Source organism: Erinaceus europaeus, chromosome X (assembly GCF_950295315.1).
Source record: "Erinaceus europaeus chromosome X, mEriEur2.1, whole genome shotgun sequence".
NCBI classification, from domain to species: domain Eukaryota; kingdom Metazoa; phylum Chordata; class Mammalia; order Eulipotyphla; family Erinaceidae; genus Erinaceus; species Erinaceus europaeus.
Genome location: NC_080185.1, coordinates 86645836 through 86698779, shown reverse-complemented (window position 1 = coordinate 86698779; position 52944 = coordinate 86645836). Strand labels below are relative to the sequence as shown.

Here is a 52944-nt window from a genome sequence, read left to right as displayed (position 1 = left end):
TTCTCCCAGGGGGCCACCCTTCTCCCATGTCAGCCTCCTTCTCCTCCACATCACCCCCACCCTCAGCCCACAGACTCTACAAGGAAGCATGCTGAGGGCAGGGTGGTCAGGGGTGGAGAGCTTGCAGAGGAGGACTGCGAAGAGCTGGAGAGAGAGCCCTGGGAGATGTGGGTAGATTATGGATCCCTGCTCATCAGGAGGCAGGTGGTAGCAGGAGAGGATATAGATTGAGGGGAAAGGTAGATATCTCTCTCCCCCCTCACTCTCTCTTTCTCTCTCTGTCTGTCTCTCTTTCTGACACACACACACACACACACACACACACACACACACACACACACACACACACACTGCCACCATCACCCCCATGCTGGTCTATTCCTACTGTAACCCTGGCCAAACAGTCTCAGAGAAGTGCAGTGATGTTTCAGAGGTGTGTGGCCTAGCCCTGCCATGATCTGGACTAGTGGCCTAGATCTGGCCTGCTCTCCTTGTTGTCCACAGAGGTCTACGTCTCACAACACAGGATGGAGCTAGGTGGACTGTGAGGTGGCCCAGCCTTCTGGCCCTGCCTTCCCAGCCTCATCACGTCTCCAGGCCTCACTTTTCTCCTTCAAGTAAGAGTGGTAAGATCGCTGTCCTGCCTTGCCCAGACCAGGGCAGAGCAGATATGGCTTATGCGTGAAGATGTTTAAGGCAGTATGCACAGGCCTCTTCCCAAGCCTTGTGTGTGTAAGGGGGAAGAGCTTGTGGATGCCCCAGGTATGGCGACCTCTCCAGCACTGAGCCTCTACTGCCACAACCTATGACTGAACAAACTGCTTCAGCCTCACATGCAGAGACTCCACCTCATCACATGCAGTCAGGCTTCCTGCATAGAGGGCATCTCAGGTTGTGGAGACACAGATGGTGTCAGAAATCTAGCACTTGGGATGCTGCCCCAAGGCCTGCATCTGTTCCCCAGAGGAGAGGGGACCCCGGACAAACAAGGGAGGTGTCCAACATCCATCCTCCACTACCCCGGGTCCCAGTTGTGAATGATTCCGTTTCACAAGTGCTTTTCTCCTAACATGGGCACCGCAGCAGAGATCTGAGTCTGCAGAATATCACACACTCCAATGTGACTGTGCTCTTCACACATCCTCCCCGATTCTTGCGCGCATGGGCACTTCAGCAGCCCCAGCAGGAATGGGGCTCTCAGCTGAAGATGATACACTCGTCGCTTGTCAGGCCTCCTCCCTTATTGTGTGTGGCTCCTCTCACTTTGGAGTTGTTGACATGTACAAGATTTAACAGTTTTCAGGAAATGAAAAAGAATCTATATGCCTAGCCATGTGAAATAAGAAACAGGAAGAAGAGGGGCCAGGTGGGAGTTCACCAGTAGTGCACCTGTCACCTTGCAGGAGCACCTGGGCCCAAATCCCAGTTCCCACCTTCAACGGGACAAGCTTCACAAATGGTGGAGCAGGGCTCCATGTGTCTTTCTCTCTCCCTCTCCCTTCTGCTTCCTTCTCTATTTTCTCCTGTCTCCACCCAAAAAGAAAGAAGCAGACAACTGGCCACTAGGAGCAGTGTATTTGTGTTGTAGGCACAGAGACCGTGGGTTTACCTTCGTGGCAAAAAGAAGAAGAAGAAGATTAAGAATGCTGTGGGTGAAGAGAGTTGCCATAATGACAAGCAAAGAAACTTCCTTTTCATCAGACACTGAGAGAGAGTGTGCAATGTGCAATCCAAGCATGTGACCTCTTCATGCAGCAGGGACACATGGAGGAACAGGGACAACAAGGTCTAGAGAAGAGGCACACACCAGGTCCCTCCCCAAGGTGTGATCTCACTTCTTTTGAAGTTGTTGACATGTGCATGAGAAGGGTCAATATGCTCATAACAAAGTCTGCATGGGACTGTTGACAACAGCCCTGTTCACATGCCAAAAGCCTGATACAATCCCAATGCCCATCAACAAATTATATTGTCCTGCAGCTGAAAACTTCAATGGGACAAAGAGTGCTCTAGTGATGCCTTCAACAGTTTAGGAAAAACTCAAAAGCACTGTAGTAGAATACACAGTGGAATACTACTCACCTGTTGATAATGATGAAGTCATCTTTTTGCCTCTTCTTGAGTGCAACTTTAGGTGTCCTGCTACAAAAGATAAGGCAAAGAGAGGGGAACAAATAGCATATTACCTCACTTATAAGTGGAATTAGAAAACTAGAAAGGAGGGGGGGAATCACCCAGTGAAACTTGGACTGGGTCTTGTATACTGCACCAAAGCTAAGGACTCTGCAGAAGGAGTAAGAGAGAGGCATTGGGGTCTGGGGCATGCTGGTGGCCAAAGACATTATTATTAGTGTTGGGGGTGACAAACTTTTGTAAACCACAGGGCGATGAAAAAAAATCATACACTGTGTCAATGACTGTTCTGTAAAATATTAGCCCTTCCACTCCACCAATAAATTTTTTTTCAATGTTGGTAGAGTCAACATCCTCAGAGAGCTGCACATATCATTTGAGAATAAGGACTGGAAGAAGAAAAGAACTCCCGGTTCTCTACTATGTGGGTGTGGGTCAAGTCTGAGGCAGGTCCCTGCAGGATTGAGAACCTGTTTCCCTACATTCATTGAGAAATGGCTATGTACGGGTTGGGGAGATAGCATAGTGTTTATACAAAAGGCTGTTGTGCGTGCTGAGGGTGTGTGTGTGCTGAGGGTGTGTGCGTGCTCAATCCCCAGCACCACCATGAAGGAGTTACTTCTTTCCTATTGTCTTAACAATGAGTGTTTGTTACTTAATGAATGTTTTCAGGAATAAATGAAAAACTAAAAGGCATCATTTTATCATTTTTATTTATTTTTTGAGTGATTCAGTTATTATTTACAGGATTGTAAGATGATAGGGGCACAATTCCATACATTTTCCACCACCAGAGTTCTGTATCCAAACCCCTGCCTTGGAGACTTCCCTATTCTTTATCCCTCTGGGAGGATGGACCAAAATTCTTTTTGCAGTGCTGAAGATAAAGTTCTGCTTCCTGTCACTGCTTCTTTCTGGACATGGGCGTTGGTAGAGACCCACAACCTGTCTCTGTCTTTCTGTAGTGTGGTAGTGCTCTGGAGAGGTGAGACATTGGAACAGATGGTGAGGTCATCTGTCTAAGGTAGTCAGTTTGGGAACATAGTAGCAGCCGCATCTTGGTGACTGGTAGCCAAACTAGTAAGATATAAAGCAGGATACAGAGGTAACATAGACTCTTTTGCTGATTATGGGCCCCAGAGCAAATCAATGGTGTTTCCAATTAACAATATTTACACACTTTTCCCATATTTGGGAGCTACTCTCTTCCCTGATCAAGCTTTTTGTCCTTTTCCTTCTATGACACTGCCACCCCAGAAAATAATTTGGGTCCACATGCAAGTTAGTTGTCAGGCTTAGGCTTAAACTAGTAGGATCATGGCCCCCTTGGAATATACCTAAAGTAGACGTACTAGCTTTTTCCAGAATGGAGACCTCAAATCTTCATCTGCAATATTCTAGCCTTTAGGTTCATGATTAGTCAACAACTTGTTCTGCTTTATATCTTACCTCTTTTTCAGCCACTAGGCTCCAGATGCTACCATGATGCCAACCAGACATCCCTGGGCAGAAGACCCCATCAGTGTGTCCTGAATCCCCACCATCCTACATCCCTGCCCCACTAGGGAAATAGAGAGACAGCCTGGGAGTATGGATCGACCTGCCAATGCAAGTGTATACTATTTTTTATTCATTGAAATCATCAACTTTCTTTCTCCCTCATTTACTAGGAAGCTGCTCTTGGTTGGGGGCTTTCCCCCAGTGAAGGCAGGAAAATGTGGCCATAAAGAGCACAAAAAGGTTGTCGGAGTCTATCAACTCCAGGCTCCAACTGGTTATGGATAGTAGGAAGTACATGCTGGGATTCAAGCTGACTCTGAAGATGACCAGGCAAAGCAAAACTGGCCATCCTTGCCAACAATTGTCCAGCCATGAGCAAATCACAGATTGGGTATTGAACCATTTTGGCCAAAAATGGTGCCAATCTCTAGAGTGGCATAGTTTTTAGTTGGAAACAACATTAGGAAACTACCAGAGTCTGCACACTAGCCGTCATTAATCCAGGAGATCTTGATATTGTGAGAATCTTGCCTAAACTTACTGGAGAAAGTGAATTATGTAAGATTTTTCTGTAATAAAATGCGAACAGATTTCAAAAAATAATAAAGCAATGAAATGATGGTGAAATGATCTTTTTCACACAAAGAGCATAGTGTTGCAATAGTAACTGACTTTGAGAAATTATCAAACTCATGTCCTGAGGCTGAAGTAACAGGACACAAATATAAATGTAGAACAAAACGAATCTATGCTAATGATAAATGGGTGAACAACATTGATGATTTTTTTTTAGTATTTTCTGAACCAATATCAGTGCATGTAAGTAATGCAGAATGTAGGGAGCCAGATAGTGGCACACCTAGTTAAGCATTCACATCAACAATGCACAAGGACTCAAGTTCTAGCCCCTGATTCACACCTGCAGTGGGAAAGCTTTACAAATGGTGAAGCAGGGCTCCAGGTATCTCTCTGTCTCTGTTGCTTTTTGCTTTTTAAGATTTTATTTATTTATTAATGAGAAACATAGCAGGAGAGAGAAAGAACCAGTCATCACTCTGGTGAATGTGCTGCCTGGGATGGAACTCAGGACCTTATTCTTGAGAGTCCAAAGCTTTATTCACTGTCCCAACTCCCCCACCACACTATCTGCCCCTCTTTATCTCCCCATCACAAGTCTCCTCTGTCTCTAATAATAAATAAATATATATTTTTAAAATGTAATGCTGCATGTTTTCCCAAAATGTATGAAATCAAAAGCCAATGGTTGAGCTGGAAAAGCCTAAGTATATTGTCTGAGATGTTCACAGCATAAGTCAAGTGGAAGAAATTCATTCCATGATGAGACACTGGCATTTAATTGTGCTAAGTGTAGTCTTTGCTTGCCTGTTTGTTTCCCAGAGCAATCCTCAGCTCTGGCCTATGGTGCTACAGGAGATTGAACATGAGACCTCAGAGCCTCAGGCATGAGAGTCATTTTGCATAACGATCACGACATCTTCCCCTGCCTATATGTAGAGTAGTGTTTACAGAAACCGCCTGTATATAACCAGGAAGGAATGGTTAATAATTCTATGTAAAGATGAAAAATGAAATCCTGGCAGACTGAGAAGTAGTTCATTGGTAGAATGCAGGATCACATGCCTGCAATCCCACGTTCAGTTCCTGGTGCTGGAGGTGCCTGCAACTGAGTGTGGAAGGTCGAGCTAAACCCCCAGTCTTTTTCTATCTGTACCTAGTGGGAGCAGACTCTGGAGCAGTGGTGTCCCAGGACACTTTGGTGAGGTCATCTGCCCAGGGAAGTCAGGTTGGCATCGTATTAGCATCTGCAACTTGGTGGCTGAAAGGCACTAAGATATAAAGCAGAACAAAGTGTTTAATAATCAGGAACCTGTAGGTAAAAATATAGCAGATGAGATTTGGGGTCTTCATGTGGGAAGGATCTAGGAATCTATTTTAGGCATATTCCAAGGGGCCCATGGCTTTACTCATTTGTGCCAAGCCTGACAGCCAACATGCAGGTGGGCTAAAGGTATTGTCTGGGGAGATGGTGTCAGAGTTGGAGATAGGACTAGAAAGCTGGATCAGGGCAGAGAGTAGATCCCAAATATGGGGAAAGTATGTAAGTACCGTTAACTGTAAACCCGGTCGATCTGATCTGGGGCCCATATTAAGGACAGGAACCTGTGTAACCTCTGCATCTCTGTAAGTCTGAGCTCACATTCTGTGGTTACAGCTAGCAACACTCTAGGCTGCACTCAATTCAGGACCAGTTTTCCTCAAGTGGCAGACTATGTTGACCCACTATCCCTTCCCTACCATTGTTGTTTCACCTTGAGGGCAAGGTCCTGAAGAGGCCCACGAAGGGTCCATGCTGCTGTCTGTTGTGGATGGAGATGTCCAGCGATGGTGGAGAGAGAGATCTGCTAGATGCCTAAGCCTATCATATCTTTGTGGGAATGCCAGGCTTCCCTGACTAGGGCCCTGGATGACGTGGTGGTCTGGCAGTGAGTGACTAAAAGAGCCATCATTAAAGGAAGCAGCATACTTTTAATAGCTCAAACTTGGAATCATTCCAGATGCTAGAGGCAGATGAATGGCTAAAGGAGTTGTGCTTCTTTATACACAATGGAGTAGTATGCAACTATAAAAATGACAAGGTCATCTTCCTTGAAATATCTTGGTCAGAGCTCAAAGGCATTATGTTGAGTGAGACAAGTCAGGAAGAGAAAGAACAATAGCTAATGATCTCACATAGTAGGAACTCAAAAAGAAAGGACAGAAAGGGAGGATATAGGGTGAAACCTGGACTGCGTAGGTTGTATTGCAACAAAAAAAGGACCCCAGTATAGGTGGGACAGAGATAGCATGAAGAGTCTTAGGGTCCTGGGGTGTCTCCTAGACACCAATCAAGGGGAGCTGAGAGACTGTGTCTATGTGTTAAACACTATACCATAAAACCGCTAAAACCAATAACATTAACAAAATGGAGAGTTCTCACAAAACTAAATGCAAATACTTTATGAACCATAAATGCCAGTCATTGGTATATATCCAAAATACATGAAGACACTAATTTGAAGGGCTGTCTGTTCCTAACTAAATAATCCACGACAGCCATGGAATGGAAGCAACCCAGACGCCCATCAACACCTGACAAGAAAAAAAGTTCTGGGTGGTATATTCTATGAACAATACTCTGCTGTTTAACAAGATGCTGTTGTATCTCTCAGGATAAAATGGAAAAGGTGGAGGTGCCTCAGCCAAGTGAGATGATTTACAGAGGTGGGACATGGTTTCTGGATGCCTTCTCTCACCTGTAGATTCTTGAAACACATGTTGGTTAGATGGGAGAGGAAGGAGTGTCATCAGCTTGTGAAGCAGGTGATGCTCACTGACCCCTTGTTGTGGTTCCTGTCCATTTTGGGGAAGGAAAGTTGGAGAGATCTTTAGCCCTGTAGAATTATTTTGAGGGTCTCTGTATGCTTTGTAGATTCCTGACTAATAGAGACATCTTTGCAGGAGATGTTGCATTTCCATCTTTCATAAAGAATCTTGAGTATTTCAGCTTCACTAAGTGAGGTCTGAGCATTATTTTGCTGGGAATAACGGTGATGGGTGCAGAATGAATGAACTGCGTAGAAATCCTGCTTATATCTGCCACTGCAGTGTGTCAACTGGTAAGGATCCACATAGCCTCCTCTGTATTTGGGGACTGCTCCCCATTAAGAAGCATGTACAAAGCCCAACATGTGTATCCATGCATGGGATTAAATACATGGATCAGAGTGCCAAACCATGGTATTTCATTGCAGCCACCTGTGACCAGTATGCTCAACTCAGAAAACCCAGGAACTTGCCTTAAAAGTGGATCAACAACAGTAGAGAATGTTCCATCCTCTGAATGAAGGCTGGACAACATACTTTATGTTCTGCCTGAGGAAGATGAGTCCTGAAATTGGGGCAGCTTGGAACGTTCCTACTCATGACCACAGAATATGAGCTCAGATCTATAGGGATGCAGAGGTCACATAGGCTCCTAAGCTGAATATGGGCCAGGGATCAGATCAAATCGATGGGGTGTTTACAGCCAACAATATTTATACACTTTTCCCATATATGGGAGCTACTCCCTTCCCTGATCCAGCTTTCTGGTCCTTTCTCCAGCCATGGCATCATCTCCTCAGACAATAACTTGAATCCACCTGCATATCAGATGTGAGGCTCAGGGAAAATAAAAAAAACTAATATAGTTATGGGTCCTTTGGAATATAACTAAAATAGGCCTATGAACTCCCTACAAAACGGAGAACCCTCCTGCCCCAAGTCTTCATCTGCACTATTCCAGCCTTTAGGTTCATGATTAGTCAACTATTTGTTTGGATTTATATGTTGAGTCTTTTTTCAGCCACCAGGTTCCAGATGCTAACATAATGCCAACCAGACTTCCCTGGGCAGATGACCACACCAATATGTCCTGGAGCCTCACTTCCCCAGAGCCCTGCCCTACTAGGGAAAGAGAGAGACAAGCTGGGAGAATGGGAGTATTAATCAACCTGTCAATGCCCATGTTCAGTGGGGAAGCAATTACAGAAGCCAGACCTTCCACCTTCTGTACCCCATAATGATCCTGAGTCCATACTCCCAGAGGGATAAAGAATAGAAAAGCTATCAGGGGAGGGGATGGGATACGGAGTTCTGGTGGTGGGAATTGTATGGAGTCGTACCCCTCTTATCCTATGGTTTTGTCAGTGTTTCCTTTTTATAAATAAAAATTTAAAAAAAAAAACCAGGAAGACCTCATGAGACAATTGTATAAATTCAGCACCTCAAGTCAGGCTAACAGAAAAAGAGAAGGGGGGGGCAAGTGGGATTGGATTTGATTGGATGTTGGCACTCCTCCCACTCTCTCATTTTCCTTCTCCCTGTTGATGAGATGCATCAGACATGAGTATAAACCATCTTATGTCAAATAAAATTTAATCTGCTTTCATTTAACTTTATACCATAGAAAATAAGAAGCCTATTTTCTAACCTCTTATGTATGGAAGAGGTTTTGCACCACAGTGACCCTTGATACAGGCAGAGTGGGGAACATGCTCTGGCTTTCACTTTCTTTTGCCCTGCTAGCTATGTGAACTTGAATATGTTACTCTGAGACTCATGATTAAGTTGCTATAGGTATTGTAGTGGTGGTGGGAGAGAGAAGGAGGAAGATAGAAAGAGAGACACCAGCAGCACTGCTTCACTGCAGGTGGGGCCTGGGGCCTTGAACTGGGATTCTTCTTTTAAAAAAATATTTTATTTATTTATTAGAAACATAGGAGGAGAGAGAGAGAAAGATCAGACATCAATCTAGTACACGTGCTGCCGGAGATTGAACTCAGAACCTCATCCTTGAGCGTCCAATGCTTTATCCACTGTGCCACCTACCCAGTCACTGAACTGGGATTCTTTTGCATGGGAATATGTACACTCAACTGAGTGCACCAATGCCTGGCCCCTTCCCTTTGAATTTTCTGTGAATTCCAGTAGTGTAGAAATCTTGAGGTAGGCTTTTTAATTGTAGCTTTTCCTGGTTGTATTTCATTCATCCTTGCTCCTTCAAGCTTCTAGATTTTTTTAAATGTGTCAAGAATATTGTGAGTGATTCATCATTTGAAATGTGAACTGAGTCATATTTCATAAATGTCATACTGTTCTGCTCTGGCATCTAGTGAAATTACAATTGCATCGTTCTGGTTATGTCATTCTTTGTGAGGGCAGGTAACTATCAATTCTGAACTTAGTTCCATGGCAGAGTATTTTATTCCAAATGCCAGGTCAGGCTGTGATCTGCACTGAAAGCCCAAAATGTTCACAAGGTCTCTGCACTGAGCCCTACAACACTTACTCCATTCAAGGATTCTGAGAAACTTGCCCTCAGTCTAGAAAATCCCCTAACTGTCCCCTACTTGTACCAATTGCAAACTTCAAGAATTTCCACCACTGCAAACTTCATTGTCATCACCTTAGAGGGCATCTTCCCTTTTCTTGGAGTCCATCTTCTTGTGCTGCCATTAGAGCATGCACCCAGGCAGCAAACTGTAGAGAGCACTGGTTTTATTTCACAGATTTCCTTCTTTCAAAGGTCACAGTTCTTGGTCTGTGAAGTGACTGACTGGAACAGTGTGTTACTTTGCCTTGTGCGCGATCCAGGTTCCAACCTGGCTTCTTTCACACTGAAGGAAGCTTTGGTGATGTATGGACTCTCTCTCTCTCTCTCTCTCTCTCTCTCTCTCTCTCTCTCCTCTCTCTCTCCCCCTCCCTCTCCCGCTCCCCCTCCCCTCCCCCCTCTTCCCCTCTCTCTCCCTGTTTCTATATAGGAAAGCAAAAGTAGACATATAAACAACACTATAAACAAAGGTCCCAATTTTCCTCCCTATTTGTCCAATGTTCCCCTCCTCTTGATGGATGGTGCAAAGTCTATGGTTATTTATATTTTAACCATATGTTAAAAGCAGTTAATGTGTTCCAGACCAGGTCTTTTGCTTATATTCCCAAATCTAACCCACTTTCATTTTTTTATTGCCACCAGGATTATGGATGGAGTACAATGTTGGCACTACAAATCCCCACTCCTGGTGGCATTTTTTTCCTTCCTTAAAACAGTATTTTCACTAGGGATAATTAATAGCTCACAGTAAATACAATGGTTAATACATGTGCAAAAATTCTCAGTTTACTGTAAAATGGTGTCACCCCCAGCTTAAGTCCTCTTCCCCCACTGTGCACCAGTACTTGAATGTCCAACCCCCCAGAGACCTTTATGTTGGTATAATGCACCTAACCCAGCCAGTTCTAGTTTTACATTGTGTTTCCTCTTTCTGTTCTTACTTATCATCTTCTATCCATGAGTGAGATCATCCCATATTCATCTTTCTCTCCCTGGTTTATCTCACTTAACATGATTCCTTTAAACTCCATCCAATATGAGGTGAAGAAAGTGAACTCATCAATGGTAACAGCTGAGTATTATTCCATTGTGTATATATACCACAACTTTCTCATCCACTCATTTGTTGTTGGACACCCAGGTTTCTGCCAAGTTTTGGGTATTGCAAATTGTTCTGCTATTAACATAAGTATACACAGATCTTTTTCATATATATATATATATATATTCCTTAGGATATATCCTCAGGAGAGGAATTGCAGGGTCATAGCGTAGGTCCATTTATAGCCTTCTTTTTTCTGTTATTTTTTTATTATTTTTGGCCTCCAGGGTTATTGCTGGGGCTCAGTGCCTGCACCATGAATCCACTGCTCCTGGAGGCCATTCTTTTCCCCTTTTGTTACCCTTGTTGTTGTAGCCTCATTGTGGTTGTTATTGTTATTGTTGATGTTGTTCGTTGTTGGATAGGACAGAGAGAAATGAAGAGAGGAGGGGAAGACAGAGAGGGGGAGAGAATGATAGACACCTGCGGACCTGCTTCACCACTTGTGAAGCGACTCCCCTGCACTGGGGAGCTGGGGCTCGAACTGGGATCCCTACGCCGGTCCTTGCGCTTTGAGCCACCTGCGCTTAACCCGCTGGGCTACTGCCTGACCCCCAGCCTTCTTTTTTTTTAATTGATTGAAAAAGATGATGGACACATCTGTTGAATAAGAAGGGTATAATGCTACACAATTCCCACCAGCAGAGTTCTGTATCCCATCCCCTCTATTGGAGGCTTTCCTATTTATCTCTCTGGGAGTATGGACCAAAGATCTTTATGGGGTGCAAAAGGTGAAAGTCTGGCTTTTCTAATTGCTTCTCCACAGGACATGGAAGTTGGCAGGTCAATCCATACTCTCAGCATGTTTCTGTCTTTCCCTAGTGGGTCAGAACTCTGGAGAGGTGATGTTCAAGGACACACTGGTGAGGTCATTTGCCCATGAAATTCATGTTGCCATCCTTAATTTGGTGGCTAAAAACCATTAAGACATAAAGCAGAAGAAATTGTTTAATAATCAGGAATCTAAAGCTAAGAATATAGCAGGTGAGATTTGGGGTCTCCATTTGAAAGAAGTTCGGAAGTCTATTTTAGGTATAATCCAAGGAGCTCATGACTTTACCAGTTTTTGCCTGAACCAAAGAGCTTTCATGCAGGTGGGCTAAAGGTATTGTCTGGGGAGATGGTGTCAGAGTTGGAAATAGGACTAGAAAGCTGGATCAGGGAAGAGAGTGTCTTCCAAATGTGGGAAAATTATATAAATACCATTAATTGTAAACCCATAGATCTGATATGGGGCCCACATTAAGCACAGGAGTCTGTGTAACCTCTGAATCCCTATCAGTCTAAGCTATCATTCCATGGTTATAGCTAGGAACATTCTAGGCTGCACTCATTTAAGGCCCAATCTTCTTCGAGTACCAGAGTATGTTGACTCAGCCTCCCTTCAGACAGTGGAGCTGTCCCTACTATTGTTGTTCCACATTGAGGACAAGGTCCTGTAGAAGCCCACAAGAGGGTCCATGATGCTGGAGATGACCAGCAACGGTGTAGAGGGGGGATCAATTAGAGGTCTAGGCCCATCATATCTATGTGGGAATCCCAGAACTCCTTGACTATGGCCCCAGATTTGGGGTGGTCTGGTAGTGACCAAGAGAGCCATCATTGAAGTATGCCAGTCTCTTGCTTTATCTGGCTTTTGTAGTCCTTATTTTATCTGACAAATATAACCTTAGAGTGATTGAGGGAAGTGAAATAGGAAGTAGGTGAGGAGGGTATCTAGGTGTAAGTAGAAACTATTTGATTAAGTACTTTATGATGTCTCTTTTAGGTCTTTCTACTTGGTTGCTGCACTGATTGAGTCATTACAAACTATTGTGCACTTTTACTTTAAGATATATATATTTCTCTCTAACTTATGGATGCATGTGCACATATACTTTATTTCATGGGCTCTAGTCTATAGCTAGGTTCTGTGGCTTTGTTAGGAAGTGCACCACCCAAAGTGGAATTAAGGACTTCTATGAGATAGGAAAGGTCTCACCAGAGTACTGGAGCTGAAGGGTTGACATCCTATGCCTGGCGTTTCTGGACGCAATCCAAAGTGAAGCACGTCGAGGTAGTACTGGTTGCATTGATCATTTCTAGTCTTTTCAGAGTTCTCCAGACTGGTCTCCACAGGGGTTGGACGAATTTATCTTCCCATTAGCAATGTAGGGCGATTCCTTTATCCCTGCAACCTCTCCAACATTTGCTGTTATCATTTCTGATGTATGACATTCTCACAGGTGTGAAGAGGTATTACATTTTTGTCTTTATTTCCATTTCTCTGACAATCAATGACTTGTATAATTTTTCCATGTCTCTTGGTCATTTGGATCTCTTCTTTGGTGAATATTCTGTTCATAACCTCTCCCTATTTTTGTGTGGGTTCATTTGTTATTCTTGCTGAGTTTGGTGAACCTTTTATACATTTTGGTTATAGCCTATTGCCTGACGTATGGCATGTAAATATCTCACATTCTGTAACAAATCGCTGTATGGTGGTTTCTTTTGCTGTTGCAGAAGCTTTTCAATTTGATTCAATCCCATTGGTTTATTTTGATTTAGTCTTCCTTGCAATTGGAATTGTGTCAGTGAAGATGTTTATAAAACATAGATGGAAGAAAGTTCTGCCATTAATTTCGTCTATATATTTGATAGTTTCAGGTCTAACACCCAGTCTTTGATTCCTTGGAGTTTACCTTTGTGTTTGGTGAGATGTAGTGGTTCAGTTTCAATCTTCTGCATGTTTCAATCCAATATTCCCAACACCGTTTGTTGAAGAGACTCTCAGTTTTATTTCTCTTTTTTTTTCAGGATCATCAAATGCTTTTATTTATTTTTACATCTAATTCGTTATTAATGATTTAATAATGAGTGACAAGATTTTGGGACAAGAGGGGTATTTTTTAAAAGGAAGTCTGCAACAAGACAGCACTAGAAAGACATCTGGAACCCACCAAATCACCGGTGAGTGCAAACACATGTGGCTCATGGACAGAGAGGAGCATAAGGAGAGATTGAGCAGCTGGTAATAGTCTGGCAGATTACCAGTTGAGGCACCACCTCCAGTCTGTTTTACCAACAAAAAGACTGCTGAGGGAGGAGAGAACTCCCCTAAGACTCACCAAATGCAACTGTGAGTCTCCATTGCTACAGCTCTCAGAGCCTGAAGCAAGGGGGGAGGCCCTGTGCTGACACTGGGGGACAGGGAACTGACCAGTAAACTCAGGAGGTGGCCTAGCAGTCGGGCTGTATATTGTGAGCCTTTCCACATTGTTCTCCTGATGAAAACATAGTGAATAATTGCCTCAGAACCTACAGACTATAAATGGGACTTGTTTAGAAACTCACAGGGCCCAGGAGTGGCAGAGAAGCTAAATTGATCACGGAGCTTAGGATCTTTGGGGTGTGAGATTCTCTTTGCATAACTACTGTATTATCTCTCCCCCACCATCATTTAACTCTTGATCAGGAGTGAGTGATTCAGTTAAGAAGCCTACTTATAGTTTAAAAGTCCTCAGGCTCCCATAGCCTACAGGGAAGAAAAAGAACAAAAGAGGCTTTTAACAGCCTCTGTGCTCCAACTCAGGGATTGAAATAATATTGAAATAACTGTTAATCCACACAACTTTGAATTTTTTAAGTACCTTACTTAGATATCTTCTTACAAGTCAATCTAGGCAACAGTGATCCGTAATTAGAAAGTACTGGGAGAGGGACCTCATAATAGAATGGTTAAACCAACAAGCAAAAACATTGGAGAGATGAACTAGGACAAAAGTCCATCTAAAAGTCCCCAAATGTTGAAGGACAAAATAATGAGGTCAACATCCAAACAGTAGTTAAGGAAATAGTCACAGGAGTGAGTAAAGAGTTTAAAAGAATTGTCATCAGAAATACAGAAACAACCAATGAGACTCTGGAAGAAAACACTAATTATCTCAAGGTTATTAGATAACTGAAAGCTGAAATAGCTGAACTAAGAACACAACTAGTTGAACAAGCTAAAGCAGTATCAGGACAGAGTAACAAAATGGATGAACTCCAGAAAACAGTAGATAGCAGAGAGAATAGAATAAATGAGGCTGAAGACAGAATTAGCAAGATCTAGGACAAATTAGAGACTACTAAAAAAGAAGTAAGAGATCTCGAAAAGAGATTAAGAGATACTAAAAACAACAACAGAGACCTATGGGATGACTTCAAAAGAAATAATGTACGCATTACTGGCTTACCAGAGGAAGAATGGGAGGGAGGGGAAGAAAGCATTCTTTAAGACATAATTGCTAAGAACTTCTCTAGTCTAGACAACACAAAAGACATAAAGGTTCAAGAAGCCCAGAGGGTCCCAAACAGAATTAACCGAGACATAAAAACACCAAGACACATCACATTTGGAATAGAAAGGAATAAGGATAATGAAAGGATCCTGAAGGCTGCAAGAGAAAAACAAAGAAACATCTACAGAGAAAATCCATAAGATTAGCAGCAGACTTCTCCACACAAACACTACAGGCAGAAGAGAATAGCAAGATATCCATCAAATACTCAATGAGAAAGGCTTTCAACCAAGGCTATTGTATCCTGCTAGACTGTCATTCAGACTAGATGGAGGCATAAAAACCTTCTTAGATAAGCAACAGTTGAAAGAAACAACTATCACCAAGCCAGCCCTGAAAGAAGTCCTGAAAGGTCTCCTATAAACAGTCATACCACTATAAATATGCCATATATCAAATCACTCTAAAAATCTACAAAAATGGCTTTCAATCTTCTATATCAAAAAAATGTCAATGGCCTGAATTCACCTAATAAAAGACACAGAGTAGAAATATGGATCAGGAAACACAACCCAACAATATGCTGTCTACAGGAAACCCATCTAACTCAACAAGACTAACACAGACTCAAAGTGAAAGGATGGAAAACTATCATACAAGTTTTGCCCACAAAAAAGGGCAGGAACAGCTATTCTCATATCTGACACAATAGATTTTAAAATAAATAAAATTAAAAAGATAGGGATGGACATTAATGATCAGAGGATCAGTAAATCAAGAGGACTTAACAATTATTAACATTTATGCACCCAAATAGAAGAAATCTAAGTACATCAAACATCATCTACTGAAAGAGCTACAGCAATATATTAACTGCAACACAGTCATATTAGGGAACTTCAGCACCCACTTTCTCAGCTTGACAGATCATCCAGGCAGAAAATCAATAAAGCAATGAGGGATCTAAGTGAGGAGACAGATAAACTAGAACTGCTGGACATTTTCAGAGTCATTCATCACAAGAAAATGGAATACACATTCTACTCAAGTCCACATGGGTCATTCTCAAGGATAGACCATATGTTATGCCACAAAGACAGAGTCAGCAAATTGAAGAGCATTGAAATCATCCCAAGCATCTTCTCAGATCACAGTAGAATTAATTATTAGACCTGAAACTATGAAATACACAGAAGAATACATTGGTAAAACATTTCAGGACCTTAACATTAAAGATATATTTGGAGGGGCTGTATGGTGGCTCATGTGGTTGAGCTCACACAGTACAATCCACAATGACCTGGGCTCAAGTCTCTGGTCCCCACCTGCAGGGGGAAAGCTTTGCAGGTATTGAAGCAGGGCTACAGGTGTTTCTCTGTCTCATTCCCTCTTATATCCCCTTTCCCTCTCAATTTCTTGCTGTCTCTATTCAATCAATAAATAAGATAATAAAAAATTTAAAAAGATGTATTTGTAGACTCCACCCAGGGGCAAGATAAACAAAACCAAAAATGAATAAATGGGACTTTATCAAATTGAAAGGTTTCTACACACTAAAAGAAAATTCCGTAAGGATAAATAGGAAACCCAGCAAATAAGAAAAGATATTTGTACACAACACTTCAGGCAAGCAGTTGATATCAAACACCTATAAAGAATGAATACAGTTCAATAAAAAGAAAAAGAATGATACAACTAAAAAATGTGAGTAAACGGTTTATTTTTTAAAAAAGATACACAGGAGTTAGGTGGTAGTGCAGCTAGTTAAGCGCAGGTGGCGCAAAGCGCAAGGACTGGTGTAAGGACCCCGGTTTGAGCCCCCGGTTCCCCACCTGCAGGGGAGTCACTTCACATGCAGTGAAGCAAGTCTTTCTCTCCCCCTCTGTCTTCCCCTTCTCTCTCCATTTCTCTCTGTCCTATCTAACAACGAAGACATCAATAACAACAGCAAGAATAACTACAACAATCAAACAAGGGCAACAAAAGGGAATAAATTAATTAATTAATTAATTATTTAAAAGATACACATGGCCCACAGACCTATGCAGAAATGCTCCAATTCACTCATCACCAGAGAAATGCAAGTTAAAACCACATTGAAATTCCATCTCACACCTGTGAGAATGAGCTCCATCAATAAAACATGAAAGATTAGTGTTGCAGAGGATGTGGAGAGAGAGAGGAACTCAATTACACTGCTGGTGGGAATGCAAATTGTTGTACCCATTATATAGAAGAGTATGGAGACTCCTTAAATAAATACAAATGGAAATACCTTCTGGTCCAGCAATTCCACTCATAGGCATATACCTGAAAGATACAACACTGATTTGAAGGGACCCCCATGTTCATAGTGACTTTATTCACAATAGCAAAAACTTGGAAGCAATCAAAATACTCTTAGACAGATGATTGGCTAAAAAAAAGTTATGGGACATATACTCAATGGAGTAATATTCAGCAATAAAAATGATATTCTGTCCTATTGGGTAAAGTAGATGGAATGGGAGAAGATTATGCTTAGTGAATCAAGTAAGGAGGTGAAGGACAACTATAGAATGATTTCACTCATATGCAGAATATAGAAAATTGAACATATGAATGTGAAAAAAATGTCAACCTATATCTAAGACTGTGGGAGAACTCTAGTGGTGATCTATGGGGGTCGGGATGGGTACACAGATCTCTGGTGACAAGAGTGATGAAAAATAAAGACTATACTGTAAACCATTACTCAATAAAGCTCTAAAGTGAGAGATACAGAGAAAGAGACCTGAAAAAAAAAGAAAATTACCCAACCTGAGATGAGAAGTTTTACCCATGTGTCAACAATTGCACTATAAACCACTAACCCCCAATAAAATTATTTAAAAAGAACAGATATGAGTGGTCTTTTACCAGAAGATATCTCACCGAGTATGGTGCACACTTTGCTATGTACCCTGTCTGAGCCTCTGGCTCCCACAAAGGCGTATCATGAACATCACAGGCGGGCATGTTCCATCGATAGTGAAGCTGAGCTGTAGCGTGTTGCTTTTCCACACATTGTTCTAGTTCACTTTTTTATTATGGTGTTTAATGGTTTACAGTCAATACAGATGTTGGTACATGTGTACAATTTCTCAGTTTTCTGAAAAATTCTCACTCCCTGACTTAGTCCTCCTCTACATGCACCAGGACCTGAAAGTCTGTCCACCGTCTCAGAGTCTGTTACTTTGGTGCAATACACCAAACCCAGTTCATGTTCTACTTTGTGTATCCCCTGTAGCTCAACTTGGATAGAGGTTGAAGGAACTATTTTAGGTGAGATAATCCAAAAAGAGAAAGATGAACACCCATATTCTCACTCAAGAACACAAATCTAGCTCACTCTTGATGCTCTCCTACTGAAGCTGAAAGGGAGAAAATAAAATACACTGAGAGCATTGAAATCACACAGGCAAGTGTGAGGCCCCAGCTGGAGAAACAGCTGAATGTGTATGGTGAAGTATCTTCTCTCACACCCTGAATGCCATACACTGCTGCATTTGTCACTGCTAAAAATTTCTCTAAGCAATTCTTTGAATATTTCACGATGAAGTATCTATGCCCTTTTTGCTTTACTGGGATGTTGGCTAATCCTCTCTCTCTTGACAAAATACTCACACTGAAATTTTAAATGTGTTATATGAAAATAAATCTACTAAATATGGAACATTCAGGAGTCAGAAAATGTTATTCCCCTCATGTACATAAATATCATCTACTATGATCATTTAAACTTAAGGGAAGTTTTGAAAGGGCTACACCATGTTGTTCATGTTTCTCAAGTTCTGTTGTCTCATAATTCCCCAAGACCAAATATTTTTTATTAGTGATTTAATAACGATCCACAACATCATGGGATAAGAGGGGTACAATTCCATATAATTCCTACCACCAGAGTTCTGTATCTCATCCACTCCATTAGAAGCGTCCCTATTATTTATCCCTCTAGAAGTATGGACCCAGTATCATTATGGGGTGCTAGAGATAGAAGCTCTGGCTTCTGTAATTGCTTCTCCACTGGACATGGGCATTAGCAGGTCCATCCATACCCCCCCAAAACTGTTTCTATCTTTCCCTAGTGGGGCAGGGCTCTGGGGAGGTGAGGTTCCAAGACACATTGGTGAGGTCATCTGCCCAGGGAAGTCAAGTTGGCATCATGGTAGCATCTGCAACTTGATGGCTGAAAAGCAGTAAGATATAAAGCAGAAAAAATGTTTAATAATCAGGAACCTAAACCAGCTGAGATTTGGGGTCTTCATGTTGGAAGAAGCTAGGTATATCCCAAGGGGCCCATGACTTTACTGATTTTTGCCTGAGCCCTACAACTAACATGCAGGTAGGCTAAGAGTATTGTCTGGGAAGATGGTGTCAGAGTTGGGAATAAGACTAGAAAGCTGAATCAGGACAGAGAGTAGCTCCCAAAGATGGGAAAAGTATATAAATACCATTAACTATAAATCCCCTCAATCTTACCTAGGGCCCATTTCTATTCATATTTGGTACCAACACCTAATTTTTTTAGGACCAAATATTTTAATGTAGGTTTATGACAAATCTATTGGGCAAGATCATTGGCATTCAGATGAGCTCAAGTGGAAGAGATATGTCCCATCTGGAAACACTTGCAAACATCCATCTCAGCTGTGCCATGAGGTATTTCACCCCCTCCTTTGCTGAGCATGCTGTAGGGGGAACTTGGGTTATGATCCCTCTGCCAGCACTCACTTTGAGTGATGGTACCATGTGCTATGACTGTGACCTCAATGATGGATGTATTTTGGGGCACAGAGGAATGCAACTTTTCCAGAGCTGATGGGGACAGAGATTGCTTTCCAAGTAGTGGAAGAAAAGTTGTGGAGCAAACATCTTGGCATGAATTATAGAGATTAAAGAATAGGCTACACCTGCTCTGAGGGAAGCTTAGCTGGAAAAATTATCACTGAGGAGAATTTTATCCTCTTTTTGTCTCTGCATCTGTTAACTGCCATGTGCTTGTGAGTAGAGGGTTTGTGTAAGGGAACTATTATATGTGGATAAGTGTTTTTATATATAGTTTATTTATTTATTTGACAGAGAAAAATTGAAATCAAGAGGGAAGTGAGAGATAGAGTGGGAAAGAGAGGCGCCTGCAGCACTGCTTCACTGCTCATGGAACTTTACTCCTGCAGGTAGGGAGATGTGTTATTGATTCTGTGTGACATATTGACTCCTTTAAAGAAAACTGAAAATTCCAAAAGCATGAGACCCTCTGGTAGCTGAGAAGGTACTTCTGGGATGGAGTGCTGATGCATGCTGTGCCTTTCAGGGAATTGTTTAAAAGTGAGATAAATGTATGTTTCACTAGGTATCTGAAAGTAGAAAATTCCTATTTGTTGTTCAGTGGTAAGTTATGTTTTGGGCCTGGTAAGTTAAGTTTTTGTCCCTATGAATAAATGGCAAGAAAAATATGTTTACAACCAAAAACCACCAACCAGTTCATAGCAAGAAGGAATAATCTGTTCTTGGAATTGGGACATTTAATTCATTTTGAGATGTAACAAAATTAGATTATCAGTTTGGTGTATGGTGTCATCTACTGAAGATGATCTCAAATGTCCAATTCTAGCTAAAAAGGAGCAGAAACCAGTGACTCAATGGTGGCTAAGTATTTGCCACACTAATAGTTTGAATATCAAGGTCAATCTTCTCTTGCTAACCAATGAGCAAACTCCCTTCTCATATCAAGCAACTCCAGTCAAGAAACTTCTCATATCAAGCAATCAGGCCTTCCTTGCCTGAGTGTCACCAAGCAGTACACAGTGGTTCTGCTCCAGCTCTCTGGAATAAGGTCTGTCACATTGATCTTCCCTCAATGTAGGAATGAAGTAGGCCCTTAAGAGAAGGGAGTTGTTCCTGAATGTGAGAAAACACATAGGTCCTGCAACATGATGACAGAGAACCTAGTGGGGGTTATATGTTATGCATGTACAAACTATTGTGTTTACTACTAACTGTAAAACATTAATCCCACAATAAAGAAATTTTTAAAAAGAAAACACACAACCACATCCCAATTGGCCTAGACCTCTGGTAAGAAACTGGATCACAAGAAAATTGGGTCATGCAGAGACATTGATTTTGCTGTGTAAATTTTAAATATTTTTAAAATAATGACTTTTTAAAAGTGGAGCTATTTACAAAAACAAATGTATGTACTGAAAAGTGAATTCTCATAAGAAATAAAGGAGCTACAAAACTTATATAAATGATTATGGTTTAAATACTACTCTGGAGTAGGGCACCAAAGTAAAAATCTCTGGGTTAAGGGTGAGGGCGGAAGTTCGGCTTCACGGGGCAGGGGAGTGGGGGGAGGTTGGGATGGGACACAGTCTTTTGATGATGGGAATGGTGTTTATGTACACTGCTATTAATTTTTAGTCATATAAATCATTAATTAATTAAAATGAGAGGGGAAAAATTGATTGAAGGTCTCAAACCTTTTAATGCCCAGACCATAGGCTGAGTCTTTGATAATGTTGACTCTCCTGAAAGCTTAGACCAGGGAGAACAGAAGAAAGTGGTGGCACAGCTATATACAAATAATGTCAAAGGGCATAAATTATGGTGATGTTGTGTATGATACAACAACTCCTAACAAAGGGATATTTCAAAGTTAACCCAATTGCCAATAACTATCTACTGCCTTCTTAAACCCTAAGATAGCAGGAACCTCCCACTTCCTCTATAGAGCCTATATTTCCCCCAGTCCTGGAACCTCTAGGATGAGGCTCACTTTCTTGCATGTTTTTCTCAATTCATACCAAATGATATTGCATCCATCGATCCCAACCTAATTAATGCAATGAGTACCTTCTCAGCATGCTTCGCTTCAGATTGTGTCTAGAGAAATCAGTCATGGAATGTCAACCCTTCAGCCACATTACTGGGATGAGACCTTTCCTTTCATAGGATTCTCAAATTCCATTTCACATAGTTCACTTCCTAACAAAGTTGCAAAACCTAGATATAGACCAGATCCTGTGAGATAGAGCACATGTTCACATGTATCCATCAATAAGGGCAAAATGTATACCTGAAAGCAAAAGCACACAGTAGTCTGAAATGAATCAATATAAAGTTCCTAATGAAATAGTGTCTACTTAGACTTAGATACCTTCCTCACCTACCTCCTATTACACTTCCCTCACTCACTGCAAAGCTAGCCTCATCAAAGCAAGGACTGCAAAAGCTGAATAAGGGCAAGAGACTGGCATATTTTTTTAATTTTATTTAAGAAAGGATTAATTAACAAAACCATAGGGTAGGAGGGGTACAACTCCACACAATTCCCACCACCCAATCTCCATATCCCACCCCCTCCCCTGATAGCTTTCCCATTCTCTATCCCTCTGGGAGCACGGACCCAGGGTCATTGTGGGTTGTAGAAGGTAGAAGGTCTGGCTTCTGTAATTGCTTCCCCGCTGAACATGGGCATTGACTGGTTGGTCCATACTCCCAGTCTGCTTCTCTCTTTCCCTAGTAGGGTGGGTCTCTGGGGAAGCGGAGCTCCAGGACACATTGGTGGGGTCTTCAGTCCAGGGAAGCCTGGCCGGCATCCTGATGACATCTGGAACCTGGTGACTGAAAAGAGAGTTCATACAAAGTCAAACAACTTGTTGAGCAATCATGGACCCAAAACTTGGAATAGTGGAGAGGAAGTGTTAGGGGGATACTCACTGCATACTCTAGTATACTTCTGCTTTCAGATATATATTTTGCAGTAGTTTATGGATACATGTGAACATATGCTCTCTCTCACAGAACCTGGTCTATATCTAGGTTTTGGGACTTTGTTAGAAAGTGAACCACCTGGGATGGAGAGACTGGCATGTTTTAATGATGACTCTTTAGTCACTATCAGGCCACCCCATCAGCTGGGGCCCTATTCGAGGAGTCCTGAGATTCCCAAACAGACATGATGGGCCTAGATCTCTAATAAATTCCTCTCCCTAACATTACCAGTCATCTCTATCAAGAAAAACAGAATAGACCCCTTTGTGGGCCACATAGGATCTTGCCCTCAACTTGGATCAACAACAGTAGAGAATGTTCTGTCCTCTGAAGGGAGGCTGGACAACATACTCTGTTCCACCTGAGGAAGATGGGACCTGAAATCGGGGCAGCTTGGAACGTTCCTACTGATGACGACAGAATGTGAGTTCAGATCTACAAGAACGCAGAAGTCACTTAGGCTCTTAAGCTGAATATGGGCCCCAGACCAGATCAAATCAGTGGGGTTTACAGTAAACAATATTTATACACCTTTCCCATATTTTAGAGCTACTCTTTTCCCTGATCCAGCTTTCTGTTCCATTTCCCAGCGATGATACCATCTCCCTAGACAATAACTTGGATCCACCTGCATATCAGATTTCAAGCTCAGGCAAAAAAAAAAAAGAACCTAGTATAGTCACAGGCCCTTTGGAATAGAACTAAAATAGGCCTACTAGCTATCTACCAAACAGAGAACCCTCCCCCCCCAAACTCTTCATCTGCACTACTCCAGCATTTAGGTTCATGATTAGTCAACAATTTGTTTGGCTTTATATGTTAACTCTCTTTTCAGCCACCAGGTTCCAGATGCTAACATGATGCCAAACAAACTTCCCTGGACAGACAACCCCACCAATGTGTCCTGGAGCCCCGCTTCCCCGGAACCCCACCCCACAAGGGAAAGGGAAATCCATACTCCACAAGCTGGGAGTATGGATTGAACTGTCAACACCCATGTTTAGCGGGGAAGCAATTATAGAAGCCAGACCTTCCACCTTCTGCATCCCATAATGACCCTGGGTCCGTATTCCCAGAGGGATACAGAATAGGAAAGCTATCAGGGGAAGGAATGAGATGCAGAGTTCTGATGGTGGGAATTGTGTAGAATTATACCCCTCTTATCCTATGGTTTTGTCAATGTTTCCTTTTTATAAATTAAAAAAAACTAGTTTTGTGGAATAAATAGACCACTTGATTTGTCTGACAGTATGTATCTATGTTCATATGGCATGTTGAGGCTTTTTTAATTTTCTTTTTACTGGGAAGTGTTGTTTCATTGACAGTTGTATCAGAGACATTATTCCACATCTCCCCAAAGTATGTGTCAGCACATTTCACCCACTGCCAGTGTGTAATCTTCCACTACTTTGGGTCTCTATATACCAAAACATTCTAACCCACTTGTGTTTTGCTATTGGTAACCTCTGATTTGCAGAAATAGGTCATGAGTTCACTAATGTTTCACAAATCTTTTTGGATGGGTGTGTTTGGTTCCTTAAGTTATATCCTCTTATATTCTCTTTTCATCCATTTGCTTCTTTTTTTCATTATTTCTTTATTGGGGGATTAATGGTTAATAGAAAAAAATAAATAAAATAAAATACGGTAACTTGCACATGTATAATATTTCTGTTTTCCACATAACAGTTCAACTCCCTCTAAGCCATCTTACATCATGTTCCAGGACCTGATCCTCCCTCCCACCCCAGAGTCCTTTTTATTTTATTTTAATTTTTTCCTTTATTGGGGATTAATGTTTTATAGTCACCAGTAAATACAATAGTTTGTACATGCATAACATTTCTAAGTTTTCCACATAAGAATACAACCCCCACTAGTTACTCTGTCATCTTTTTCCAGGACCTGTAATCTCCCCCACACTCACCCCAAAGTCCTTTACTTTAGTGGAATATACCAAACCCAGTCCAAGTTCTGCTTTGTGTTTTCTTATTTTTCAATTATTATTAGTGATTTAATAATTATTGATAAGACTGAGGGATAAGAGGGGTATAATTCCATACAATTCCCACCAACAGTGTGCATATCCCATCCCTTCCATTGGAAGTTTCCCTATTCTTTATTCCTCTGGGAGTATGGATGAAAGATATTTATGGGGTGCAGAAGGTGGGAGGTCTGTCTTCTGTAATTGCTTCTCCGCTGGACATGGGCATTGACAAGTTGGCCCATACCCCCAGCCTGTCGCTACCTTTCCCTAGTGGGTTAGGGCTCTGGAGAGGTGGGGTTTCAGGACCCACTGGTGAAGTTGTCTGCCTCAGGAAGGCAGGCTGGTGTCATAGTAGTATTTTTCAACTTCTGTCTATGAATGAGATCATCTAATATTCATCCTTCTGCTTCTGACTTATCTCACTTAGTGTGATTCCTTCAAGCTCTATTCAAGATAGAGTGAAGAAAGTGAAACCACCATTGTTAATAGCTGAGTAGTATTCCATTGCGTATGTTTACCACAATTTACTCAGCAACTCATCTAATATTGGACACCTAGGTTGCTTCCAGGTTTGGGCTATTACAAATTGTATTGCTATGAACATAGGTATACACAAATCTTTTTGGATGGGTGTGTTTAGTTCCTTAAGTTATATCCTCAGGAAAGGAATTGCTGGATCATAGGGTAGGTCCACTTCTAGCCTTCTGAAAGTTCTCCAGACTGCTCTCCACAAGAGTTGGACCAATTTACATTCCTTCCACCAATGCAGGAGGGCTCTCCAGCATTTGTTGCTACTACCTTTTCTGATGTATGACATTCTCACAGGAGCGAAGTGGTATCTCATTGTCTTAATTTGCTTTTCTCTTACAATCCATGACTTGGAGCATTTTCTCATATGTTTGTTGGCCCCCTTTTTTTTAGTTTTAGTATTATTTTCTAATAAATTTTCTTTTAATATTTATTTATTTCCTTATTTACCCTTGTTTTTAAAATTTTTTTATATTTATTTATTTTCCCTTTTGTTGCCCTTGTTGGTTTTTATTATTGTTGTAATTGATGTCATTGTTGGATAGGACAGGCAGAAATGGAGAGAGGAGGGGAAGACAGAGAGAAAGATAGACACCTACAGACCTGCTTCACTACCCGTGAAGCGACTCCCCTGCAGGTGGGGAGCCGGGGGCTTGCATAGGGATCTTTAGTTGGTCCTTGCTCTTAGAGCCACCTGCGCTTAACCCGCTGTGCTACCGCCTGACTCCCGTTCGTTGGCCTTTTGTATCTCTTCCGTTGTGTAAATATTCTGTTCACATCCCCTCCCCATTTTTGGATGGAGTTATTTGCTTTTCTGATGTTGAGTTTCGCAAGCTCTTTATATATTTTGGTTATTAGTCTCTTGTTTGGCATATGGCATGCAAAGATCTTCTCCCATTCTGTGAGGAGTCTCTTTGTTTGGGTGATGTTTTTTTTTTTCTTGCTGTGCAGAAGCTTTTCAATTTGATGTAGTCTTTTTGATTTGTTTTTTATTTAGCCTTCCTTGCAATTAGGTTTGTCTCATCATAGATGCCATTGAGATTTAGATGGGAATGTGTTCCGCCAATACTTTCCTCTAAGTATTTGATAGTTCTGGTCTAACATCCAGGTCCTTGATTCATGTGAGTTTATTTTTGTTTCTAGTTAGAAAAGGTGGTACGGTTTCATTCTTCTTCAAGCTTCAACCCAGATTTCCCAGCACCACTTATTGAAGAGACCCTCCTTCCATTTACTATTTTGGGCCCCCTTATCAAAAAGTAGATGTCCGGGGCAAGGTGGTGGCACACCTGGTTAAGTGCTCACATCAAAAATTAGATGTCCGTAGCTGTAGGGATTTATTTCTGGGCTTTCAATTCTGTTCCACTTGTCTGTGTATCTATTTTTATTTCAGTATCACATTGTTTTGATTAAGATGGCCTTATAATATAGTTTGAGATCTGGGAGTGTGATACCTCCATTTCTGTTTCTTTTTCTCATGATTGTTTTGGTGATTCTAAGTGTTTTCTGGTTCCAGATAAATGATTGTAATTTTTGTTCTATTCTCTTAAAGAAACTTGGTGAGATTTTGATGGGTATCATAATAAATTTGTATATGTCTCTGGGTATAATATTCATTTTCAGTATACAAGTCTTTAATTTCTTTAGTCAGGTTTATTGCTAGACATTTTATTAATTTTGCTGTGATAGTGAATGGGAGTGATTTCTGGATATCTTCATCTTTTGACTTAGTGTTTGTGCAAAGGAATGCCACTATTTTTATGTTAATTTTGTAGCCTGATACCTTAACATATTGTATAATAATTTCCAGAAGTTTTCTGTTGGATTCTTTAGGGTGTGTGTGTGTGTGTGTGTGTGTGTGTGTGTGTGTGTATACTATCATGTAATCTGCAAATAGTGAGAATTTGACTTCTTCCCTTAGAATCTGTACTCTTTTGATTTCTTTCTCTTGCCTGATTGCTATCATGAGAACTTCCAATCCTATGTTAAAGAGTAATGGTGATAATGGACATCCCTGTCTAGCACCTGATCTGAATGGAAGTGCTTTCAGCAACTCCACATTGAGTATGATGCTGGTTGTAGGCCTGCTATATATGGAGTCCACTATCTTGAGTAATTTTCCCTCTATTCCCATTTTTTGTAGTGTTTTGATCATGAAGGGATGTTGAATTTTGTCAAAGGCTTTCTCTGCATCTATTAAGATAATCATGTTGTTTTTCATTTTGCTTCTATTGATGTGGTGGATCACATTAATTGATTTTCATATATTGAACCAGCCTTCCATTCCTGTGATAAACCTCATTTAGTCATGATGAACAATACTTTTAATATACTGCTGTATCTGGTTGGCTAGAATTTAGTTCAGTATTTTAGCATCAATGTTCATCAGAGATGTTGGTCTGTCATTTTTTTTCTTTTTTTTTTTTTTTTTATTTCTCTGTCAGCTTTTGGTATCAGGGTGACGGCTTCATAGAAGGTGGAATGGAGAATTTCTGTGTCTGCATTCTTTTGGAAGAGCTTTAAAAGTAACGGTATTAACTGTTTCCTGAAGGTTTTGTAGAATTCATTTGTAAAGCCACCTGGTCCTGGACTTTTATTGTTGGGAAGGTTCTTAATAACTGTTTTGATTTCTTTGGTTGTGATTGATGAGTTTGTATTTTTGTCCTTGCTGGTTCAGTTTTGGAAGGATATATGTTTCTAAGCTTTCTTCCATTTCTTCTGGATTCTCTAGCTTGGTGGCATACAGTTCTTTGCAGAAGCTTCATATGGTATTTTGGTTTTCTGTGGTGTCTGTTGTGATAGTTCCCCTATTATATAAACTTCTTTCTTTCTTTCTTCCTTCCTTCCTTCCTTCCTTCCTTTCTTTCTTTCTTCCTCCCTTCCTTCCTTCCTTCCTTTTCTTTCTTTCTTTCTTTCTTTCTTTCTTTCTTTCTTTCTGTCTCCAAGATTATTACTGGGGCTCAGTGCCTGCACCACGAATCCACTGCTCCTGGGGGCTATCTGTTCCTTTTTTGTTGCCCTTGTTGTTTATTGTTGTTGTTATTGCTGTCTTTGTTGTTGGATAGAACAGAGAGAAATCGAGAGAGGACAGGAAGACAGAGACAGGGAGAGAAAGATAGACACCTGCAGACTACAGACCTGCTTCACCACCTGTGAGGCGACACCCTGCAGGTGGAGAGCCAGGGGCTCGAACCAGGATCCTTGAGCCTGTCCATTTGCTTTCTGCCATGTGTGCTTAACCCGCTGTGCTACTGCCTGCCCCCCTAAATTTATATTTGAGCCTTTTCCCCTTTTATTTTTTGGTGAGTCTGGGTAAGGGTTTGTTGCTTTTGTTTACTTTTTTAAAGAATCAACATTTAGCTTGTTAATCTTTTGTGTGACCCTCTTTTTTTCAATGTTATTTATTTCTGCCCTAATTTTAATGATTTCAGTTCTTCTGGTTGCTTTAGGGTTCCTTTGTTCCTCTTCTTCTCAGTCTTTAAGGCATGCAGTCAGGCTGATTATTTGAGCTTTTTCTTGTTTCCTAATGTGTGCTTGTATGGCTTTGAACTTCCCTCTAAGTATGTGTCTCAAACTTGTTGATAGTTTACGTCTTCATTTTCATTTGATTCTAGGAACATTTGAAAGTATTGCTTAAGCTCCTCTTTGACCCAGTAGTTGTTAAGCAATGTGTTGTAGAGTTCCATATTTTTGAACTTTTAATAGTTTTCTGTTTGTTGTTAAGTATTAGTTTAATTCCACTGTGGTCTGAGAAGATGCTTGGGAAGATTTCAATGCTCTTGAATTTGTTGGAACTGTCTTTGTGGCCTAACATAATCTATCCTTGAGAATGTCCCATGTGGATTCTAAAAGAATGTGTATTACAGTTTCTTGGGGTGTTGAAATCTGAAAATGTCCAGAAGATCTAGTCTATCTATCTCACTAATTAATTCTCTTGTTTCTTTGTTTATTCTCTGCCTAGATAATCTGTCTGTTGTATGCTTTACATTGGGTAGTTCTCCCCCGCCAAGAGAATTGGATCAGTCCAGTTAGTTTCGCGGGCCTGCTTGGCCCCGCCCCGAAGGAACCCTGCGAGAGTTCCAGAGTTGCAGAGTTCCGGAGTTGGAGAGGGACAGAGTAAGAGAGAGTGCTTGCGCTGCCGGAAAGAGACAGCAGAGTACTGTTGGGTGATTAGTTTGGTTTAGTCTATGAATCGTTGTTCCTGAATAAAGAAATACAGCTTCCCTGCCCAGCCGTATGTCTCTGGTCGTCTCTGTTACCCGCCCGTGAAGCTAGCCTGGCCAGCTAGAGCCTAAAAATTTTAACAACAAATGGCGTCCACGTGGACCTGACCTGAGCATCTCTCAGATAAGTAAAGACAATTTGGCTACCTATGCACTATGGCCTTCTCTTCTGCTTGTGAAGAGATCTCCAAAGGCCTCTGCTCTTTCTTCATGAGACTGTTTTGCTGTTTCTGGAACACTTATCTCTGGACCACTCTGTGGTTTCCACTCGCTCGGGCGAACTCAGAACAGCAAGCGGGAATAGCCAGCGGGCGGGAGGCGAGGCGCGGAGCTGCTTTTTCCACCTGGTTAAACAGCCAGCCAGCCGGCTGCGCCCAGACAACCCCGCGCACCACGCCCGCAGGAGGCCGACGCCAGCACACAGGAGCCCGATGCCAGCACGCTGGAGCCCGATGCCAACACGCTGGAGCCTGATGCCAACACACTGGAGCCCGATTCCACCACTCAGGAGCCCAATGCCAGCATGCAGGCCAGCCCACAGGAGCCAGCTCTCCACCGCGTGGCACAGGGCACTGGACGCGTGATCCCTCCATGCTGCTCGGCCACTGTGAGCAGGGCAGCAGACATGGCAGGGCCGCGGCGGCCTATCATGGCCGCCACCCCTGGGCACCTAGGCCCACGCCCACACCTTCTACAAAACTGGCCCGCCCACCCTCTTGCTATAAATTCTGGAACGATCCCGGACCTCCCGGACCCCCGGGCTCCCTGCCGAAACTGGGCACACGAGATCTCCAGCCGCCGGTACAGTCTGAAGGCAGACAAGCTGGAGTACGCAGGGATTCGTGCAGAGATCTCAACCTGCAATTCCTAGAAGTGAAGCTGCGCTGGAAGCCACCTCCAGATGGTGAACCCCCCCAACAACTAAGACAGTACAGATTTAAATTCTTGTTTAAAATGACATGTCTTCATAACAAAGGTTTCTCTCCTTGTGTATTAATGACCATGTTTATGTGTATGTTTAAAGTTTGGTAAACAGTAACTTTAAGGCTAAATTCTTACTAGACAAAGTTAAATAAAAAAGGTTTTCAACATAATTCTCATAAAGATAAAATTAACTTACATTTAAAGTCTGAGATAAAAATTAGTTAACAATCAATATATTTTAACTAAGTTGGTCTAAACAAAAGGTTAAATAGACTTGTTGATATGTAAAACTCTCCATTACCTTCTCTATTAGAAATGGTAGATCGCACAATGGCTATGCTAATTATTCTCATGCCTGAGGTTTCCTTTCCTGACTCCATCTTAAATGGGTGTAACAAAAGGTTAAAAAGACGTTGTTGCTATGTAAAAGTCTCAAATTCCTTCTCTATTAGAAATATGCTAATAACAAGTTTTGTTTCATAGTAAGTAAATTGCAGCCAGCTGCCTTTGGGACTCTAGGCCGTTCCCCACCCCCATGCAAATGTCCGTCAAGAAAGTACGCCCCCCAGAGGCAAGAAATGTTTTTTTAAGCTGATAAAGTTTTGCCCACAGAGGCAAACATGGCCCCCTCAGGCCTTCCCTTGGCAACACACTGGTTCTTGTTACTTGCTTGCATGTTTCTCCATGTTTGTGCCAGTTTCTTTTTTTAAAATGCCTGTATGATATATGTTTCTGTTCACCCCACACCCTTGATACTGTAGTCATTTAGTTAAAAAGAAAAGGGGGAATTGTTGTATGCTTTACATTGGGTTGTTCTAATTCTCCCCCGCCAAGAGAATTGGATCAGTCCAGTTAGTTTCGTGGGCCCGCTTGGCCCCGCCCCTAGGAACCCCGCCAGAGTTCCAGAGTGGCAGAGTTCGAGAGTCTGGTGTTGGAGAGTTGCAAAGTAAGAGAGAGTGCTTGGCGCTGCTGTGGGGGAAAGAGGCAGCAGAGTTCTGTTTGATTAGTTTGGTTTAGTTTATGAATCATTGTTCCTGAATAAAAAAATACAGCTTCCCTGCCCAGCCGTATGTCTCTGGTCGTCTCTGTTACCCGCCTGTGAAGCTAGCCCAGCCAGCTGGAGCCTTCCGAAAATTTTAACAACATCTGTCTAAGTGTGAGAGTGGACTGTTGAAGTCTCCTACTATTAGTGTGCTACTATTGATATAGTTTTGTAGCTCTTTCAGTGTTTAACATATTTAGATGGGCCTTCATTTGGGTGCATATATGTTAATAATTGTTAAGTCCTCTTGTGTTATTATATAAATCACTTTGTGTTATTTTTGGTGCATGAGTTAACTGATGGTCAAACTTCCAGTTTCTCAACAACATTTGTTAAAAAGGCTTTCTTTTCTTTTTTTCCTTCATTGAATGGTTTTGGAAACTTTATCATATGTTAGATTTCATATGTATGTGGTTTTATTTCTGGGCTTTCTACCCTTTTCCATTGGTCTGAGTTCTTGTTTTAATTATATTAGAATTCTAAAATTAATTTTGTATATTGTCATATACTTGGAAGTCAGGAAACATGTTTCCTCCAATATTTTATTTTATCTCAGAATCACTTTGGTTATTTGTGGTCTTTTGTAGCCTCACACAAATTTTAGAATTGTTTGTTCCATTCCCTTGAAGGATGTATTTGGGAAATTGATAGGGTATATCCTTGCATTTCCTTGTGCTTCTCTCTATTTCTTCTAGCATTATCTTATATTTTCATTGTAGAGGTCTTTCACATCTTTTATTACATTTAATCCAACATTATTGAACCTTTTAGTTTCAATTGTGAATGGAATTACTTCTTTCATTTCCCTCAAGTATGACCCTTTGCTTGTGTACAGGAATGTCTTGTATACAGATTTTATGTATACTTATTTTTTATTCTCCCACTCTGCTGAGTTTGATAGTTTCTAGTAGATTTTCTGTTGTTTTGTTTTGTTTTGGATATCCCTTAGAGTTCTCTATGCATAATATTCTGCCATCTGCAAATAGTGGTAATCTAACTACTTCCTCTCCAATTTGAGTTCCTTTAATGCCTCTTTCTCACTCATCCTTCTGATGAGGGTTTCCAAGATTACATTAAACAATAGTTATGAGAGCAAGCAGATTTATCTAGGTGTAAATACTCCTTCAATATTTTTGAAGAATATGGGTAAGACTGGTATTAATTTTTCTCTGAAAGTCTTGTAGAATTCATTGGCAAAGACATCTGGGCCTGGACTTTTTTTTTTTAGGAAGATGTTTGATTACTTCTTTTTTAGTTAGTGGCTTGTTGAAGTTATCTACTTCCTCTTGGGCCAGTCTTGGGACTTGGAGTGATACCGAGAATGTGTCTATTTCATGTATACTTACCAATGTTTTGTATATGATTTTTCATAATATTCTCTTATGACGCTTTGTATTTCTTTTTTTCCCCTCCAGGTTATCACTAGGGCTCGGTGCCTACACTACAAATTCACTGCCCCTGTGGCTATTTTTTTGATTATTTGGATAAGACAAAGAGATATTGAGAGAGGAGGGGAAGATAGGGAGAAAGACAGATAACTGCAGATCTGTTTCACTGCTTGTGAAGCAACCTCCCTACAGGTGAAGAGCTGGGGGCTCAAACCAGGCCCTTTGTATTTCTGATTCATCACTTTTAATTTTGTCTTTCTCATTTCTGATTGTCTTTATCATAGCTTTCATTTTTTTCTTGATGAAACTGGCCAATTATTTGTCAACTTTATTCTTTAAAAAAAACTAGATTGTCATTTTATTGATCTTTTTATTTGCATTTCATTATTTCTGAAGTGAATGCTTGGGATCAGTGGAATGTATCTGAGAGTCCAGAAATGATCCCACATATATATAGCCACCTAAAATATGATAAAGGGGCTAAAACCATTCAACAGTGTAAAGAAGGTCTCTTCAGCAAATGGTTCAGGAAAAATTGGAAAGCCACATGTAAATAAGTGAAACTAGACCACCATTTAGCATCATGGAACAAAATGAAATAAAAAATGATCAGAGACCTGAATATTACACCAGAAACTCTAAAATATTTAGAAGAAAGTATCAATGAAATACTGTATTATCTTCACATCAAAGATATATTTGGAGACTCAAACTCATGGGATTGGAAATGAAAATAAGAGTAAATAAATAGGACTATATCTACTTTAATTTTTATAATTTCTTTTCTTTTTTAAATTTTTTTCATTTTTTTTACCAGAGTACTGCTTAGCTCTGACTTATGGTGGTGCAGGGGATTGAACCTGGAACTTTATAGAGTCTCAGGCATGAGAGTCTCTTTGCATAACCATTATGCTACTTACCCCCACCCATGAATTCTTTTCTTCTTCTTTCATATCTCTTTGTTGCTCTTTTACAGTTCTTTCAGTTGTAATAGGGAAGATTTCAGTGAAGGGTATGGGACATGGAACTCTGGAGGTGGGAACTATATGGAATTATATCCCTGTTTATCTTACAGACTTAAGTGAGTAATGAAAATTTTTAAAAAGTAGTTTATTTGAGCTCTCTCTTCTTTGCTAACGTGGAGCAGTGCCTTCTAGACGCAGGTCTGTGTCCTCAGGACAGGACAGGCTGTTGTATGCACCCTATTGTGGGGCCTCCACCAGCAGAGCCAGTTCATCTTGTGGGGGGAACCTTAAAAAGTAGCAAACAAAAAAATTAAATGATGATGATGCTATTTCTATAACTGTGGAAGTAAGTTTCTGGTAGAAAGGAGGGAAGGAGAGGGAAGAAAATCATCTGAGGAAGACTCCAAACAGCACTGAGATCAGGACCATGCAGAAGAAAGAGCAGAACTGTCTGTGGGAGTTCCTAGTCATACACACTCAGGAAAAGAAGCTCTGAGAGACACTTAGACCTGGGCGAACACAAAAGCCTGTGACTTCCTCCTTATGTGAATGCTAATCATGGTCTTTCCAACTTCTCCGTTTTCTAGGTCACTGAGATGGCTCGCCCCCTGCTGGCCAAGGCAGGTATCGCTGTAACCAGCAACATCCATGGTGCATGTCTGAAGTGTGTCTGGTGACCTCAACCTGGGACCACAGGCACCCCTGATGAAAAGGTGAGGCACTTGGGCATAGCAGGAGGCTCAGGTTGAGTCCTGGACTCACTCTGGACCACAGATATGTGGAATAGGAAGTGGAGTGTTTGAGGATGTGGTCAGGCCACAGCTGAGGGTTGAAGTAAAAACAGAGCAGAGGGGCCATGAAGACATTGAGATACTGGACACAGTTTCAAGGAAGAAGGAAAAGGAGGCCACATAGGTCTCTTCAGAGGACTATGTTCATGACCTAAACAGTTTGCTTGTCTGTAAATTGGTGATAAAAGGGCATTTTGCATCATGGCATGCTTGGTGTGAGGGGAGTGTGATCCTGTATGATAGTCATCTAGTGTCTGGCAGAGTAACTGTGAAGTAAATGCCGAGGGTATGGTTGTTTTTATATGATTTTTTTAACCAGAGCACTGCTCAGGTTTGGTTTCTGGTGGTGCTAGGAATTAAAATTGGGAGCTCAGAATCTCAGGCATTAAAGTTGTTTGCATAACCATTATGCTGTCGCCCCAGCAAGAATCACTCAATGGTTTTTATATTTTATTTACTTATTTATTGACTATAGATAGATAGAATTTGATGTGAGGGGGAGTCAGGCGGTAGCGCAGGGGGTTAAGCGCATGTGGCGCAAAGCACAAGGACCGACCTAAGGATCCCGGTTTAAGCCCCAGCTCCCCACCTGCAGGAAAGTCGCTTCACAAGCGGTGAAGCAGGTCTGCAAATGTCTATCTTTCTTTCCCCTCTCTGTCTTTCCCTCCTCTCCATTTCTCTCTGTCCTATCCAACAATGATGACATCAATAACAATGACAATAAAAACTACAACAATAAAACAGCAGAGCAACAAAAGGGAATAAATAAATAATTTTTTTAAAGAATTTGAGATGAAATGGGAGACAGAGAGAGTAAGAGAAATATCTGCAGCAGTTCTTCACTCATGAACTTCTCCCCTCAACTCCCCACACCTGCAGATGGGAAAGTCACTCATCTTAATGATTCTCTCTCTCTCTCTCTCTCTCTATTTCTCTCTCTCTCTGTTTCTCTCTCTCTCTCTCTCTCTCTCTCTCTCTCTCTCTCTCTCTCTCTCCCATTCGGACAACTGCTGGGGCTCAATACCTACATGGCACCACCATTCCTGATGGCCATTTTTCCTTTCTTTTTCTTTTTGATAAAGGGTAAGACACAGAGAGAGAGAGAGCAGCTAGAAACACCTGTAGCATTGTTCCACAGCTCATGAAGATTTCTCCCTGCAGATGGAGACAAGAGACTTTGAACCCAGGTTTTTGCACATGGTGATGTGTGTCCTTTGCAGGGTGTGCCACCATCCAGCCTCTTGTCTGAAATTTTGAATGTGATGGCATTCTCTTGTCCTATACATAGACATTCTGAAAATCCAGAAATGTTAAAACCAAACAGAAAACTGCTTAAGTTTTGAAGTGACTCTTGCCAGTTTTGAGAGTCATTTATTGAGTTAACTTTGTAGCATCTCTGTTCCTTGGTAATATGCTCCAGTTGTCCCCACTGTCCTTATCACTGTAATCTATCAAGCTAGATATTCTACCACCCCCAGCCTATGAACGTGATAATCCCATAGCACATACTCTTCTCTCAGCCCACTCATCTCTGATTTCTCCTGGCACTTCAGGACCCAGAGGACTGACCTGGCCATGAGGAAGCCTCCTGCTTCCCACCTCCACATCTTCCTGTCCAAGACAGTGCCCTGGAGCTCAGGAAAGCCATGACTCTCTGTGGTGTCCATTTCCTCCACTGTCCTCTCTCACCTCCAGCAGCAGATCCTGATGTCCAGCTTATTCTCTGCCTTCCCTGACCCTACACTCACAGTGTCACCTACACTCCACAGACCCCACAGCCTTCCCTACCTTCCACGAGGACCCTTCTTACCCAGCTCACCCAAGGCTATAAACTCACCCCTGGCCACTGTTAAATCTCTTTTTCTTTTTCTTTTTTTCTTTTTTTCTTCTCACAGCTCTCTCCTTTCCTGGGGATATCTCATAAATGTAGAAGCCCTTTGGACTTTTCACGCTTGTATCTTCTCTCTCCTCTGCCTGCAATAATAGCCTTCTTCAAGCACCAGAACTCACTCTATCACTGTGACACTCAGTGATAATTCACTGAGAAAACTGACATGATCACACAGGAACCCTGTCACCACCTCCCAACAGCTCTGGCTCTGCACTTTCATTCCCTACTACGCATTCCCCCTTGGAGGAGGTAATCAAACTCCATGTGAGTTCAGGCCCTTCACCTGGATCCCAAACCATTCCCTTTTCCCAAGTAGTAGGAGGTTTGAAATGATCCTTCCGGGGCCAGGTGGTGGTGCACCTGGTTGATTGTACATGTTTCAATGCACAAGGACCCAACTTTGAGCTCCCAGTCCCCACCTGTACAGAGAAAGCTTTCTAAGTGGTAAAACTGTGCTGCAAGTGTCTCTCTGTCTCTCTTCCTCTCTATCACCCCCTTCCTTCTCCATTTATGTCTCTATCCAATAAATAAACAAAGATAATAAAACATTTTAAAATAAAATGAAATGATCTTTCCTTTTATTTAAAGTCTCCTCCCCCCCTGCTCATTCTGATCATTCTATCATCTACAAAGAGGGCAAAAGGACATTTGGGGTTTAAGAATTCAGCTATCCCCTCCTGCTAAGGACGAGGTAAAACCCCAGGTGCCTACATTCAGAGGAGGGGCAGTAGCTAAATCCAAAGATGAGTTCTTCCATGAAGAAAACATAACCTAGTTAGTATCGCTGATCCTGTCACTGAAACTGTAGAGAGGACAGCATTACCTAGAGACAGGGGTGTAGGACAAGATCCAGATTCAGAATGTCTGCAGTTGTCATTAGAGGTGAGTTAAGTTGCTAAGACTAACAGGGAGGACTGTGTATAGAACAAGAGGAGGAAAGACAGGGGTCGGGCGGTAGTGCAGCAGGTTAAGTGAACATGGCATGAAGAGCAAGGACCAGCGTAAGGATCCCGGTTCGAGCCCTCAGCTCCCCACCTGCAGGGGAGTTGTCTCACAGGTGGTGAAGCAGATCTGCAGGTGTCTGTCTTTCCCCCTCTCTGTCTTCCCCTCCTATCTCCATTTCTCTCTGTTCTGTCCAACAACAGTGACATCAATAACAACAATAATAACCACAACAATGATAAAAAAAACAACCACAAGGGCAATAAAAGGGGGAAAATAGCCTCCAGAAGCAGTGGATTCATGGTGCAGGCACTGAGCCCCAGCAATAACCCTGGAGGGAAAAAAAAAGAGGAGGAAAGACACAAATGCAGTTTACTCCAGGTAGAGTGATGCTGCACCCAGTAGAGTGTACACACTACCAGGAGCAAGGTCCTGGGTTCAAACCTCTGGTTCCCACCTGCAAGGGGCAAAGCTCCATGAGTGGTGGAACCATGTTTCAGGTATCTACCTCTCTATGCATCCTCTCTTTCACCTTCTATCAAAAAAGAAGAAAAGAAAGAGAGAAAGGAAGAAACGAAGGAAAGAAAGAGTCTCTGGATAAAGAATAGGAAAGCTATCAGAGGAGGGAATGGGATATGGAGTTCTGGTGGGGGAATTGTGTGGAGTTGTACCCCTTTTATCCTATGGTTCTTCTCAGTGTTTCCTTTTTATAAATAAAAATTATTTTTAAAAATTAAAAATAAAAAAGAAAGAGTCTCTGGGAGCAGAGGAGTCATTATGAAGGTACCTAGCCTCAGCAATAATGCTGGTGCCAATAAACAAAATAAATTAAAATAAAAAAGCATTTAAAATGCATGTTACTCCTGGCACCCAGTTGGTCAGTGCAGATCAACACCAAGTGCTGGACATGAACCTGGGAGAGGAGAGTCACACTTCCCTTAGTGTTCCAACAAACCTGTACGTGGCATAAGTCTGTCAGTGTAACCCTTTCTACATTGTCCAAAAGGCTATGAGCCATAAATAGCTTTTGTCACACTAGAAAGCAGGATGGAGGTAGGTTGAAAATCTTAGATACAACATTTTCACCAAAACATACAAATCATTTGTTCAAATAAATCATTCACATGATGGTAAATAGTTGATTTATATATTTTCTTCAAGTTTGGGAACTACTCTTAGCCCTAATCCAACTTTCTAGTTCTATTCTCAACTCTGCCACCACTTTCCAGACAATATTTTTAGTCCATCTGCAGGTTTGCTACCAACCTCAGGCCAAAATTACCACAGTCACGAGCCCCTAGGAACATAGCTAAAGTAGACTTCCTACCATCTATCTACCCTAAAATCTCTATTCCCAGCTGCTCTATTCATATCTTATGGTTCCTGTTTGTTAAATATTTTGTCCTGCTTTATATATTACTGCATTTCAGCCACCAAGTTTCAGATGCTACTACAATTTCATCTTGATTTCCCTGAGCAGATGACCTCACCAGTCCCAGCACCTCACTTCTCCAGAGCCCTAACCTACTAGGGAAAAATAGAAACAGGCTGGGGGTATGGATCAACCTGTCAACACCTAGTGTCCAGAAAAGAAGCAATTACAGAAGCCAGACCTTCCACCTTTTGCACCCTAGAAAGAATGTTGGTTCATACTCCCAGAGGGGTAAATGTTAGGGAAGATGACCAGAGGGCTCTGAACTCCAATTCCATCAGGAAGAGAGAAAGGGGGGGGAAATGTAGGCAGACACTTGAAGTAGTGGTTGTAATTTAGAAATGAAGAGAAAGGGAGTCAGTCAGGCTGTAGCACAGCAGGTTAAGCACACACAGCGCAAAGCACAAGAACCAGTGTAAGGATCCTGGTTTAAGTCCCCAACTCCCCACCTGCAAGGGAGTCTCTTCACAGGCAGGTGTCTATCTTTCTCTCCCGCTCTCTATCTTCCCTTCTCTCTCCATTTCTCTCTGTCTTATCCAACAACTATGACATCATAACAACAACAATAATAACTACAACAATAAAAAAACAAGGGCAACAAAAGGGAATAAATAAATATTAAAAAAAAGAAATGAAGAGAAGGCAGGACCATAGGAAAAAATGGGCAAATATATGTAAATGTAGGTAGTTATAGAAATAATAGTTTGAAAAATTTAAAAAAAGAAATAATAGTCAACCCATGTCTGTGATATTGGGAAAACTAATATGATGTGATATTTGGGACAGAGAACTCTGGTGGTCATAAAGGTGTGGAATTATACCCCTGTTTCCTTAATAAGTTTGTAAATCACTTGTAAAAAATTAAAATAATTGTCATTCTCCCTACCCCTTGATAATCAGGAACTGATAGGAAACAGTTCGTTAGCCCACTCCATTTGATGGTTTATGGCACTGGGACACAAAAAATGGGAGCTGGGCATCAAAATGTAAGTGTATCCTGACTACTCTGAATTATTATTTTATATTTGTACCAATATCTTCCCACCATGAATAATTACTCTCAGACCTGAAAGATCAGAGAACAAAATCATTTTATAATTTTTTTATTAATCAGATACACCAAGAAATTTTCAATCTAACCTCTTTTCCATGCATTCAAGAGAGTAAAAGATCATCATGCAAACTGATGGACTGTCTCAGGCTGAACTGGGGAATCATATGTTGAATGGGTAAGAATTATTTAATGTTTATGGGGAGTTCATTTTTATTAGTGATTTGATATTTATTTATAAAATTACATGTCAACAGTGGTTCTCACACCTTTCTCACCACCAGAGTTTTGAATTCCCAATCCCTTCATTGCAAACCACCCCAAGGTTGCAGACGTGGGTTAACTACCATCTCTACAACTATCTGTCTAGATATGTACATAATTGCCCCTTTTTTCTTCCAGGTTCAGTCCTCTCTTCCCCTCCAAGCCACTCATGACCAATGTCATCCAAATGTCCTTCCCTTTTTCTTCCTTTCTCTGTGGATCCTGATGGAGCTGGAGTTCAGAGCCCTCTTATCCTCTTCCTATCACTTCTTCCCCACTGGGAGTATGGATCAAAATTGTTTTAGGGGTGCAGAAGGTAGGATTTCTGGCTTCTGTAATTGTTTCTCTGCTAGATTTGGGCATTAAAAGATTGATCCATGCCCCTAGCCTGCTTCTTTTTTTAAGTTGTTTTTATGTTGATTTAATAATGATTGACAAGACCATAGGATAAGAGGGGTACAATTTCACACATTTCCCACCACCAGGGTTCCGTATCCCATCTCCTTCATTGGAAGCTTTTCTATTTTTTATCCCTCTGGGAGTATGGACCCAGGTGCTGGGCTAGCTTCGCTGGAGAGAGAGAGATGAGGAACTCCGTGGTGGCGTGGTAATACAATTCTTCATTTATGCGGACGGCCCAGAGTCAGGTATGAGCCCAGAGGGTTTATGCCATGTGGAGCTAGCAAAATGGCCACCTCCCGCTATGCACACCAGCCCTTCTCCAGGTCTTCTCCAGGTCAGGACACAGAGAGAAAGAGAACGAAACCAGGAACAGCAGTGGGCTTTATAGGGTAAGAACAGAAGTGGCAAGTTGGGAAAGGGATTGGCTAGAAAAGGGGGTAGAGAAAACAAGGCACTCTGGGAAGGTAGAAAGCTGGCCTGATTAATGTACCCTGCAGGCATGAGTGGGGATCTTTCAGGCAAAACAATGATTATGTAAATAGGCCATAGTATCAAGTAATGCAGGGGAGCTGATGTAATGCCCAACACTTAGGGTCATTATGGGGTGCATAAAGTGGAAGTTCTTAGCCTGCTTCTATCTTTCCCTAGTGGGGTAGAGCTGGGGGTCATTCTTTATCCTTAACCCAAAAGCAAAGTTTTGGTTGCCTGGAATTCTAAGGAAACTAAAGCAAGAATAAGCAAATGGAACTACCTTTAAAACAGCAACCCAGTGATTGGGAAAAGCATTTTGCATATCATAGATATGAAAAGAGGGTGATATCCAAAATATACAAAGAAATCATGCAATTCAAGAACAATAAAACAAGCAACCCAATAAAAAAGTGGGCAAACATTATGAGTAGATACTTCTCCAAAGTGATATACAGATAGCCCATAGAAACATTAAAAATAATAATCAAGATTAAGGGAATAAAGACTGCTGGGAGGTGGGCAATGGTGTACCCAGTTGTGTGTATTAATTCCTGTAATATTAAGACTCTAATAGGATAAATGTTATTTAGTCAATTATAAATTATGTTCCATGGGCCTTTCAAATGTATTAGGGGTGATATTCAAGAAAAATGTACATTTTAAAGTGTCTTATTTATATACACTCAAAAAAAAAAAACCATAAAAAGTGTTTAGTATGGTGTACCATTGATGAAAGAGAAGCAAATATGGAAAACACCAGAGGAAGCCAGGCATGGCTTTGCTTATCTGAGAAAGAAGAGGATAAAAGGAAAGACACTTAGAAGTAGTAATTTATGTAGGGGTGAACTAAAAAGGAAATGAAGTCAGGACTGCTGAAAAATGGGGATGTATTATATATATGCAGAGAGAGAGAGAGAGAGAGAGAGTTATAGAATCAGCCCATATCGGTGACCTTGGAAGAACTACCAGGAGGTGGTGGGGCACAGACCTCTGGTGGTGGAAACTGTATGGAATTATATCCCTATTATCTTACTACTTTGTAAATCAATATTAAATCACTAATAAAAAGTATCCAAATGATAGTCTCAGATTATACTTTGCAGATGTGATGTGCATTTAGTGTTTTTATTTGCCTTCTCATTGTCCAGTACATCAACAAGTGGACCCTTGTGGTGAGTAGTAGATCAGCCAGAAAGAAAAATTCACCAAAGTATCTATGCAATTTGAGGAGCAACAAGGTATCTGTGCTGTCAGCACAACATCCACACCAGCTCCTCCTCTGCCTACCACCTAATCAATCTATATTAGAGGACATTGGAGCATCCTGCCTAGCTTTCTCCTTTAAGCCTGGACAGTGTTTGGCACCCCAAAAACGGACCTCAAAATATGTCACAGGGGAAAAGAGTGGGCCAGACACAGAGTGTGGAGGAACTTATGAGATTTCTTATTTAGGTAATGTTAGGATCACTATACTTTCATAGTCTTCTTTATCACCTAAGATCTCATTACTATGTAGATTTTTTCTGACTCTAGTCCCTCCCAACTTACTACTGGAAAAATCTCATGATTTCACCTCTCTACTTAAATCTATTCCTTCAATATTAGCCAAAGCACATTTTTATTTTCAGGTGAGATCCAAACAGGCAGGGGAGAGAAAAGTGTCTCCATGCCTGAAAGGGGGATAGAATTCTGTTGCCTTGGCAACATTCAGCTGCTCATCCTTTCTGGGCCTTTCAGCTCAGGCATCAGCTCAGCTGGAAAGATCAAGGCATATGGAAAAGCATTTCTCCAATTGCTCTTTTTCTGTGACTAGGGCATAAGACAAAGATCCAGTGTCTGTTACTAGGGACAGCAAGGTTTAATCTATCTAACTCAAAACACAAAGAAATAAACGAAAGAGTTGAAACTAGAACACAGGAGGTATTGTGGGAGACCAGGCACACAGATATAGGAATGTGACTCTCAATGAATATAGTCGTGGGTTTCTGTGGGGGTGGGTGAGGGCGCACCTGGGTGAGTGCACAGGTTACAATGCACAAAGACCCTGGTCCCCACCTGCAGTGGGAAAGGTTTGCAAGTGGTGAATCAGGGCTGCAGATGTCTCTTTGTCTCTCTCCCTCTCTAACACCCACTTCCTTCTCAATTTCTGACTGTCTCTATCCAATAAATAAATAATGATAATGAAAATATATTAAAAGAACTTTAAAAAAAGAAAAAGAAAGGTTTCTGGACAAGCACAGATATGTATATATGGGTATACTCATGAACACTTTTTCTAGACAGAGCAGAACAGTGAATATGGCATAAAGCACATGTTGGGAAGATAGGAGATGAGCTAGTGAGTGAGGTGGGATTGTCAGCAACAGCCAGGTCATGAAATCCAGGGGGATAGCTAATATTTTTTTTAATTATTACCTACCCATTTTTCTAGGCTTATTTTGACATTTGCTGCTCAGCTAAATTCATTTATACAACTACTGATTTAGGACAAATTATAATCCACATTCTTCTAAATGAAAGTGTGGCCCTGCTCTTTTTAATTTTTTCTTCAAAAATAACCATAATAGTACAACACTGATACTGTGACAATGTTATTTTATAAAACTGCTCTGGGTTTCACAACATGATGAAATGATATCTCTTGTATGCTAGAGTGGGAGGTCAGCTGTACAGGTTGTTTTTCATTTATTGTAGCTTAAGAACAAAAAAGCACCAGCAGTCCTTGTTTCCAGGACTTGAAACTTGCCAAATGATAAAACAAATAAATTGAGGTACAATGACATAATACAGGAGAAGGTTTGACAGACACATAAAAATTTTCTCCTACAAGGAGAGATTGTAGCATGAGAAGGAACCCTGTTAAACTTCATTCCCAGGGGGCTGGGTGGTGGCATACCCAATGGAGAGCACATATTACCATGCACGAGAACCTGAGTTCAAGTCACAGGTTCTCATCTACAGGGGAGAAGCTTCATGAGCTGTGAAGCAAAACTGTAGGTCTCTCTCTCTCTCTCTCCCTCTCCCTCTCCCTCTCCCTCTCCCTCTCCCTCTCCCTCTCCCTCTCCCCCCTCTCCTCTATCTCCTCTATCTCCTCTTCCCTCTCTTAATTCTACTCTGTCCTATAAAACAAAATAAATAAATAAATAAATAAATATTAAATAAAAATAAGACAAGATTCCAGACCTTCAACCTTCTGCATCCCACAATGACCTTGGGTCCATACTCCCAGAAGGTTAAAGAATAAGAAAGCTATAGAGGGAAGGAATGGGATACAGAGTTCTGATGGTGGGAATTGTACCCCTCTTATCCTATGGTTTAGTTAATGTTTCCTTTTTATAAATAAAAAATTTTAAAATAATAATAAAACAAACTTCAAGCACAAAGAGGAGTAAGCAAAGGATACTTATAAGGAATGAAATGGCCACTGTGGTTGCAGGAACAACACCTGGAGAATGCATTGACAAATACTCAAAACATTAAATCAAATGAAGGGAAGGGAGGAGGGAAGGACAATTTCAAAAAGGACACAAATTGACAAATGTACCCAAAAGCATATGAAAGATATAAGTTGAGCATGTAAAGTATGTAAAGTATGTAAAGCATGTGAACTAAGCTGAGCATGAGGGTGTGGTCAGAGGAGTAGGTGGCATGAAATATATTGCCCTTGACAAAATCAGTCTTCTTTCAGTGGGGAAGTTATCAAGGAGAATGGTTATAAAACAAGAGAAGACAGACTTGCAGTTTGGTGGAACATGAAATTGAGGCAGCACTTTGGAAGCATACAGAAGAAGGGGTGACTATTTTTTATTTTATTTTGTGTAAGGGGTGAGAAATGGGATCATGCTTGCAAGTAACAGAATGATCCAAAAAGAAATGGGGAAAGGGAAAATACAGGAGACAAGAGTGATCACTGAGTGGGGCCAGGTCGTGGCACACCTGGCTAAGCACCCACATTATAGTGCACGATGACCCAGGTTCAAGGCTCTGGTCTCCACCTGCAGAGGGGAAGCTTCACAAGTGGTGAAGCAGTACTGCAGGTGTCTGTCTCTCTCCCTTTCTATCTGCCCCCTCTCAATTTTTCTGTCTCTTTACAATAATAAATAAATAAAAATAAATTTTTAAAAAGTGTTCTCATTGGAAAGAACTAGTTATTGAGAATATGGGCTTGGGATCCAGGTGAAAGCCCATACCTCAGACTGGGTCTGATCACCCCCAGAGAATCCCAGTGCAGAAGCAGTGTTGCTAAAGAGTTGAGAGAGTTCCCGTATGATCTCATTTCTCAATGAAGTATCATTCTGAGTACATGGATGTCAAGGGAACAGTGTATACTGATGATTGTAGAGGGTAGTCTTAGGTAGAGGGGGAAAAAGATACAGACATGGAGACTGCAAAGTGCTTTCTGTTATTAGGACATTACAGACGAACAGGGATGGTAAAGGGTGAAGAGATTTATTTGAGTAGTTGGTGCTTTGGGGGATCCAGGTAAAAATTTGATCACTTCTACGAGGACAGGGAATTAATGCTCAAGTCCAGTATTGCCAGGAGGTGGTAAGAGTGCCTACATGGCACTCAATGAATACTCTCAATGAATTCTCACTGAGTGTAATGAGAAAGTGGGTGCCTGATGCTTGTAAAAGGAGAGAGAGAAATCACAAGTGTGTGGTGGATAGTCTGATTTTAAAAAAGATGAAACTACACAAATAGAAACAAGATACTGCAACTTAAACAAATGGAAACAACAGTACTCCACAAATACAACAGGTAGAAAAAATATTGTGGGAAGGTAATAAAAGCAGATAGAAAGATTCTACAATAAACATATATAATAACAACTTCATATCTTCTAGTGAAACTGTTATCAATAGTCTAAAAAAAAAAGTATCTGGTTTTTGTAAACTTCCATATAGAGGCTGTTCTTGAATAAGTCAATTCTAAGTTAATGCCTGGCATCCCAGAAGTTTTTAAAGAAAGCAATTTGTTTCCCTTTGGATCAAAGTAAACACTATTCCTCCACAGTGTCTTACTCTAGTCTAAGGGGTGCGAATTTTACCTTCTAAAATTACCGCAACTTTTAAAACACATTTTGAGCCTCTTCCCCTCAATTCCCTGAAGGCATCACTCAAACCCTTAGTACCGTAGCAAAGCTAAAACACTTTAATACTAATGTCCTCTTTTAAGGTCTTGAAGCAAAACATGATTTGTCTCTAGAGTTTTTCATTTTTTATATTTATTTATTCATTTATATTTTTTATCAGAGCACTGCTCATCTTTGGCTTATGGTGGTGCTGGGAATTGAACTTGGAACTTCAGACTCTCAGGTATGAAGTTGTTTGCAGTAGGGCACCAAAGTAAAAACCCTGGGGTGAGGGTAAGGGTGGATACTTGGTTTCCCGGGACGGCAGGGGGTGGGTGGGATGAGATACAGTCTTTTGGTGGTGGGAATGGTGTTTATGTACACTCCTATTAATTTGTAGTCATATAAATCACTATTTAATTTATATGAGAGGGGAAAAATTGATTGTATGCCTCAAACTTTTTAAAGCACAGATTGAGTCTTTTTAATACATAGGATGAATCTATATGTTGCTCTCTCAAAAGCCTAGACCAGGGAGAACAGAAGCAACCAGTGGCACAACTATATACAAATAATGTCAAAGAACATAAATTATGGTGATGTTGTGTATGATACAGCAAATGCTAACAAAGGGACCTTTCAAAGTTAACCCAATTACCAAATAATGTGATTATAACAATAACTATCTATTGTCTTCTTAACCCTAAGACAGCAGGAACCTCCCATTTCCTCTATAGAGCCTATATTTCCCCCAGTTCTGGAACCTCTAGGGTGGGACTTATTTTCCTGCATGTTTCTTTTAATTCATACCAAATGATATTGCATCTGCTGATCCCAACCTAATCAACGCAATGAGTACCACCTCAGCATGCTTCACTTCAGACTGTGTCCAGAGACTTCAGGCGTGGGATGTCAACCCTTCAGTCTCATTACTCAAGTGAGACCTTTCCTTTCATAGTATTCTCTAATTCCATTCTAGGAGGTTCACTTCCTAGAAAAACCCCAAAACACAGATATAGACTAGGTCCCGTGAGATAAAGCGTATGTTCACATGTATCCATTAACTAGGGCAAAATATATACCTGAAAGCAAAAATACACAATAGATTGCAGTGAGTCAGTATAAAGTTCCTAATGAAATAGTGTCTACTTAGACTTAGATACTCTCCTCACCTACTTCCTATTACAGTTTTCTCACTCACTCTAAAGCTAACTTTAGCAAAGCAAGGACTGCAAAAGCTGAATAAGGGCAAGGGACTGGTTTCGGGGTGTCTCTCTCCTTCTCCGGCATGGTGGTCCTCCAGGGGAAAGGTAACAGGCTGGTTCTTTCTCGCTCACGACAGGGGTGACACGAAGTAAAAGACACCAGGGGACTCTTAGCGTGAATCTAGAAACTGAGTCCTTAGAGTACCAGAATCCTAGAGTCCGTTTATTGGCAAAGTGGACATGAGTTAAATAGAAAAGCAATGGAGGTAATTATTGTTGCAATATGACAGAAATTACAGGTTTCTTAACAGTCAGCATGCCCCTAAGGTAGGGGGTTGGTATGACAGGAATTGATGAGATACAAGACAGTTATTTTCCATAACACAAGCAACTTAATTATCCAAAGGTATTTGAGAGAAGCATAGGGGTTAAACCCGTAGGGTGAGACAGAGAAGATGAATATCAAAAGGCCATATAGTTTGGCATTTCTCTTGTCTGGGGTCTGAGGTGTGTGATGAAGTGTGTGATAAGGTGTGTTCTTCTGTGATCAGAAGGTGACTTTGAATGAGTGAATCTGCGGCCATGTGGCCTGCAGTTAATGGAGGGAAGTACTGGGGTATCTGTGGGCCTGAGAGTCAAGAAGGAAAGAACCAAGTCTGAGTTTCCCCCCTTATGCTCACCTCGGTTGAGAGAGACTTACCAAGAGGTTATCTTCTCAGACCTCCATCCAAAGATGGGGGTGGTTCTCCCTAAGCTCTATCAGGCTCACACATGTTCCCAACAGACTGGCATACTTTATCAAGGACTCTTTAGTCACTATCAGGCCACCTCGTCAGCTGGGGCCCTATTCCAGGAGTCCTGAGATTCCCAAACAGACATGATGGGCCTAGACCTCGAATAAATCCCTCTCTCCATTGTTATCAGTCATTCCTATCAGGAACAACATGATAGACCCCTTTGTGGGCCCCCATAGGACCTTGCCCTCAACTTAGATCAACATCGGTAGAGAATGTTCCTCCGAAGTGAGGATGGACAACATATTCTATGCTACACCTGAGGATGATGGGTTGATATTGGGGCAGCTTAAAATGTTCCTACTCATGACCACAGAATGTGAGCTCAGATCTAGAGGGATGCAGAGGTTACATAGGCTCCTAAGCTGAATATGGGCCCCAGACCAAATCAAATTTGTGGGGTTTACAGTCAACAATATTTATACCCCTTTCCCATATTAGGGAGCTACTCTCTCCCCTGATCCAGCTTTCTGTTCCTTTTCCAGCCATGACATCATCTCCCCAGGCAATAACTTGGATCCACCTGAATGTCAGATTTCAGGCTCAGGGAAAAAAAACAACAAAAAACTAGTATAGTCACAGGCCCTTTGGAATATAACTAAATAGGCCTGCTAGCTATCTACAAAATGGAGGAACCCCCAACTCTTCATCTGCACTATTCCAGCCTTAGGTTTATGATTAATCAGCAATTTGCTTGGCTTTGCATGTTAACTCTCTTTTCAGCCACCAAGTTCCAGATGCTAGCATGATGCCGACCAGACTTCCCTGGACAGACAACCTCACCAATGTGTCCTGGAGCTCCTCTTTCCTAGAATCCCACCCTACTAGGGAAAGAGAAAAACAGGTTGGGGGATATGGATCGACCAGTCAAAACCCATGTTCAGAGGGGAAGCAATTATAGAAGCCAGACCTTCCACCTTTTGCATCCCACAACAACCTTAGGTCCATACTCCCAGAGGGATAATGAATAGGAAAGCTATCAGGGGAGGGGATGAGATACAGAAAGCTAGTGGTGGGAATTGTGTGGAGTTGTAACCCTCTTATCCTATGGTTTTGTCAGTGTTTCCTTTTTATAAATAAAAAATTAAATAATGAAAAAGAAAGTTGTTTGCATAACTATTATGCTATCTTCCCAGTCCACAAAACATGATTTGAAATAACTTTAAGAAATCCTTTACCAAGAAATGCATAGTGCTGCCTGCTGAGGACTATTTATTATACCTGCACTCTATTACCAGCAAGTCTAGCAGCAGCTAACACAAGAAAGCCGAAGAGATTTCCCTGGAATCCTACTCCTGAATTCTCACCTACACTCATTAACCTTTAAACTCCAACAGAAGGATGAATACCAGATGATCTCAGAAACAAGGACAGAAAGGGAAAACACAAAATAAAACTTGGACTGGTTTGCTCTATTTTACCAAAGAAAAGACTCTGGGGCAGGATGGTGGGGGTGGGGGGTGGGAGCTTTGGGGTTCTTGTGATGATGGTGGAAAGCGACTGGAGCTTTGGGGTGAGGGTGTTTTACAGACACCTATCATGGAGAGATGAGAAACTTTACCCATATGTCAACAACTGTGCTGAAAACCACTAACAACCCAATGAAATAATATTTTTAGAAAATCCCCTTCCCAACTCTCAGTTGGTAAAATGGTAATTTAATAGTATGGAATAACACATTATCCTGGCAGAGCATCCCTCCAAAATACTTTCTCTGCAAAAAAAACCTCTCATTGTCACTTTAGATTTCTGTGTAAGAACCAAGGGCCAGGGGAGTTGTAAGTAACATTATAATGCAAATGTAACACAGGTGGAGGGTGTTTTCACTTCTTGAGGGGGGATTCACTGGGTCTGAGTTGTACTGCTTTGGCCAACACCCAAAGCAGCCAAACAAACAGCTCAGTTGGAGAAAAATAGCCTTCAAGAAAGGTGTTTACAGTGTGTTCAAGTACCTTTGGTTCCACAGAGAGAAATGACACAGTTAATAAATTATCATTAGCCAGAGTTCTCCCCAGAGCAATGGAATAGTTGTGTGTGTGTGTGTGTGTGTGTGTGTGCGCGCGCGCGCGCGCCCACGCGCACGCAATTATATTATGCTATATTGGAATTTGACTGGCAGGCTAGCGTGCCAAAGACTGGAGAGGTATTAATGTTGTACGTAGAGTTCAGAGGTATTCTGCTGTCAGAATTGTACTCTTCTTTATGGAATGTCAGTCTTTTTTCTCTTAAGGTCTTCATGTGACTAGATGAAGGCCTACGCATGAGGGTAATCTATTTTACTCAAAGTCTACTGATTTAAATTTTAATTTACTGATTTCCAGAAGTATGGCCAAGAAATAGCAGCTGAATGGTTCTCCCTTGACCAACTAGTTAAAGCAACAAAAGTCACCTGAAAACTCACCAAATTACCACTAGGACTTCTGAAGAAACAGGTGGTTACAAGTGTATGTGATCAGTAGATGGGAAAAGGGTGAGGAATTCGTAAGACTTAAGAAGCTATTCTTAGTGGTAGCTGATGTGATCTTGGCAACTATGCAATGGAACACGTTGTGGACAGTAGGAAGGCAGGGAGTTTCTGGGCACTCAAGGTTTAAAGTCAGCTATATCAGGATATAGAACTACCCAGAAGGACTCACAAGTGTGTAAGGGAATAACCTGACTGAGAAATAAAGCCATGTTGTCTACTCAGCCCCTGATAGCTGGCTAAGAAGTAAAAGTATGGCCACTTTTTCTTTGAGCACTCATGACAAAGCAATTCTCCCATGCTGTTATTTCCCATAGGTTGACAATATGGCAGTGAGGCCATATAATGACACAGGCAATAAACTGGCCCAGTAACATGTGATAGATCTCCACTTCCCCTCAACCATCATGATATAGAAACAAGGAAATCTATTACCCTAGTCACAGCACTACTTTCTGGATGAACAACAGAAGCCACACAAATGTGCAAGCATAGAAGTACCCAAGAAACAACAATGTAAAAACCTAGCAAGACCAGGTGTACAGAGAGATCTGGGTAAATGTCAAAGATAGAGTTCTGAAAACTCGTTATGAAGACACTTCAGGAATGTATACCTAACCTGCAGGAACATGTTCAAGAACTGAGACATCAATTCACCAAAAAATTACAAAATACAAAAGAAAAACTCCAAACAGAATTTGATGTAGTTGGAAAAATGAAGAAGGAATAACTGAGTAGATCTGTAAGGTGTGAATGACACTTTGAATGCAGTTCAAGTTCAGGTAGCTGGTCTAGGAAATAGACTAAATCAGATTGAAGAGAGAATATCAGGACTAGATTATATAGCCACCAAACTCTGTGAATTCAAAGCTATTAAGAAATATTTCTGAAAAATGAAGTAGTCACCATGAAATAGCAGATTGCATCACAAAGACAAATGTGAGAGTTGTTGGTGTCCCTGGGGAAAAAGAGGGGGAAAGATAAGCAGAGAATATATTCAAAGAAATCACAACAGAAAACTTTCACATGTGGTAAATGTTAAAAATATACACATCCAGGAAATAAAATTAAGGTTCTTGAATCAAAAAATGCACAGTCCAAGACACACCATAGTAAAATTAACCAAAAGCAAAGACAAGGAAAAATATTGTGGGTTGCTAGGCACAGAAAGAAACTGACAAATAAAAGAAAAAAATACCAGGCTCTCATCAGATTTCTCATCATAAACTCTAGAAGCAATGAAGGAGTAGAATAACATATTCAAAGTATTAAAAGATAAGAACTGCCAAAAACAAATGTTCTATCCTACAAAATTATCCTTTAAGTATGAGGGATAAGTAAAGATCTTTTCAAACATTCAAAAGTTGAAGGAATTCACCATCAAGGTCCTGCATTGAAATGTACTAAAATGTGTCCCACAAGAAAAGATGCAAAGGAATTCTAACTTTTAGTGAGATGATCAATGTTATAATAGAACTGGGAACATGCACAACAGCAAAAGAAACAAATACAGACACAGGGGGGAAAAAGTAAGCTGAAAATATAGTGATATGCACACTGATGTTCATAGTTGAAATATTCAAAATCCCCAAAGAGTGGGTGCAGCCTAAATGCCCATCAACAGATAACTGGATAAAAAAATAATTACGGGGTATATACTCCATGGAATACTACTCTGCAATCAAAACAAATGATATTGTGTCTTTGGGAACAAAAATGGATGGAACTGGAGGTGGTGATGCTTAGCAAAATAAGAGATGAAAGACAAGTACCAGATTATTACACTCATGTGAAATATAAATAAATAAGTGACACACATGAACTTGCAAAAGAAGAAGAAGAAAAGGAAGAGGAAGAAGAGAAAGAAGGAACAAACAGACTGTTTCTAAGACTTTGTGAGAACTTTGGTGGTTATCTTTGAGTGGTGGGAGAGTGGAGACACAGAACTTTGGTGGTGAGTGTGGTGTAATCTTACAATCTTGGAACTCACTATTAATCACAAAATAAGAAAATGGGAAAAATAATAAGTATTTAAATAAATAGTTAGCAATAAATCTGAGACGCTCTCTAAGGAAAACATCCCCTGGGACCACAGACATATAAAAAAATGTTCCATATTACTTATCATTAGCAAAATGCAGGCTTGGGTACCAGGTGGTAGTGCAACAGGTTAAGCACACATAGTTTCAAGTGTAAGGACTGGTGCAAGGATCCCAGTTCGAACTCTCATCTCCCCACCTACAAGGGGGTCAATTTGCAAGCAGTAAAGCAGGTCTGCAGGTTTCTATCTTTCTCTCCCCTTCTTCGTCTTTCCCTGCTCTCTCAATCTCTCTCTGTCCTATCCAACAACAACAGCAATAATAGCAACAACAACAACAATGGA

At 41.2% G+C, this 52944-nt stretch overlaps 1 long non-coding RNA gene and 1 pseudogene across 1 annotated transcript; both read left to right on the top strand.

Moving 5' to 3' along the window:
* Positions 1-1161: 1161 nt before the first annotated feature.
* On the top strand, positions 1162-4208 carry LOC132535752 (large ribosomal subunit protein eL30-like; annotated as a pseudogene).
* Positions 4209-19874: 15666 nt separating this feature from the next.
* Positions 19875-49194, top strand: LOC132535798 (uncharacterized). The gene is made up of 5 exons (XR_009547510.1): positions 19875-19950; positions 20030-20124; positions 34368-34493; positions 46280-46342; positions 48821-49194. It is a non-coding gene; the product is annotated as an uncharacterized LOC132535798 (long non-coding RNA).
* Positions 49195-52944: the final 3750 nt, after the last annotated feature.